Source organism: Bubalus kerabau, chromosome 5 (genome assembly GCF_029407905.1).
Source record: "Bubalus kerabau isolate K-KA32 ecotype Philippines breed swamp buffalo chromosome 5, PCC_UOA_SB_1v2, whole genome shotgun sequence".
NCBI classification, from domain to species: Eukaryota; Metazoa; Chordata; class Mammalia; order Artiodactyla; family Bovidae; genus Bubalus; species Bubalus kerabau.
In genome coordinates, this window is record NC_073628.1 from 55,028,229 (window position 1) to 55,099,674 (window position 71,446).

Genomic DNA, 71,446 nt, shown 5'->3' on the forward strand with positions numbered 1-71,446 from the left:
TATTTCTGTTCTTAGCTTTATGATTTGTTTCCTTCTGCTAATTTTGTTTTTTGTTGTTGTTCTTCTTTTTCCAGTTGTTTTAGGTGTAAAGTTAGGTTGTCTATTTGATGTTTTTCTTGTTTCTTGAGGTAGGATTGTATTGCTATAAACTTCCCTCTTAGAACTGCTTTTGCTGTACCCCACAGGTTTTGAGTTGTATTTTCATTGTCATTTGTTTCTAGGAATTATTTGATTCCCCTTTTGATTTCTTCAGTAAGCTGTTCATTATCTAGAAATGTATTGTTTAATCTCCATGTGTTTGTGTTTTTTACAGTTTTTTTTCTTGTAATTGATATCTAGTCTCATAGTGTTGAAGTTGGAAAAGATGCTTGATATAATTTCAATTATCTTAAATTTACTGATATTTGATTTGTTACCCAAGAGGTGGTCTATCCTGGAGAATGTTCCATGTGCATTTGAGAAGAAGATGGATTCTTCTGCATTTGGATGGAATGTCCTGAAGATATCAATGAGATCCATCTCATCTAATGTATCATTTAAGACTTGTGTTTCCTTACTAATTTTCTGGGTTGATGATCTGTCCACTGGTGTTAGTGTGGTATTAGAGTCTCCTACTATTACTGTGTTACTGTCAATTTCTCCTTTTACGTCTGTTAGTGTTTGTCTTATGTATTGAGGTGCTCCTATGTTGGGTGCATAGTTATTTACAACTGCTATTTCTTCCTTTTGGATTGATCCCTTGGTTGTTATGTAGTGTCCTTCTTTATCTCTTGTAATCTTCTTTATTTTAAGGTCTATTTTGTCTGATATGAGGACTGCTACTCCAGCTTTCTTTTGCTTCCCATTTGCATGGAATATATTTTTCCATCCTCTCACTTTCAGTCTATCTGTGTCTTGAGGTCTGAAGTGGGTTTCTTGTAGACAGCATATATATGGGTCTTGTTTTTGTATCCAGTCAGCCAGTCTGTGTCTTTTGGTTGGAGCATTTAATCCATTTACATTTAAAGTAATTATTGATATATATGTTCCTACTGACATTTTTTAAAAATTGTTTGGGGTTTGATTTTGCAGATCTTTTTCTTCTCTTGTATTTCCTGACTATGTAAGTCCCTTTAACAATTGTTGTAAAGCTGGTTTGGTGGTACTGAATTCTCTTAACTTTTGCTTGGTTTCTCCATCAATTTTGAATGAGATCCTTACCAGTTTCAGTAATCCATGTTGTAGATTTTTCCCCTTTCAGTACTTTCAATACATCCTGCCATTCCCTTCTGGCATGCAGAGTTTCTGCTGAAAGATCATCTGTTAAATATATGCGGTTTTCCTTATATGCTACTTGTTGCTTTTCCCTTGCTGCTTTTAATATTCTTTGTGTTTAATCTTATTAGTTTGATTAGTATGTGTCTTGACGTGTTTCTACTTGGGTTTATCCTGTATGGGACTTTTTGTGCCTCTTGGACTTGATTAACTATTTCTTTTTCCATGTTGGGGAAATTTTCAATTATAATCTCTTCAGAAATTTTCACATACCCTTTCTTTCTCTCTTTTTCTGGGATCCCTATAATTTGAATGTTGGTGTGTTTAATATTGTCCCAGAGGTCTCTGAGGCTATCCTCAGTTCCTTTCATTCTTTTTACTTTATTCTGCTTCTCAGCAGTTATTTCCACCATTTTATCTTTCAGCTCACTGATCCGTTCTTCTTCTTTAGATAATCTGCTATTGATTCCTTTTAAAGTATTTTTAATTTCAGTAATTGCATTGTTTGTCTGTGTATGTTTCTTCTTTAATTCTTCTAGGTCTTTGTTAATTGATACTTGCATTTTCTCCATTCTGTTTTAAAGGTTTTTGATCATCTTTACTATCATTAATCTGAATTCTTTTTCAAGTAGTTTGCACATTTCCTCTTCATTTATTTGGGCTTCTGTGCTTCTAGTTTGTTCCTTCATTTGTGCTGTATTTCTCTGCCTTTTCAGTAAAAAAAAAAAAAAAAAGAAACTTATTGTGTTTGAGGTCTCCTTTTCCCAGGCTTCAAGGTTGAATTCTTTCTTCCTTTTGGTTTCTGCCCTCCTAAAGTTGATCCAGTGGTTTGTGTAAGCTTCGTATAGGGAGAGGTTTGTGCTGAGTTTTGTTTTGTTTTGTTTTCCTCTGATGGGCAGGGCTGAGTGAGGTGATAATCCTGTCTGCTGATGACTGGGTTTGTATTTTTGTTGTGTTTGTTGTTTGGAAGAGGCATCCTGCACACAGTGCTACTTTTGGTTGGGTGATGTCAGGCCTTGTATTCAAGTGGTTTCCTTTGTGGGAGTTCTCACTATTTGATACTCCCTCCAGTTAGTTCTCTGGTAGTCTAGGGTCTTGGAGTCAGTGCTCCCACTCCAAAGGCTCAAGGCTTGGTCTCTGGTCAGGAATGAAGATTCCACAAGTGGTTTGTTATGACATTAAGTGAGATTAAAGCAAATACCCAAAAATGAGAAACCAAAGGTGAACCCCAGACAAATGGCAGTTATAAAATCAGGCAAGTAATACTTAAAATAATGGAATATACACATATACACCCATAAACAAAATCAAAACAGTCCAACAAAAATAAAGTACAACAGATTGACCCAGCAAACAAAGGAAACCAAAAATGATATCTACCAGTTAAGAACAAAACTAACTAAAGCACAAACTGGAAGACAAAACTAAAGCAAGGTGCCAAGTGGGGAATAAAGCAATTAAAAAAAAAACTAACTAACAAATATGTTGAGAGGAAAGGAAAGAAAGTAAAGAAAGAATAGATATGCAAAGTTAAATAGAGGTAGATAAAGAAGATTTATATACATTAAAGATTAACTGCAAGGGGGAAAGAACAGTAGGAAAAGCAAACAAAGGAATAAATGTAGAAAAAATAATAGGTTTAAAATTTTTTTAAATTAAAATGTAGAAAGAGAAAAAAAAAGTAGGACAAAAAATAAATAAAAGCAAAACTCCATAGAACTGCAAAAGGCCAATGTATAGGCAGAAGTTTATAACAACAAGAAAATGTGTAATTGGAAAAAAAAAAACCTCAAAACCTTAATGAGATTCCATAGTGCTAATAAAATCAACAACTACAACACAGGAAAATAAAACAGAAAAAGAAAAAAAATCCTAAAGAAACTGCAGAACAAGTCAAAATATATGAATAGTAAATATCTTTCTTGAGTCACTGCTGTCAGGGTCCTTTCCGTCCCTGGAAGTCACAGTCCACCTCGCTCCCTTAGGGTGCCTTCCAACACTGTCTTGGTCTCTGGACCTGCTGTGGGGACAAGTCAGATTCTAATCTGGTGCTACTCCTGTGTTCTTGCCTCCAATGTCCACAGCTATCAGAGCTAGTGCGTTTTCTTTTGTGAGCACTCTCAATATTCTTTTATATATTCCAGACACAGAGTCTGCCTAGTTGATCTGCTACTTGTACAGCTGGTGGGAAGGTTTTGGGTCTTCTTCCTTAGTCATACCGCCCCTGAGTTTCAATCATGGTTTTATTTCCACCTCTGCATGTGGGTCGTCCACTGGGGTTTAGCACCTGAGGCTGTCCTAGATGGCTTGGGTTTGCCCCTGTGAGGGCCAGGTGTGGACGTGGTACAGCTGCTTGGGTCACAAGGGTTCTGGCATCAGGTACTCAGGGAAGTTGGCAGCTAGGACAGCAGGAAATATAGTGCTCTAGGAGGGTATGGCAACCAGTAGTGGCCAATATGCTCCAGTATTCTTGCCTGGAGAAGCCCACTGACACAGAAGCCTGGCAGGCCACAGTCCAGAGGGTCTAAAGAACTGGACACGACCGCCATGACCCCGTGTGCATAGACAGAAGAATTTTTTTGCTTGTGGCAGCTCTGCCCCTGTAAGCATGTAGATGGTGCAGCTGCTTGGGTCGCGGGGACCCTGGCAGCGCCAAGTATGTAGGGACAAGGACTGCCTCCGCTGCAGGAGTTATGGCCCTATTGGAGTCTTTTTTCGAGCCTTTGGTAGCTGGCAATCAGAAGGCCTCTTTGGCCAGTCTTTCTCCATAGCTCCGCCTATTCAGGCACTTAGAGGGCTCCCTCGCCTGGGGTCCTTCTCTGTTGTTCAGCACATCAGGCACATACAGGGGCCGCCCTGGCTGGGGTCCTACTCTGTAGTTTGGCGCATCAGTCACTTAAAGGAGCACCCTGGGTAGGGTCCTGCTCTGTAGTTCAGTGTGTCAGACGTTTGATGGGCCAGCCTCTCTATTGTTCAGCTGCTGATGCTGGCTGGGGAGAGCGAGGCTATGGTGATGGTTCCACCCCCTACGTGTGACTTAGCAGTATCGCCTTGCTTCCATGGCTTCCCAGCTTTCCTCCACAGGCATTTCCCACCACAGTCTCCTCCCTCACATCCCCTTCATCCATCTCTCCACAACCAACAGCAGCCCTCGCCATGGGACTGCTCAACAATCCCTAAACTCCAGCTCCCAGCTGCTGCACCTTCCAGGGGACCTGCGTCCCTGTCCAGGGTCTCTATGGCTGCGGTAAGGACTGTCTGATTCTCATTCCATTTAGGCTGCCACAGGTCAGCTGTTTCACTCCCAGCCTTAAATGTTTCTACTCTGACTCTGACAATTGCCCCGCTGTGGGGATGGGACTCCTGTTTCAGTTCCCCCACCCTCCAAGGGCAGGTCCAGTCCTACTAACACTCCTGTTTCTCCCCCTGGTTCCTTCATCCTCCTGAGTTTTGCGTGGGTCTATATATTCTTTTCCAGTGGCCATGTTCTCCTGTCTGCTCTCAGCTGTTGTTCTGCAAGAAGAATGTCTGGCTGTTTGTAAGCACACAATAAATGTTATTAAATATTATTGTCATTACCATTACCAGATCAGGAGGCATTCATACAGGCTACACAATGGGAACTGAGTGAAACGGAATTTGATGGTGTTATTTGCCTCTGCCCGTTCTCCCATTTGTAATGAGCTATGGTTGAAGTGTGGTTTTTGCTATTGCTAAAATAGTAGTTTTGTTTGGGTAGCCCCCCTGTCTCACCTGCACCCCCTTCCACCTTCACCAGGACGAGTACACAGCTCCAGGTGTGGGGCTCTGATACCCTCTGGTCCAGACCCTTACTTCGTGGCAGTTTGGGCATTATTGTTAGCAGTAATTTATTGACGGGATGACAAATTCAAATGGCTAGGGGACCTGAGATATAATTCTGCTTCCTGAGGCTCTTCTCACTCTCATTAGCCCCGCCGAGGCCACAAAAGCACGAGGAATGAGGGGGTCCCTTGGTCACCGTGGGGCACAATGTAATGTACCTCAGCCTGTCCTCCCTTCTCGGTGTGGTCAGCCTCAAACGTCGGGGGTGGGCTGCTTTCTGCACCTTCCAGCGACACAGTTTTCCACTCTCAACACGCCGGGGACAACGGTGACGCCTGTCAGCCAGGGACGGCCGCGGACTACCGCGAGGGCTGCGCGGACTCACACATCCCCAGCGAGGGCGAACTGCGACCGGGTACCCGGCGTGAGGGCGCGGGCGTAAGGGCGGGCCGGGCCGGGCGCGGGCGTGAGGGCCGGCAGGTGTCTACCTACCTCCCTCCCGGATGTGGGGCGAGGGAGGAGCCCGCGGCCACTCACCACGTCACTCAGTCCCTACGAGGAGTTGGCTAAGACCTAGACACGCTGCGAAACGCGCTCGCTACTCGGTTTTCCTAGTTTGGCAACAGGACAGGCGCCGCAGCTTCCGCCCACTCTGGGAAGCTCGGCAACAAGCTGCTGATTGGCTGGCCGGGGGTCAGAGCGAACCAATCAAAGCTCTCCCCGACGCTTGCGTTCTGGGAGAGGCGTTAACAGAGCGGGAGAGAGAGGGAAGGGCCGGTGGGGCCGGGGGCTGGCGGGGGCCGGGGGCCGGGCGGGGGCGGGGTGGGGCGGGGCCGGCGAGCGGCCGCTGTGCCCGCCCCCTCCCTTCTACCGCTGCTGCCGGAGCGTCTCGGGTTCTTCAGTCTGAAGGTCTCCCTCATTTCTCAGACGTCCCCCACAGCCTGACGGACGGCAAGGCTGGTGCAGGCTTTTCTGAGTCATTCTGGAGGTTCTGGGTTTATGGAACTTCCTCGGCCGTCTTTCCAAAGCCCCTCTGGATCTGAGCATTTGTTTTCCCACGTTTGTCACTAGGGCCCTTCTGTGTTCTTATCTGTATGTGCGGACGCCTTTCTGTGTCTCACCCACCTTCTAAAACCAAATGACCCATCCGTTTTATTACACAGTACCTTATTGGCAGCAGCCTCCTAGATTTAGTAGAGTATGCATTTCTGAGGCTATACATTGTGAACTCGGTAAGACAGAGCATTTCGAATAACCTTGTTCCCCACCTCAATACACACAAACATACACACAAGTACAGATTCAAAGAATTTAGTACAGTAGCAACAAGATTAAGACTCTAGAGACGGCGACAGCGTGCGATTCCAGATCTGCCTTTTACTGGCTGTGTGACCTTGAGCAGATTCTTAACCTCTCTGAACCTCAGTTTCTACCAATGAAAAATGCTAGTGGTGGTATAGCACCTACTTCCTTGCATTATTATGACAAACGTCTGACATAATGCCTAATAAATTATATTATTTTAGGTATTAATAACGAAGGAAGGAGTGTTCCTTTCCCACGTTTACTGTCAGTCCTCCATTCTTGGTTTAGGTGCTAGAGGTAACACCTAGATTCTAGGAACATGTAAAATTTCTATCATTAAAGCAATTTAAGATTCAGGTTAACACTTAGCACATTCTCATAGCCCCCAGCATTCACATGGATCCTGCTTTTAGCTCATGAATTTTATAAAGGGAGAGACCTATTGGCAAGATAGGATTATTTTTTTCCTCAAGAACTTTATTCAGATTCATCCCTTTCAAAAATTTTAGAACAGCAGCATCTGAAGATTTACAATAATCCCATTTTATAGGATTTAACATTCTCCTTCTTTCATGGACTTCTGAAGTGCCCTTACCTGATCTCTCCATATACTTACATTAACACCAAGATTTGATTGTTTTTCCTAAATCTGTTCTACTGAAGTCCTTTCTTGTCTTCTCAGAAACTCACCTCTTCTGCAGTCTTTGCTTCTCCAAATGCTACACACTGGTCCATAGATTTTCTTCAGTGAACACAAAGGCTGGCAATTCAGTGCTCACGGACCCCTGGTCCTGCCATGGTCATCCTGCCATGTTCCATCACCTGCCGTGCCCTGTTGATGTCAGAAGTGACCTTTGTTGATATGTTGTGTTGTTAAGAACAAAAGCAATCATGTCTGGGACATCTCAGTAATCCCAAATGCTGGCAACAGGGAGGAGGCAAGGTACACAAGGATGCAACACAAAGCATTGGGGTGTAATTCAGTGGGAAGCCGGTAGACCTGGTTTTCGGTGTTGAGTCTGTGCCATTAGGGGCAAGTCAATAAAGTGTTTGGTCTCAACTACCCTATCTGTAAAATGGGTGAGTCAGACCTGTCTCCTTACTTTATAGATATTTTGGGAAAATAGAATATACTGTTGAAGGTACTTGATATTTTTTGGGACAAAAAACGTGTGTGTGTGTGTGTGTAACAGGCTATTAAATCTATTTTATGCCACTATTTCCATTTGGCCCCCCCAAATGTGTTCTAACAGTTGTTATTAAGCCTTATGAACCCTGCTTTGTGCTAACTGTTATGGGCTATATGACACAGTCTCTACCTTTAAAGAATTTTCAATCTAACCAGGTTGCTCAACTAACACATGACATGATGTGGGTACTGACTATGGGATCCCCACCTCTTCTATCTTACAATAAGGGATGATCTGGTGGTGTGACAATGGAGCCGATACGTGGATGTGCCTTGCTCCAACTGGCACATCTGCTGGCCTCTTGCCTCTCCCTTTCCATCCTTGGTGGAGTATGGGGTCTTACAAAGCAGCCTCTCTGCTGCCTTCACCAGTGTTCACCAGCCATGGCCTGAGGCTTTGCGACCTGAGTATGGGGAGATGCCAGTGTACTCACAGGGGCCTCCTCTCCTGCTCACGTTTGATGCTGCCCTTCACTTATGCCTCGTGCTCCTGACCTTTCCCCCCGTACCTGCCGCCGACACTGCTTACACTGTTTACAAAGCTGCCGCGGGGCCGCCACTGCAGCCGCCGCGGCTGCTCTGGAGCGGGCTTTGGGTGGGGCACTGGGGGTGTTCTTCCTCTGTGCCCAGCAAAAGAGGCCATTTCCTCTCCCTTTTTGCAAAAAGAATGGTGCTAGTATACCCCTTCTAATCGCTGTTTGCTCCCCAGGCCAGGTAGACTAGAAAAGATGCAAGTTGCTTACCTTTCCCCACAGCACAGAATCCTCTTTGTGGACTCCCTCAGCCTTCTTGGTGGAGGGACCTACTCTTCGATTGCGTGGAGGACCAGTTCTGTTGCTGCATGCTCAGCAGGCAGACTCCAGCTCCAGATTCTCAGTGCGGGACCAGCAGGGTTAGCACCTGTTCTTTTTGGGGACTGTCAACAAAGCCTCAGCATAGCCTCTAAGAAGGAATAGATCAGTGTAAGGAATAGATCATCTTTGACAATAAAAGACGGGCATGCAAATTAAAATAAATATCAGTACCAAGTCTCATCCATCAGACTGTCCAAATCACTAAAGTCTGAAGCTACTGGCATCATGGGGATGTGGAAAAATGGGGACTCAGGTACAACTGGTATGAGTACACATGGTGGCTCAGATGGTAAAAATCTGCCTGTAATACGAGAGACCCAGGCTCCGTCTCTAGGTGGGTCAGGAAGATTCCTTGGAGAAGGGACTGGCTAACCACTCCAGTATTCCTGCCTGAAGGATTCCATGGATGGCGGAGCCTGATGGGCTACAGTCCTTAGGGTTGTAAAGAGTAGGACAAGACTGAGCAACTAACACTTTGGAGAGCGGTTTGACAGCATCAAGTAGAGGAAAATTTGTTCGTACTTCGCAACTTAGCAGTTCCCCCCTGGGCATATATACCAGTGGTTGTTAACAGGTGGTACTCCTCCCCCCGCCCCCCACCGCCAGCAACATTTGGCAACTCTGGAAATATTTTTGATTTGGACTGGGGAGGAGACAGATGCTACTGGGATCTAGTGGATAGTGGCCAGGGATGCTACTAAACATTCTACAGGCAGTCCACCCTGTCCTCCCACCCCTTCTCAACAAAAAAGTATTCAGACTCAAATGCCAGTAGTGTGCTGTTAAGGAATCCTGATGTCAACTCTAGAGAGACTCTCAAATGCAGTGTCAAAGAGACAGGTAAAAGGAGGTTTACTGCTTTATTTGTTTCTAACATTACAGTATTGAAAATAATCTAAATGTCCCTCAAAAGAAGAATAGAGAAATAAAGTATTTCCATAACATGGTTGGAATGAATGAACTGGAATTTACAAGAATCAGTGTGGATAAATCGTGAACACAATGTTCACTGAAAGAAGCAGAGTAATAAGAAAGTGCTACCGTGTGAAGTTTAAAGACAGACAATTCTCTACTTCGCCTGTGGGCGTACTACAGGTTGGTGATTGTTGTCTCCACCAAATTCCACAGCAAGAACCTGGAGACCTTTACATTCATTCTTTCATGAATGTAAAGGTGCATACTAAATGCACCAGCAATTAATATTATCTGTCTCAGGGTTTTGCATAAAGAAAAAATCTGTTGAATGATTGAGCTGTGCTCGTAGAAAGATAAGACAATGATTTGCCTTCTTTTCTTGCCTTCCCGCTATGATTTGCCTTTCTGCCTGTCTTTCCATGGCTCAATTTGGAGAGGGTCCTGGAACTTGGATGATAAAACACTCAATCTTCATTTAGCATTCCAGTTATGAAGGTACCAAGTTATATCAATATTAGCAACCTGAAGCTTTGTAACCCACTGAAATTGGGTGTATTTTCATATCACGTTCCAGTCACTGAAGATACTTAGAAATGCCACTTGTGCTCGTCTGCACTTTGAGATGACTGTGGTTAGATTTGTTGCTGGATCTCATTATTTATTACATGAATATGCAATTTTGATAACTGTATTTCAGTGTAATTGGTTTTCTTTGGAATCCAATGCATTTTATTTTATACCTGTAAAAACATTTTGAGAAGAGGTCCATAGGCTTTGGCAGACTGCCACAAAGGTCAGGACTCCCTGGTTACACCACACCTTCTGATGTTTTGATTGTTTGTTACGTGTCCAGTGTACTGGTCTGAGCCAGATAGGAGAAAGTGGGAACAGACTGCTGCCTTGAAAGATTCCAGGGAAGGGCCTGATGGTGTGAAGTGAGATGCTGCCTACTAGTTGCTGAAGACAGAAATGTGAATCGAGCTGGGCCTTGGAATGTTAGTCAAGTTTCTTGGTACTTGTGTCTGAAATAGAATAAAGGCAGTAGATGGTTTTAGCCCTGCCTACAGCTCTAGTCTCGCCGTTCCTTGTCATTGTGCCCCCAGCCATGTTTGTCATCTTTCGGTGTCTAGGGGGCTCCCTGCATTAGGAAGTCCATGTATTCTGTTAGCTGTGATGGACTCTCCTCTCATCTCTTCATCTCCCTTCATATCTGCTCCGGTCCTCCAGTCTAGGCCAGGCCTCTAGATACTCCTCATGTAAACCCGTCCTCATCTCCTTTACAGCCCTTTCTCATTTGTAACTATGTGGTCTTCAGGTGATTCTTTAGTTCAGGGCTTGTCACCACACTGGATTATAAATCCCCAATGGCAGGGAAGGCTTGCTTTTGTTGTCTACAGTATCTCCATTGCCTGACCAAGGGCTTATTGTAAGTATTTATTGATGAAGAGTGAATTTTAATTGGAAAATTTATTAAAGGATTGTGAATACTAGCAGAATGAATTTAGGTCCACAAAAAATAAAGTCAGATGGCCTCTGCCAACTTGTGACACCCCATCTACCCCCAAGTCTCCTCCATACTCCAGTAGTTCTGCATATACCAGGAACTGTGAGGTCTTCAGGCTAGCGCGGTAGAGACAGGATAGCAAGACTGGCAGGCTGGGGATGGCCTGGGCACAGATCCTGGCCTTGATGCTTCCTTCCTGGGTGACTTCAGCCTCTATGTGCCTGTCTTTCCACCTATAAAATATTGAAAGTAATAGCTCCTCTGGCATAGAATGTTTAGGAACGCTAACGAGGCAACCTAAGTAAAACACCTAACCCGTAATAAGTGGCAGCTTAAAGGAAGAGAGCTGACTGAGCCTGATGGATAACCCAGTCCTGCTGTCAACTTAAGAAGCCCTGGATTTAGAAATCAGGGAAGCCTTGCATCACGGCTGAGCCTGGCTCTAGATTCTTGCCCTGCAGTCTTGGTTGGGATATTCATGAGAGCTGCTAAAAAGCAAAACTGAGAGCCAAGGGATGCGTCTTTGCAGCGTGGCTGGACCCCTTTCTGTGTGTCCGTGTCTCCACCTCCTTCATGTGGCATCTCCCCGAACTGGAGCACCAAGGCAGATGTACTGACCTTGCTGTGCTTGAAGAGGTGGATGGCTAAAGTTGTGACTGATCTTTTTGCATTCTCAAATCCCTGCTTAACTCTTGCTCCCGAGGATTATAATCAAATTAGCTCACTCTGGCTTCAGATGAAGTTGTATCATTTGTAACACACTTGGCACAGAATTTCACAGAATTCATTAGTAAATGTATTCAGTAAATAATATATTCAGCTCAATAAATATCAGTTGTGGTTATTTCACTATTAGAAAATGATGATTTGTCCTTAAAGCACAAGGCTAGCCCACCCTCCTGACTTACATAACAGTTGCTAAGCATCATGTTCTTAAAGGCTTTCAAGTAATGTGCATTGAGAGGTTGAACAAAAGAGCAGATGGGTTGTGCTGTGCTGTGCCAAGTTCTTTGTGAATCCTGTCCGATTCTTTGTGACCCTTTGGACTGTAGCCCGCCAGGCTCCTCTGTCCATGGGATTCTCTAGGTATGCATACTGGAGGGGGTTGCCATGAGCTTCCTGACTCAGGAATGGAACCACGCTACTGGCTGCTTAGTTTCCTCTTCAGGCGCTTTGCAGTACTTGACTGCCCTCAGTTCTGCATGGTTGCCACTAGAGGGCAGGGGCACTTAAGACAATACCCTAGACCCACCAGTGCCAGAATTACAGGGTAGACAAGGGAGAATGGTTGAAGGAGAAAAATGTTAGAATGACTTGGTGGGTGTGGGGGGGTGGGGGGCGATGGGGGAGGCGGGGGGACTGGAAAGCAAAACAGTTTTTTTCTTTATCTCTTGGGGACCAAACGGAAGGAAATGTGAAGCTAGTGAAATTGAAGTTAGATTTAAAGAACTTCCAGAGCACGAAGTTTTCTGTAGAGACACAGGTGACTTACAAATACAAAAAACCGTTAGCTACATCTGCCCAAGCAGAATAGATGAGAATGTGAGCTCCTCCAGTCTGAGGCCTATGTGATGGCAGGAGGTCCCCTTAAAGTAATCTTTCTCTGTGTTTGCCTTAAATGACTCCATTCTTGCACGTGCAATTGTAAAATAACTTTATTGGTTGGGTTAGCCACCACTCATGCTTTTCCTGTAATAAGGATCCTTTATAGAGGCATGATGGTGTCCACATGCAGATGCTTTCTGAAGAGCCCTGGGGCAAGGGGCAGCCTTGCCCCTCACATCAGAGCTTCTTTGTTGAAATGAGCTGGTTTGGCTTTTGTGGATTTGAGGTTCTGGAGCAAGAACATAGTTCAAGGATCCCCTCTTCTTTCTTCAGGGAACTGCTTCAAAGCATACACGGTATCAGGGAAGCAACGGCATCTGTGCAGGGAGCTCTCCTCAAGCAGTCTCTGCCCATGGCTGCCCAGATGGCCCCATCCCAGTGGTACCCCACAAAGCAGGGGTTAGGTCCCCAGGAAGCACTACTTTCAGAAACGGGAAAGATTAATTGCTCTCCAGCCAAGCTATAAAGCAACAGCCAGCTTCAGTAATGAGGGTGGCAAGTCCAGGGCTGGTTGGAGTCTGTCTCTCCAATCAGGTTATTGACCTTTCTGCTTGCATAAAAGGACAAATTACCTCTCTCATACTTTGAGAGCCACATGGCCTCTGCCTTTGAAGATAAAAACTCAAGTAGGGAGCTGCTGGGAATGCAGAGAGTGCTGGGCAAGAATGGCACTACTCGGGCTGCCTCCTCAGTTCAGCCAATTCAAGGTGTATTTGCCTCCATTATGGATGCTGGTAACAAGCAACATCAGGTCGCTTTCCTTTTCTGAAGTCTGACCCACCTTCAAAGAACTGCCCAGTTGTTAAAATATAGCCCCACGCATTTAGCTAAGTCTGAGGTTGGCTGTCTCCTCCCACATCAAGCCTGGAATATTATCATCACACTGGTGACCCCTGGTGTAAAGGGGACTCTTGGTGTCCTTCCAACCTCAGCCACCACTGTGAGTTCTCTGCGCAGTCACTGGGCAGCTGTGCATACGTCTTGGCTTCTCCTGCCTCTACCTAAGATGTCTGTGGGGCATGGTTGAGTGGATGAGGTGGACTGAGGAGGCAGCAGTTGGGCAAGAGGTATATCTGAGAAGCAGCAAGTGGGAGCCCAGAGTATGGGCACGACCAGCCCAGCACGTCGGGGAGCAGTCAGGTGCTGCCTTCAGAGTCAGATATTACTTCAAAAGCACAGTTGTTCTATTGCTCAGGCAATGGTTCAGGACACTGGATCACTGTGAAGACCTTGAGGGTAATGAGATTTCGGGGACTGGGACTTCAGGGTTTACACCTTCTGCCAACCACTTCTGTCTTGGAAACGGACGTGTCATGTCCCTCAGCAGAAGGCTGCCTGTCCCCTGACTCCACCTAAAACTGCCTACAGGGAAGAAGACTAGAGAGAGAGCCCATGGACCTCTGTCACACGGTCTGTCCCAGACCTTCCATCAAAAGCCAAACCAAACCATCAAGCCGAATGCAAAGAGGCGTGGGGGCACGGCCCTGCGCCCGGTGGCGCTCAGATCTCGATGAGGCTGGCCAGGCGCAGGCAGAGGGGTGCGTCAGCGGGCATGGCGCTGCGCTTGATCTCGTTGCCGTCCAGGCGCAGCACCTGCAGCTTGGAGAAGTTCATGACATCCACCACGGTGCAGAAGCTGCTGATGGAGAACTCTGTGGGGACAAGAGGGGCGGGGATGGGGAGAGCCTAGATCAGGGTCCTGGGACCGCAGGAAAGCCCCACGGTGTCTGTGAAGCTTCTAAGAGGAGGGGAGAGCTTGGCTGGGTGGGGCAGGCGCTTCCCAGGATCGGAGTCAAACTTGCACCCGTTGGGGAGCAGAGCCAGGGATAGAGTGAGGTCCCCGCCTGCCTAGCTCAACCTCCTTACCCATGCCCCCCACGCCCCAAAACCCTGGAAGGTCCCTCCTGGCAGGCCTTGGTCTTTTCCCCTCTGCGGGCAGCAGGTGGCAGCAGAAGGCAGTCAAAGAGGAACCCTAGCAGCTTTGAAGTTCTCCCTTGATTGTGTTTGAAGAGGAGGGCGTTTCCCAATTGCTTTGAGAAGGAAGACTGGGTAGGTGGAAGGACTTAAATCTTGAATATTTCCTAACAGTTTGCAGATAGAGAAAGTGGAAAGAAATTAAAGAGAGAAAACTTGGACTGAGAAACAAGTGCCTCTGAGTGCAGAGCTTTGAGGGGGTTGTCCCATGTACATTCTGAGTACAGACAAAGGAGTGATCTCGGCCCTGAGGTTTAAGGAGATAGATGAACAGAGCTGCCACGGAGCTCAAAAGTCAAATAATTTCCTTGCCTCCTGCATTTAATATGATTAGTTTACTCTCCATTTTTGTAATCTCAAAAGAAGTTTGAAGATTCTCCCCCAACCCTCCAAGTCCTATAATCCTAATAAATACAATCATTCTGTTTGGTTTAAACACAAGTCCTTCAGCTACCACTCACCCGGTTCTCCCTCTGCTTGTTCTCTTGGACAAATCAACTACCTCTGTCTCTATCCTACTGGGTCAGGAACTTGAAGGATTAAAATAAGAACTCAGCTAGAACTCCAGCCTGCGTGCGTGCTAAGTTGCTTCAGTCATGTCTGACTCTTTACAACTCCATGGTCTGTAGCCCACCAGGCTCCTCTGTCTGTGGAATTCTCCAGGCAAGAATATTGGAGTGGGTTGCCATACACTCCTCCAGGGGATCTTCCCACCCCAGGGATTGAACCCACATCTCTTATGTCTCCTGTATTAGCAGGCAGATTCTTTACCACTAGCACCACTAGGGAAGCCCCAAAACTCCAGCAGGGACAGAAAAGTTACCACCAAAAAGCTGCTGGCACCCATAGAGGCTGCCTTCAATATGGTATGTGAGAGCATCAGAAAGATGGCTCGGGTCCAAAGGGACTTTGGGTGAGGTTATTTGTCAGGACTTGGTAGGCTACATCTGGAGGGCTGTAACACTTAGGCAGACTCAGAGCTTGGCTTGCTTTTGCTTCCACCAGAGGCATTCCTCTGCTTGCCACAGTGGTCAGGAGCTGTGTGTCAGCCTGGAGCTGGGCAGGAGGAGTGGGAGGAAGGCTTTCCTGATTCTCTTCCTGGGGTGACTGTCAAAGGCATTGCGGTTATGGGTGTGGAAATAAGTTCTCTATGGAGAGCTTAGATAGATGAAGAAATAGTTTTTGAAATTAGCTCTAGCGATTGTTTTCAGTCTCTGTTAAGAACTGACCAAGAGGAGATGGGGTAAGTCTGCAGCCAATTAACATGTGCTACAAATGTAAGACAGAAAAACCAAAGAATCATGAAAAGAATGGGAAATATCCTTCTTTAGAGAGCACTCAGGGAGGGTCGGGTGGAGATCCGGAATGCTTTTGGACGTCCCCTTTCTGATCCCAGGCAATAGATCAAGTGACGTCCGAGTGGACAGGTTGGGGCAGAGTCGAGGCTGAGTCAAGTCTGGGTCTATGGTGTCTGCGTGGAACGGGCAGAGTGGGTTGGGCTGGAGAGAAAAACGAAGTGGCCTGGCTTGAATATCCCTTCCAGCTGTATTGGGTGACTGCACTTAGAGGTTCCACAATGGATTCTCTACACCAGCCTGGGGCATTCAGACTGTCTGCTGAAGTCCTGGCTCCCAACTGTGCAAATATAAATATGGGGCACATTTAGGAGTTGCTCAACAGTCAGCATATATAGATTCTATCCACACGTTGAGCACTGTGAGCCCCCGTGTTAGTCCTAAGTTCATGAATATGACAGGGGCTTTTGCTTGGAGATGCTGGAGGACACTTTCCATCCCAGATTACATTTTGACATAAGTTTTTCCAAATTCCTCCTGGTGTACTGGCCCTGCTCCACTGGATCCCAGAGCTACTGAATAACATTCTGAGCTGTGTTTCTTGCTGTTGCCAGGCTGGAAAAACTGAGGGAGGCACTAGTGGAAGAAAGAAACAGGGAGGGAGCGAGCCAGGCTTAATTCCCCTGCACTCAGCTCCTGTCTTTTTAGCTCTCTTCTCAAAGGGTTGCTTCAATCCTACCTTCATTACCCACCCCTGCTGTGGGTCCCCTGCAGGGAGACCTCCTTCACATTTGCCCAGATGAGTGGCTGAGCTTGGGGAACTCACTTTCCTGCTGGTGGTCTGAATCAGAGATGTACTCCTTCCTTTCTCAGCCAGAGAAGCCTGGCTCTCAGCCCTCTGATGTTAAAGACAGAGGCTATACTACATGATCTGGGTGACCTGAAGAGATTGCTTTTCCTTCTCTGTGTCTCATTTTCCGCATCTTTGCAATGCAAAAGATAAAATAAAACTGTATCTGGCAACGTCAAAGTGACAATGAGGGGGAAAGTTTATAAATATAGTTACTGTGTGTTGAAAAGCAAGTGCTTTTTCAGTTGTGTGCCAGGTCCCAAACCAAAGCCTTTAATGTACTAATCCACTAATTAAGAAAAATAAGGTGTTGGTGTTATTTACCCCCCAAAAAAGGACTAAGAGGGAGACAACCAGATACAGGAGCTTTGGCTTAAACTGCACAAGAAGGGATTTGGGGTAGACACTGAACATTTTTAGGTTTGACTTAGGAAAAACTTTCTTGCAAGACCTTAGGATGCTTGACTAATGTGATTTTATCTTTGGCAGAGCTTTTGGAAGAAGTGAACCACCTTATATTTAAAGAACATATGTGGTTCTGCAAGAAGGCAGAGTGACAAGATGCTGTGATGGAGTCTTTTCCACCCCAAGTTTCACTGGTTATACAGTTCGGCAGTAACTATTGGCTTCTCTCCCATGACAGCTGTTCTTCTGTCACATTTTCAAGGTCAAACTCTGATAAAGCACAGCATATACTATATGACATTTCTGTTATGACATTCCTCCTGGATTCAGAGTGGGTAGCAGGTAAGTAGTGGTCACTTCTGGGTGGGTTGATAGACAGCTACAAGTAAATGTCAAAGCTTTTACATCATGCAACATATGAGAGATTAGAGAACCCTGCCTTGGGAATAGGAAGACCTTCCCCAAAGAAAGAGAGACTTTAAATACAGAACAGTTTTCGGTGTACATGATGGTGTCTTGCACTTCAAAGTAGAGAACCAGACACCTTTTCAGCTTGCCCACCCATGGTCCACCTCTGGGACCGGTGCCTCTCTCACTCGGGGGGCTGTCTGGCTTGTTAACACCTTGCCAAGTGAGTGATCTGTTCTGTGAGCACAAGGAGAGAGAAGGATCCATGGAGAGGTTGTGGCCTCAGTCCTATCTGTGCTTTGATGCTGCGACGGTGCTGTTTGCTCTCAGCAGGCTCTACTTCAAAGCCCTCTGCCAATGGCCATTAATGAGTCCTTCCTCCCTCAGGGAGAGAGGTACTTTGCTGCAGAGGAAGAGAAGTAAATGCTGGCTCAGCACTTTCCAGCTGGGCTGAGATGTCAGAGGCTCTGGTGCAGTGTAAGCACATTGTGAACACAAGACCCAGAGAGGGACCGAAAGGCACCTGGACAGTCCAGTCGGAAATGGAGACTTTGGTTCTCGCGGACAGACAGGCCATCCGTGGGCCTTGTGGGGAGTGTTGGGGAGGCCTTGTGCTTGCTCGCCACTGCAGGGTTTGGCAGGGGTCAAGCTCGTGTCACCCAGGGAGCCCTCTGCCCTGCCACCAGGGGCTCCTCGTGCTCCCGGAGAGCCAGCCAGAGCAAGTGCCGCACGCAGCTCTGAGAGGCTGCAAATTCCCATCCACCGGCTGCATGTTTAAAACACAAGCACCCAAGCATAAGACTGGGCTGATCGGGGGGAAACAGAGAGCTCGTCCTCTCTGGAGTCAGTGAGAAAGTACAGATACCAAGGTTTCTTAGCAGCCCACTTTCCTCCTCAACTTAAATGCCCCTGTCTATGAACCACCCCCTCCCAAACCTCTCCAAACTCATTTCTCACAGCTTGACACATGACCCCTTCCTGTGAGACATGGGAATCTCCTAGCCGTCCCCTCAAAGTGACTTGGTAAATGACCGGTCCCTTTGTGGCGATGGCGCCTCTAAGGACGGCTCAGTCCTATGTTCCTCCAGCCTATACCCATTTATCTCTCAGGACCTAAATTTAGACTTACCTCTTCTGAGAATTCTTCTTCCATACCAACCCACTGCCCAGTGACTTTTCCTAGCACTGCCATGCAGTCTAAGAGTATGCCACAATGTACCACTTTGTACAGGGATGTGGCAGGGTTCTCAACTTGCTTCATCAATATTCTTTGGTTCTCCTACTTCTAATTCTTCTGTGTTGCCCCCAGCACTCAGGATCAGATCTTTCCAATGCAACAGACAGCACTCCCCACTCCCCTTTGCCAGCGTCTCACCATTGATCCGATTGCCTTGGAGGTAGAGGTTCTCCAGGTTGGTGCTGACTGGGGGGATCTTCTGCAGCTGGTTGTAGGAGAGGTCGAGCTCAAGGAGGCTGCTGGAATTGAAGGTATTTGAGGCCAGGCCATTGTTGGTGAGGCTGTTGTGGGATAGCCGCACATACAGCAGCTTGGGTGACCCCCGGAAATAGCTGTCGGGGACTGAGAAGACGTTGTTGTGCTCCAGGTACAGCTGCTCAAGTGCTGAGGGCAGTCCATCAGGTACCTTCCTAAGGTGGTTGTAGCTCAGGTCCAGCAAGATCAATGATCGGAGGCCTTTCATCGAACTGCCCACTTCCTGGATCTCATTGTGATGAAGGTACAAGGCTGTGAGGTTCTCCAGCCCCTCCAGCGCATTGTTGGGGACCCTTGAGATCTGGTTGTGGTCAAGATGGAGCTCTCTCAGGGACCGAGGCAGTGGGCTGGGTATCCGGGTCAGGTTGTTGTGGTCCAGATACAGCCTCTCCAGGTGCTTCAGCTTGGAGAAAACCTTCTTGCCCACCTTATCACTGGTGATCTGGTTGCCATGGAGAGCAATCCAGAGCAGCCCAGTGGCATTGTCGAAGACACCCTCCTGGATGGAAGAGATCTGGTTGTTCTGGAAGTAGACATACTTCATGCGGGAGGGGACGAAGGGCAGGTACTTGAGATTGCGATTGTCGCAGTACATGGCTGTGGGGAAGTTGGGGGGACAGTCGCACTCCTGGGGGCAGTCTCGGGGCTCTGGTTGGGGTGGAGAGCCATAAGCATAAGCTGGACCTTCTTCTCCCCCGTAGGGGTAAGGCTCATAAGGCTCATAGGGGTAAGGGTCATAGGGATCGTCGTAGGTGGACTGCTGGTTGCGGAGGAATTGAAACCACCAGTGAGAGTCTTCCTCATATTGGGCCCAGGAGAGGGAGCAGAGCCCTGCCAGCAGCAGGATGGATGCCCACTGCATTTTGTGTTTCTGCAAGAAGGGAGAGAAAATAGAGGAATCAGGTGTGAAGGAGACTCCAGGGAGTCAGAGAGGCAGAAGAGGTGAGCCTTGGGCTTTGAGCTCTGCAGACCTGACCTTCAGCAGAAAGCAGCTCCAAGCAGAGTCCTTGCTCCGCCTCCTCTGGGCCCGTCCCAGCACTGCCTCTACGTGCTGGTCCGGATGAGCCTTGGCTCCCTGGGGGAGCTAGGTGCATTTCCGTCTGCTCACAGAGTCACAGAAACAGAGCCTTTGAGATCAGAAGGAGCTTGAATGGAGGTATTGCTTTTCTTTTTTTCTTCAGAGAGCAGGCCCATAGGCGCCTCTAGCAACCTGAAGGTACTGTTAGGGAAGCGAGAAAGCCCACAGCAACTTCCATGGGAGTGGGGGTGGTGATGGGTTCTATTTGGGCCTGAATTTACATTCAGTTTGAACTCCCCAGGGAATAATGTTTGCCAAGAGTCCAAGGGAAAAACCCTCTGGCTCTTTCCATATCTCTGGGAAACACCCAGGAGTGGCTTGAGGTCTCAAAGGGGAAGATCTGAACTACTTGGGAAGTTCTGGTTTTGAGTCTTTGGGGAAGGGTGTGGTCCCCTGCAGCCATCACAAGGCTTGGGCTTGTGATACCAGCATCTGTAACAGTGCCAGAACCTGTAACGGTCTGCTGGTGGGGAAACTCTCTGGTTGGCAGTTTGTGGCTATACTTGCAACTTGGCTGGCAAGGGCCATCATACAGTAGTTACAGATTCTCTTCAGAGGGCCTGTGGCCCCCCAGTGTGGCCCTTGTGTTCTAGAGGGGGTATTGAGAGCATGAAGTCTTAGTGCCCTGGGCTGTCTTCCATGGCATCTAGTAAAGTGTTAGTACTTCTCATGCTCCGCCATGGACATTATGCCAGAGACAGCTGAGGCCAAGAGAGATAACAAGGAACATCAAACAATAGAACAGGAATTGAAGACTCTTGAGTGTTCCCAGGGGAACGTGACTTTAGAATGGGATTCTGTCGTCCTGCTCTCCCATCCGAAGCCCTCGGTGATGACCTCTGGGTTACCAGTCTCTGTTGCTGGGCCCCACATTGCCTGGCAGCTCACTGCTTTTGAGCTTGTGTGCTAGTGAGACGAAAGCAAGTGAGGCTTGGAGAGAAGTGTGAGTCTGATGTCCCCTGAGGGGGAAGCTGAAGGCATGGAAGAGGAGGGCAGCCTGTCCGGCTGGATGTCTTACTCTGGATACTGACAGCCAGAGCACTGCACAGCCCTTACGAGCAATGAGCACCTTCCAGAGGGCTGAGTGTCACCCCTGGGTAGAGAAACTTTAGAACCTTTCTTGGTCTGGGCATAGTCACATACGCTGTTCACGGTGCTGTTTGCCCTTGCTGGGGACAAGAGAAAGAAAGGACTCTAAAAGCCAACGTCGAAGCCCATGAGCTGATGAGAAGGCCCTGGGGGTGACAGTCAGTCTGGTCCCTTTCTGGCCACCGTCTCCCTCAGACCTCTCTGTCCCCTGCGCGTGAGTCCCTCGGGCCTGCTTCATCCCAGTAGCCCACGGGCTCCAGGAATGAGGTGCCTCAGTCATCTTCAGAAGCCTCAGACAAAGAGCCCACAGTGTTCCTGGGGAGCCTCCCCAGCCGCCCGCTGCCTGGGCACGCTGGCTGGGCCCTGGCACTGCCCAGGAGAAAACGGACAGAGTGGCCCACTGCCAGTAGCACATTTTTCCATGCTCTGCTCTGGGCTGCTGCAGGCCCAGGGTGGCTGTCTGGAGGTTGGCACAGTGAGCCTCTGTGTCCATTTCTCCTTCCAAACTAGGCACCTTGGCAGGCAAGAGCAGCCCTCCTCTTCAAGCCTTCCAGGGCTGTGCATCCTGCGCTCTCGACTCTCTTTCAGTGTCATGACTGCTGAAAGGGGTTGTTGGGGACCTTATGCCTCTCTTTACCCCTTCCCTATCTCTTAACAATGTTGCTCCAGGCTTTATACTCTTAAATCCTCTCCACCTCACCCCCAATGCTAGAGACGTTCCTGTGCTCCAAGTTTTGTGAGGTGGAAAGCTTCTAGGACTGGTACTTTCTGAGTTGGGGGGAGCATACTCAGGAGTTACTGCTGTTCTTTCATTTTCCATTCTAGAGAAGCATGTCTCCTTCCTATCAGAGTCCAGGAGGTGAAACCAAAAGCTGCTTTGTAACCTGAATTAGGTCCCCATTTCACAGTTCCTTGGACCTGGTCAACTCTCAACACTTCTGTGTGTTTTTTCCCTTTCACCCCAACAACACACAAGCACATACATACACACACACACACACACACAAACACTACACAAAATTCCCTATCCCCTCATATAAGAGCGTTTAGGTGCCTCAGCCCCTCTGAAGAGACTGCAGGGCACAAATCTAGGATGGTGGACTTTCTGAGTAGTAGTGGGGCAGAGCTGGCTTCCCCAGATACCTGGCACTTCACTTTTTCACACCTGAAAGCTGAAGGTTCCCCAACAGTCAGAAAGGAACCGTCAGACAAAGGTGGCATGTGGGAACTCCCTCCTCCAGCTCCCTTTCCCTGCTCTAGCATCCTGGGACGTGGTCCAGATGGGGAAGAAAGAATTGCTCCTTCTGCCCTGGGCCCTGTCCCCTCTCCCCAGCCTCTTTCCTTTGCTCCTTTAATGGAACTACCAGGGACAAAATCTGAAGGAAAATGACAGACTTACCTTGAAGTTGAATCTTTCAGAGAGTGACCACGTCCCTCTGTCTGGCCTCCTTGGTTGGAGAGCGTGTGAGCAGGAGAGGAGTGAGTGTGTCTACTGAGAGTGTGCGCGCCTGTGCCAGGCCAGGGCCCGCCCCCAAATTCCTAATCAGACGTCATGAAGAGAGAGGTTGAGGAGCCCAGATCCTGGCTTTCTCAGCGCTGCTGCAGAGGTGGAGCTCACACTCAACTGCTCAAAATTGCTATAAAAACCACCTTCTTTCCACTCACTTATCTTCCCTGAAGCATTGGCAGCTTGGGGTCTCTTTCTGCTGAATGAGTTAGTGGTGCTCTGGAGGTTATTTGTACAGTCTCTTACAAAGGCCTGGATTTCTCGTTAAACCCATAGGGCAGATGCAGGGATAGGGAGGGCCAGGATTTGCCAAGAGGCATCTTAACTCTTTCAGCAACCCAGGGTCCCACTGGAGAGCGAGTGCTCACCTTTCTGGGCTCCAGCGCCCTCTGTGGGCAAGTGGTTAGGCTGATGGACAAGGGAGAGGACTCAGGGTAGCTGGCTCTGGCTCCAGTTCCATCCCTGACCAGTGTAGACATGTCTGGGCTGTAGGATTTCTCTCTCCCCACTGGGATAAAAGGGTAGAAAGGGGCTCTCATATTTGTTAGTCACTTACTGTGCTCTAGGGCTTCCTTCATATCTCAGTTGGTAAAGAATCTGCCTGCAATGCAGGAGACCCCAGTTTGATTCCTGGGTTGGGGAGATCCCCTGGAGAAGGGATAGGCTACCCACTCCATTATTCTTGGGCTTCCCTTGTGGCTCAGCTGGTAAAGAATCCACCTGCAATGGGGGAGACCTGGGTTCGATCCTTGGGTCGGGAAGATCCTCTGGAGAAAGGAAAGGCTACCACTCCAGTATTCTGGCCTGGAGAACTCCATGAACTGTATGGTCCATGGGGTCGCAAAGCGTCGGACACGACTGAGTGACTTTCACTTCACTTTACCATGAACTAGCATCATGCACACCCACCTAGTCTCATGACCCTCAGGTTAACACTACCTTGTTGAGTTGCAGTAAGGTCTCTATGAGGTAGTTTGTGTGAGGTCCCTGGCCCAGGACACAGCTGATGCTCACTCAGTCTGTGGTAGAGATAATTGCTGCTATTACCCATTTTACAGATGTCGAGACTCTGAGCAAGGGGAGGATGAGGTCGTAGAAGCAGGCAGGAACTAGACCATGAAAGGACTTTTAGGCCATGGAATGGATTTAACTTTTATTCTGAATGTATTTTAAAAACTTGTTTTAAGGAGAGAAAGTGAAAAGATCTGACCTACATTTTAAAAAGTCCATGGGAGAGACTGCTGTGCAGTGAAAAGGAGGAAAGTGTGGAAGCAGGAGCTCTAGCTCTCCTCTGTTGAGAGATAACAGCAGATTGGGCCAGTGCCGTGAAAGAGGGAACTATGTATGTTTAGACAAGTTGAAAAGTCTTGAAGATGGACCAGAGAAAGAGTTATGGAAAGTGACGGATGGGTCCTTGATTTTGAGTTTGAGCAACTGGGCGGGTGGTAGCACCATTTCCTGACATTAGAAAGATAGGGAGGGACAGAGCCTAAGTTAGAGATGCCTGTTAGGCATTCCAGTGCAGATGCGTGCAGGCAGTTAGATATATCAGGATAAATTGGAAGGTCAGGTACTAGAAGAATCTGGATTTCCTAGAATCTCAGTAGTTTAGATGAACCCATGCATCTGAAATGTTCGTTCTTCAACTAATTGCCTCCTGCTAACATCCAAGGAACACCCCTTAAAATTTTTTTAACTGTGGTAAATTACACATAACATAAAATTTACTATCTTAAAAATGTTCACAGTTCAGAAGTTTTAAGTATCGCTATACAACCAGTCTCCAGAACTTTTTCATCTTTCAAAACTTAAACTTTATATTCACTAAACAAAAATGCCCCATTTCACCCTCCCCCAGCCCCTGGCAACCACCAGAGTAGAAAGAATTACTTTCTCTCCCTATGAATTTGACTGCTCTACATGACTCATACAAATGGAATCATACAATATTTATCTTTCTGAGACTGGCTTATTTCACTTAGCATAATGCCCTCAAAGTTCATCCATGTTGTAGCGGGTGTCAGAATTTCCTTCCTTTTAAAGACTGAATAATACTCTATCATATATATATACTATATTTTGCTTATCCATTTATCTTTCAATGTACATTTGAGTTGCTTACACTTAGCTATGGCAAATAATGCTGTTATGAACATTGGTGTACAAATATCTCTTTGCGATCCTACTTCTAATTACTTTTTTCTTATATGTTCAGAAATGGAGTTGTTGGATCGTATGGTAATCTGTATCTTTTTTAAGGAACTTCCATATTGTTTTCAAAAGTGTAGTCATACCATTTTACATTTCCATCAACAATAAACAAGGTTTGAATTTGAAACACTCACTCCTGTTTTTTTAAAAAATACTAATTGAGAAAGCCTCAGATTTGAATTTGAAGAATTTAGAATTTGAATTTTAAACAATGGAACTTTCGGTTGCTCCAGTAGGTTTTGAACTGTTGACATAATATGAAAAGCCCTTCTTAGGGACCCAATCTCCTCAGAAATTTCTAAGTTTTTAAAAAGATTAAATATAATGAATGGGCCTTTGCTTACTACCTACTATAAACCAGATAGATGGTTTACAGATGTTATCTCATTAGTAATCACAGTAGATACTTTGTGTTGAAAATAGAGGATCGCAGGTATACAGTGATTAGATTGTAAAACAAGGATTTGAACCTTGACCTACATGACTCCAAAGACCGAACACTTTCTCACAACACAAGGCCCGAGGCCCAGTGGAGGGGGTGGTGACCACCTTATTGTCAGGGTTGCACTCAATTCATATGGAGTCCAGCTAATTGCAGTGGCCCAATCTGCTTGAATCTGTGGCAGGGGATTGTAAGGATGAGAGGGGTCTGGGATACCGGGTTTCGTTTCCTGACTCCAGACATATTTCATTTCAATTTAATACATGTAAGCATCTACTCTATGCCTGGCATGCTTTTAAGAGCTGGAAACACAAAGAAGTTTTGATAGACTGCCTGCTCAAAATAAAGCAGGTGTATAAGCAGCAAGGGATTCCCAGGTAGCTCAGTGGTAAAGAATCTGTCTGCCAGCGCAGAAGCTGCAAAAGACTTGAGTTTGATCCCTGGGTTGGGAAGATACCATGGAGAAGGAAATGGCGACCTGCTCCAGTATTCTTGCTGGGAAAATCCCATGGATGGTCTGTGGGGTGGCAAAGAGTTGGACACGACTGAGCTACTGAGCACACATAAGGAGCAAAATCTCGTTTCATGAGTGAAGCAGAGTGGCCTTAATGTGAGGGTGGTTATAAATAATGCACAGATAACTTTCTCATCATTTTTGAATCCAGAAAGCAATCACTTTACAATGGAAAACACTAGTTTTAGCAACTGGACATAAGAGACACTTCATAGCTAGATCAAGATAGCCTGGACAAATCTACCCATTAGGTACAGATGTTAACTTTTTTAAATTCTAGCATACTTAAATGTGGTGGTGTTGCACTGAATTAATTCTCACAACCACACAGGATTATGAGAGACAGCGCAGGGAGAGCTCTCAAAAGAGCAACTCCCCGAGAAAACACTGAGTGCATATTCAATGAGAACTTATCTGGAATTTAGTAACAGAGCTCAGCAAAGCAATAGCAAGGCTTTGAAGATAAGGAAGTTTGTTCTGCATGCAGAGCAACATCTGCTGAGACTGACGCGTCAGCCACAGTATCTGTCTTAATAGCATGAGAAAGAGTACGTAATGAAAGGGTGAGACAGGACAGTCTCCGGAAAACAGGGCCTTGAGAAAGCAACAACTTTTATATTCCCACACTTAATAATACTTGACAATGGAAGTCAGTAGAGTCTAGGGGCCAAACATTGATTGGGATTTTTTCCAACTAAGATCTACCAAAAAACACAGTATCCCCAGGTGGGATTTTCACTAGGTCTTTAGTCATCTGTTCTGTTGCAAGGTAGGCTGGGGAGAAAGGATGGAGGGAGGGGATGAGCAAGATCAGGTCAAGAGGAGAGTTTCAGGGAACCATTCACTGTTCAAAAATTCCTTTGTCAATGACTTCTAGCCTCCATTTTGACTACTGCCTCTCAATCCACCTGGTTCTGCATCTAGGCCCTCAGAACTCGGTTTCAATATGGGACACCAAATAAGGGATCCGGATGCCTGCAGATTGCCAAAGGAATCAGCACCTGAAGGAAGTTCATCTGGGCCACTGGTGCTTTCTGAGAGCTGTCAAGCCAGCAGCACTACCCAGTTACTGGACGACAAACAAGCTAAAGAGACTATTACTCATTTCTGTAAACCCTATCCCCAGCTGGGCATATAGTGCTTGGCACTTAGTAGGTAATCAGTAAAGGGTTATAAACTGAACTGTATTTTTGGCTGTCTACGGAGTTTGCCTATCCTCAGAACCCAGTGTTTGGTGGAATAACCACCAACCAGGCCAGGAAAACCCTTAGGCCTTCAGGTCAGTTATATTTTCCAGGGGCTCATGTCGTTGCTATTTCCTCCCCACCCAGAAAAAGTGCAGGTTAAGCCACAACCACTGGGCGAAACTAATTGCCTTTGATGTTTGGGCCCACTCCGTCTAGAAGGGCTGAAGTGCCTTCTGATTCAAATTCCTCTCAGCAAAGAGAGATACGTGCCTCTGGCTGCCAAACCCTTCCTCTTCAACCTTCACAGGACCCAAAAGTCGTTTTTATAACACCACTTCTGATCCCAAACAACCAAGGAATGAAGGGTAAGACTGGAAATCCACCCAAACAAAATTATTGAGTTGGATATAAAGAGGTCAGTAGAAAGATGATCATGGTCCTGCATTACCAGCCAGGACCTGCTGCTCGCCCATTCTGAAAACTCTTGATGCCAGAGAGGGATTGTTTACTAGTCTGAGGTTTTGATGGAAAGTCCTGGTTATATGGGTACCCAAAAATGGTGTCCCAGAGTTTTTAAGGGAGATGTTTTGCCTTATTCCCTTGGCATTGAGTGCTTGTTCTAAGTTCTCCCCATGGATAGTCTCCTCTTTCCCAAAGAGGAGACAAAGATGTTGGAGTGGGTGGGGAGGCTTGTTTTCTTTCAAATGCAAGAAGGAAAAGATCTCAAGTTCCAAGTTCTGGGAAATGCATTGAGGGCTTTGGAATTTCCTTCTAATAAGTTCTTTAAAAATAAGACAGAGAACAACCTTTATTATTGAATGGATAGCATCTCTTGTTTTTACTATGTATTTATTGCACACTTGTCTTTATTCACATCATGATGACATACATGATGGATTCCAGAAAATCAACTTCTGGAAAGTATAAGTGTATTTAAGTCAGGAAAGGGAGGATGGTTCAGAGAGTGAAACCTAATTGAGGAAGGAGACAATGAAATTTGAAGCCTAGAGGTTTTGGTCTCTCAGTAACTAAGTATGTGACATCCATCTTTGTTATGCAGATGAGCTAATGGTGCCTCTCAGACTGTGCCTGGGGCTGCTGGAGAGAACAGGTGTAGGACAGACAGTTCCCAGGATGCTGGTATCTGCTACGATGTGACCTGGCTGTAGGTGAGACCAGGTCTGGATATTAGCTCTAAAATACCACCTACCATTTCTGAATTCTCATCACAACCTATGAGATAGGAATTTTTATATCTTATTTTTACAGATGAGGAAACCAAAGTTCAGGAAGGCTAATTTTTTCAAGATTATATACCAATTAAAAGTGGCAAAGCTGGGGTTTTAAACTTAAGCCTGTCCACCTCTTGAGTCTGAGTTTCTAACCACTGTGCTATATAGAATCTCCAGAGTAAAGGAAAAAGCATGGGTTGAGAACACGGATATAATTTCACATTCCAGCTCTACCAGTTATTAAAGTGAAGTCTCCGTGACTTTGAGCATTGCTTAAGCATCAGTGAGATTTGGAGCTCTCGTTTGTAAAGTGGGGGCAGTAACCCTAAACTCTTGAGACGTTGGGAGGACTAAATGTACAGGACATAGGCTCCTAGTAGGGAGCCTGCCACATGTGGCCCTTCAGTAAATGGTGGCACCCTTTGCTGTTTTAGTAGATTGCAAGCTCCCTGAGGAAGGAGGCAATGTTATTGTGCCTCCTTTAGCACAATGCTTGGCTAAGTGCTTGGTGTGTCTTAGGCCTTTTCTAAACCTTATGAATAAATGAGTGATGAGGAAGCTGTATTTTACTAAAGAGTAGTAAACATACTTGTACGACTTCCCTGGTGGCTCAGAGGTTAAAGCGTCTGCCTCTAATGCGGGAGACCTGGGTTCGATCCCTGGGTCGGGAAGATCCCCTGGAGAAGGAAATGGCAACCCACTCCAGTATTCTTGTCTGGAGAATCCCATAGACAGAGGAGCCTGGTGGGCTACAGTCCACGGGGTCGACTGAGTGACTTAACTAACTAACTAAGTAAAACATACTTTGGTAACTTAAACTAATCAGAGAGAAGTTAGCCAAGGATAGAGGTAGGAATTTTAGGGCTGGGATTATTGAACTGTCCGAGGAAGGACAAGAGAGGTGACTATAACATCAGTGTAGAAACCTCCACAGACATGTACAAATAGCTTTAGGGGATCGGATCAGATCAGATCAGTCGCTCAGTCGTGTCCGACTCTTTGCGACCCCATGAATCGCAGCACGCCAGGCCTCCCTGTCCATCACCAACTCCCGGAGTTCACTCAGACTCACGTGCATCGAGTCAGCGATGCCATCCAGCCATCTCATCCTCTGTCGTCCCCTTCTCCTCCTGCCCCCAATCCCTCCCAGCATCAGAGTCTTTTCCAATGAGTCAACTCTTCGCATGAGGTGGCCAAAGTACTGGAGTTTCAGCTTTAGCATCATTCCTTCCAAAGAAATCCCAGGGCTGATCTCCTTCAGAATGGACTGGTTGGATCTCCTTGCAGTCCAAGGGATTCTCAAGAGTCTTCCTCCAACACCACAGTTCAAAAGCATCAATTCTTTGGCGCTCAGCCTTCTTCATGGTCCAACTCTCACATCCATACATGACCACAGGAAAAACCATAGCCTTGACTAGACAGACCTTTGTTGGCAAAGTAATGTCTCTGCTTTTGAATATGCTATCTAGGTTGGCCATAACTTTCCTTCCAAGGAGTAAGCGTCTTTTAATTTCATGGCTGCAGTCACCATCTGTAGTGATTTTGGAGCCCAGAAAAATAAAGGGGATAGATAGGGGAAATATCTTATCCAGGGGTTCATGGAAAAGTCAGGATTCAAGAGCCATGTACAGAGCAGTCCAGAAAGGGAGATGCCTCAGCTCCTTCCCAGACAGGAGTGTAAGAGTCAGGTTTGGGTTGGGGAGAGAACACCACTAAACTGGTAGCACCACCCTGAATAGCCTTGGGCTGAGGACAGTGGCTAACTCCTACCTGGAGATGGACAGGGCTGAATTCTCAAAGCAAGAACTAGAAACAGGTCCCGTGAGTCCATCCAAAGGTCTCTGGACTTGGATCTAGTTCTATTAGGTCTGCAAAGACCAGAAATAATGATCCCTAGTACCACGTGAGATATCTAGGACTCTAGTTCACTCTATTCCCTGTAATAAAGCAATAGTTTAACAATTAATTAAAAAATAATTAAGAAAAATCCCTTAAAAACAAAAAGAGGAAGGGCAATATATTGTCATTATCTTGGAAAGGGCAGGTATTTTGAGTCAGACAGAATGTTTTTGAATCCTAGAATCTAGAGCATGCTGCTTAATTTCCTTGGTCTTCAGATTGTTCATCTATAGCATGAAATGTTAACACCTAGCTCTTGGGGTTGGAGAAGGCAATGGCACCCCACTCCGTACTCTTGCCTGGAAAATCCCATGGACCAAGGAGCCTGGTGGGCTGCCGTCCATGGGGTCGCTAAGAGTCGGACACAACTGAGCGACTTCACTTTCACCTTTCACTTTCATGGATTGGAGAAGGAAATGGCAACCCACTCTGGTGTTCTTGCCTGGAGAATCCAGGGACGGGGGAGCCTGGCGGGCTGCTGTCTATGGGGTCGCACAGAGTCGGACACGACTGAAGTGACTTAGCAGCAGCAGCAGCAGCTCTTGGGGTAGTTTTTAAACAATTTTAAGTGTCTAGCACAGCACCTGACACAGAGGAGATACTTAGAAAATGCCATTCCTTCCCTTCCCTTGGGTGTTTGTCCAGGAGCTGGTTAAAAAGGAGGACCTATGTCTTAATCTATGGGAAGAGCAGAGGGAAGATCATTTTAGTAGGATTGCAGTTGATGAGAGCCTGGACAGAAAACAGAGTAAACACTTGACACACAGAAAAAAACAGAACAAAGGCCCAAAGGATCTAGGATTCTGACAATACAGCCCTGAGTTTCAGAGAAGTGGTTCTCAGCCCCTACTGCCCGTGGGAGCCACTGGGCTGGCATTGGAACAAACCCAGCCCCAGGCCCCATTCTAGGCAAATGAGGCAGAATTTCTGCAGATGGGTCTGATGTCTTTTTGTGAATTGACTGATGGTTTTAGTGTGTAACCAGGTTTGAGAGTGCTGTCTAGAGGCAGGCGGATGATCATGATGACTTTTAAGATAGATCATCCTAACATCTAGCTTCAAAAAGAAGGGCTTTTCAAACATTTTTTTTTATTATTATTCCTGTTTATTTTTTTATTTATTTTTTTTAATTTTATTTTTAAACTTTACATAACTGTATTAGTTTTGCCAAATATCAAAATGAATCCCAAACATTTTTTTTTTAATGCAGTACCCAGAAAAGGAGAGAATGAATGTGTACTCTCCAGTGATCAAGGAACATAATCCAAAGCAGCTCATTCAAACTGAAATCTCACATCTGATGTTAAAAAATCACCTGAATTTTGTTCCATAAAACATTCATGTTTATTTCAATAGAAATTACCCCTTAACAACAACAAAAAAACATTGCCTTCCCAGGTGACACAGCGGTAAAGAATCCATCAGCCAATACAGGAGACTCAGTAGATATGGGTATGATCCCTGGGTTGGGAAGATCCCCTGGAGTAGGAAATGGCAATCTGCTCTGGTATTCTTGCCTGGAAAATTTCATGGACAGAGGAGGTTGGTGGGTTACAGTCCATGGAGTCGCAAAGAGTCAGACACAACTGAGCACATCACAGCCCCCAAAAATCTCCTTTAGTAAAAACGATGCTTCAGATACGCCTTGCTTTTCCAGGGCCTTGTGAATCCCAGGAATCCCAAACTGCATAGCACAGTTTTAGGTCATTCACCTCGGCTGGTGAGCGCCTCAGTCACTGGAGGAGCAGCTGGTGATTGTAGGGGTGGGGGTGCAGGGGTGCCCCTGTGCATCTCGGAGGTGTATGCTGGCCGTGGGGTCACCCACAGTGGAACTGACTGGCCCAGCTCCCCGCAGTCTGCTGCTATAGCCTGAGGAGGGATACTGCTGCTTCCTCCACAGCTTTCTTACTGGAGAAACTGCCAAATGGCTCCTGGCCAGGCAGCTCGGTAAAAGTTTGTGAAGAAGTGAATTCCTTTGCCAATCCTCATGAGGCCACATTTATAAAGAAATTTACAAGAATAGAAATCGTTTTCATCAACAATCAAGATGCAGAAAGAACTCACTCTCTTCCCTCTTCTTCCACTTCTTCAGTCTCCAGCCGGTTTAGAAACCACATCCTAGTGAGAGAATTTGCTCTCTCCTTCACCTCCCTGCCAGCAGCCAGCCTCACAAAAAGTTCGTAAACTTCACCCACCTTGAGACATTTCTGTCTGGCCTGCTACATTCCTTTGGACCTGCCCCTCCCCTCCTTCAACATCTCATTTCATAAATATCAATAAAATAACATCTTCCAGGAGCAAACGTGTTCTGGTTTGAGGGTATAACTGGGATGTGTAGGATTAGAAGGATCTGCCTCCTTTCTGGAAACCTAGAAAAAGGAAACAGAGGGAATTAATATTTTTAAGGCTAAGTTCTCACACATAGTTTCATTTAAACTTCATAAAACTCTGGAAAGACAGTGAAAGTGTTACTCACTCAGTCAAGTCTAATTCTGTGACCCCATGGACTGTAGTCCACCAGGCTCCTCTGCCATGGGATTTCCCAGACAAGAACACTGGAGTGGGTAGCCAGCCATTCTCTTCTCCAGGGATTCTTCCCAACCCAGGGGTTGAACCCGGTCTCCTGCATCGTAGCAGATTCTTTACCGTCGGAGTCACCAGGGAAGCCCAGCACTGTGGAACATGGCTGCAATTATCTCAGCCTCAAAGAGGTGAACTGAGATTCAAACACAAGCAAATGGTATATAGGGCTTCTCCTAGAAGAAGGAACTTCTCCTAGAAAGCCCCAACTCCAGAAGATCAGCTCCTAAGGTCTCCACCACAGGGTCCGGAGCTGTGGAAAGCCCCCTGATCTGCTGCAGGACGCCCAGCTTCCGTGTCTCTTTTTCTTCCTTCCCCGTCTCTTTCCTCTTCAGGCTTCCATGAGAACTACGCCTGAAGGGGGCAGAAGTCAAGGTGCTCTTTGACTCTTTTTCTTTCTTTTTCTGTGTTCTGGCCTAGTTTTCTTTGACTCGGGGCCTTGTTTGTACTGACGTTGCTGAAGGAACAGCTCCTCTGACTCTGCATTTGGGCCTAGGGCATCGTGCGTATTCGTTCAGTCAGGGTTTGAGAAAGTGCACTGAGTTGACAGTTGCCAGCCGTACCATCTTGCCTCAGCAGGAGGGAAGAGAGCCCGACAGGACAAGGAAGAGGGGAGAGGAGGGAGAGGCTGGGGAGGGAGCAGGAGGGGACCTGGAGTTAGTCAGGCCTTGGTCTGCAGTTGGCTGCTGTGGGTTCGCTGGAGGAGAAGGGCTAGTGTCAGCAGCTGGTGGGATTTGACATGAACAAGTGCTGCTATCTGAAAGGGAAGGAAGATTTGAAAGGTTAGTAGTTGAGACGTATTCTTACTTAGTCATACTGTTGTTCTTAGAGACCTATGTCTGCAACCCAGGGCTGGGAGGCTCTGAACTGTGTAGGGATATCATCAGGAGGCATTTTAAGTGAGTGGAAAAAGTGACTGGGGTTCAGGCACAAAGTGATACTTTAATTAGAGGCCTATCAGCCCTGGGATCTCTTTGGAAGGAATGATGTTAAAGCTGAAACTCCAGTACTTTGGCCACCTCATGCGAAGAGTTGACTCATTGGAAAAGACTCTGATGCTGGGAGGGATTGGGGGCAGGAGGAGAAGGGGACGACAGAGGATGAGATGACTGGATGGCATCGCTGACTCGATGGACGTGAGTCTCAGTGAACTCCGGGAGTTGGTGATGGACAGGGAGGCCTGGCGTGCTGCTATTCATGGGGTCGCAAAGAGTCGGACATGACTGAGCGACTGATCTGATCTGATCTGATCCTCCTCTGCGTGAGGCCCTCTCCCAATTTAATGTAGTGGGGAGGATGGGAAGAGAGAACCAGCTGGTTGTAGGTAAAGGAAAGTCAGATTTCGCTGTTCTTTCTTTCTTTGTTGGCTAATGCCTCTCCAACTACAGAGGATCAGTTTCTGACAAACCTCCCTTCTGCATTATTCCCTCTCTTGCTTCTTATGCAAATGAATGCCTGTGTATGAGCAGGTCCATACACAGGCCCTGGGAAAGTGATCGCTGCACATGGCTTGCCTGGCTGTCCAGGCTCCCTCTGACTTCCCGCAAAACCTTCTGCAGACAGCTGTCTGTGTCCTGGGCTGCCAGCAGCTTCTCCTAAAGTCCAGTATGTCCCAGGACTGGGGGAATGCAAGGAAACAGCAAGGAGCTGTTACCTAAGACTTCTGGCTTCCGGTGGTTGGGTGAGACATGCCACCAGGCAGAGAGAGCCTTGAGTGCTCCTGGCAGGACCTCTGGCAGCTCATGTAGTAACTGCCCCTCCAACCCACCAACCAATGCAAAGGAGCCCAGAAGCATGAACTCACTTCCACTTTAAGCTCTGGGTTGAGGGGTATGGCCTCAAGGGCAGCCAAGCGGCTCCTCTAAAGTTGGTGATCACGCTCCTGCTAGACCTCTGCATCCCCGGGCATAGATGGATAAGAAGAGCTGGAGGCCCTCCTGTTTGGGAGGCTAAGAAAGCAGCCTTTCTGCTGAGCGCACAGCACCCAAGAGTGTTCTCTCGCCACCTCACACACACGGTCCTACCCACCCAGCCCTCCTGGGATCTTCAGCAAAGTAATAAACCCAAGGCTAATGGCCAGCCCTAACAGCACAAGAGGCTTGGGTACCCACCCAGAGTTCCTGGAGCAGCAATAATCTAGCCATACTCCTTCAACACGGTGCACATCCAACCCTACAGCTCAGGGTCCCTTCTGGCCCCTGCCTCTACAGGGACCCTCCCAAAGGAAAGCAGTGCCCTTTACGTGCTTGGAGATGGCGTCAGCGGAGTGTGGTGTGTTATTTGTCAGCGAAAAGCAAACCCCGCCTGCACATTGCCTTCAGCTGCCCACAGTCTCCCTCTGGCATTGCCTTTGGAGTCTCTCCTGCCTTTATTGGGCACTGCTATGTGTGAAAAGGCTCAATGAAAATAGGAATTCATTGGATTCGCTGACAATTCTCCACTACCTGAGATGGTAAATTAGGACCTATTTGCTTACTGCAGAGGGATGGGTGCTCCACACAGGAACTGTGTTTTCTGCAGAGCCCCACCGCCTGTGGGCACATCGGTGTATGCATGATAACATATGCCCACACAGTCTGGCAGCAACACTGACCCGCGAGGCTGAATTGAACCATATGTAGTGAAGCGTGGTTGCAATATGTTTTAGAGGAGAGTTAAGGCAAGCTGCCCTCATCTCTTCTCATTTTAGAGGAGTAAGCAAGTCAGTGGTCATAAACACCAAAGACTTCACACACTGCCAGACTTCCATAAATATGTACATATTTTATTGAAATAAAAATACAATTAGCCATTTACATGCGCAATGCAGTGTCATCTAGTGCGTTCACAATGTTATAAAGCTAATTTCAAAAGATTTTTCTGATTTCAAAAGATTTTTGTCACCCCTGAAGAATACCCTTCACCCATTAAGCAATCACTCCCCATTCTTCCTTCCCCCTCAGTCCCTGGCAACCAAAAATCTGGTTTCTATCTCTATGGATTTGCCTATTCTGAATTTTTCATATAAAAAAAATCATACAATGTGTGATTCTTTGCCCTCTTTCACATAGTATAATGTCTTCATGTTTCATCCAAAGTTATAGCATCTATCGGGACTCCATTGCTTTTTATGTTTAAATAATAATCCCTTGTATGTATACACTACAATTTGTTTATCCGTTCATCCACTGATAAACATTTGGGTTGTAACCATCTTTTAGCTATTGTGGATAGTGTTGCTATGAATGTTTGTGAACAATTATTTGTTTGAGTACCTGTTTTCAGTTCTTTGGGGAATATACCTAGCAGTGAGTAGCTGGGTCATAGTGTCAGGGGAAGCACATGGACTGAGACCGGCCCCCCCCCCCTCCCCCCCGGCCAGGCACCATAGTGACCATTTGCATGTTGTTTTACAACAGGAGGTCTCTACCAATCAGAAGAGTTCGGGAAAGATCAAAAGGAGACACTACCTGTCCGACCACCTCCCAGAATCCTTCTCTCTGGCATCCATCTTGGCTGAACAAGATGTGCACCACCAGGAAGGACTCTGAGTCAGAATGATTGGCCAAGGGCAACCCGGAAACTAACCCCATCACCATAAAACCCGAGACTGCGAGCCACGTGGCAGAGCAGCTCTCCTGGGTTCCCTTACCCTACTGCTCTCCGCCCGCGTGCCCTTTCCCAATAAAATCTCTTGCTTTGTCAGCACATGTGTCTCCTTGGACAATTCATTTCCGAGTGTTAGACAAGAGCCCAGTTTCGGGCCCTAGAAGGGGTCCCCCTTCCTGCAACAAATGGCGATTCTGGCGGGACTCTTCTTCACTGCGACTGACATCCTGACCACCCGGGGTACTCAGGGGCCAGCTTGCCTGCCAATGGGCCAGACCTAGCAGCTGCAACTGGGACCCTTTTGTCCCTGGTCTCCTCCTGATGAGGACAACTGGCCAGAGTGTCCCGACCGGTAAGGAACAAGAGACTTTATTGACCTCTCTCCCCTTCCCTCTCTCTTTCCTCTCCTTAACCCTTCCTATCCTTCCCCGTTTTTCTAGTCCCCCTGTCCTGGACGCAGGAATCTGGTTGAAGGGCCTCAGCCTGACCTGAGGATTGGAGACTGATCACCTCCTCTTGGCAGAGAACTCAAATTCTGGTTCTGATCTGGTCTGATTTCTGGTAGGGCTGAGTTCCAGTCCTTCCTTCTCTGGAGGCCCAGGGTAAAGTCCCATAATGCCTGCAAGTGACAGGAGATGTCTGTAAGGCCACCCCTTTTGCCCCCCTCTCCCATCTCCTTCCCCTTCTTCTTTCAACCTGGCTTCCTTTCCTCCCTTTGAAATCTTTGAAGATCTGAGATATTTTCCTTTACTCTGTTAGTACTTGGGTCTGAAGTTCTGTGTCTTTATAGGAGGTTTGCTGAGAGAGTGTATTCTTGTATTTAAGGGAGTGTCTGATGAGGACTGCCAGGTTTATATGTATGTGTTTTAACTTTGTGTTCTGTGTTGTGATTTTTGAAGGCCATTTTTCTTTGTCTGGCCACCATTTGGTTTAGACCTGCCACCATTTTGTTAGAACTTGATTTTCTTTCCCTGTGCCTTGAGACCAGGGCTCTTAGGAACACTTATCTAGACCATCTCTAACTCCTGAGACTGAGAAAAAATGGGAAAAAGCTTTTAAAAGTTTTATTTATTCCAACTTTTTTTTTATAAACTAGTAAATTTTATATTGTAATATCTAATTCATGACTAAACTTAGAAAATGAAGCTAGATCTTGCACTGTGTCTGTCTAAATATGTCTTGGTATGTCTTTGTCTCTGGGTAATATTTTTGAGGTTAATTTGTAAATGAGCTCTATTTAATCAGCTTGAATAAAGGTTCAGTTCAGTTCAGTTCAGTTGCTCAGCTGTGTCCGACTCTTTGCGACCCCATGAATCGCAGCATGCCAGGCCTCCCTGTCCATCACTAACTCCCGGAGTTCACTCAGACTCACGTCCATCGAGTCGGTGATGCCATCCAGCCATCTCATCCTCTGTCGTCCCCTTCTCCCCCTGCCCCCAATCCCTCAGTGGTCTATAGAGAAGACAGCTGACCTGACCTCACCTTAAAATGATGCTCAAACAGAGGAGAAACTACACTACACCAGGATGAGAAGACGGCGACATCAGAGGTAGACAGCTTGCCCAAGATGCTGGACCTGATTCGTATGATCATTTATAATGTTTTCTTGAGTTTTTAGACCTTTGCATATAAATCACATGCTTTTCTATCATAGGCCTGATCCTATGCTAGTTTTAGAAATCAATCCAATTGTTGGGTTTGTGGCCAATGACTTGTGTCATGTTCTGGGTTATCTTGGTAAATTTCTCTACTACAAGACTATAACTGGTTGGCCCTGAGAAATTTTACTTGAAAAAAAAAAAGATTATAGTCATATTCAGGTCACTGCGATATTACTAGTTGGGATCCCCTCACCAGGCCAATTAATAATGCCAGCTCTGACTCTGGCCATAAATTTGAGCTTTCTTCTATTACTCAAGCTCAATCAGAGCAACAGGCAGTTTCAGCAAAGGATTAAAAAATCTCCCACAATTATGGGATGGATTTATATAGATAACACCAGGCTATGGTAATTTAGGTTTAAAGTCTCCTCTATGTTGGAAACAATTAAATCATACAAAGTATAATCAGTCTAGTAACACTAGAAAACTGGGCTACATGCCTTATCAGTTCAGTTCAGTCGCTCAGTTGTGTCCGATTCTTTGCAACCCCATGAATTGCAACCCGCCAGGCCTCCCTGTACATCATCAACTCCTGGAGTTCACTCGAACTCATGTCCATCGAGTCGGTGATGCCATCCAGACATCTCATCCTCTGTCGTCTGCTTTTCCTCCTGCCCCCAATCCCTCCCAGCATCAGAGTCTTTTCTAAAGAGTCAACTCTTCGCATGAGGTGGCCAAAGTACTGGAGTTTCAGCTTTAGCATCATTCCTTCCAAAGAAATCCCAGGGCTGATCTCCTTCAGAATGGACTAGTTGGATCTCCTTGCAGTCCAAGGGACTCTCAAGAGTCTTCTCCAACACCACAGTTCAAAAACATCAGTTCTGAGGCACTCAGCTTTCTTCACAGTCCAACTCTCACATCCATCCATGACTACTGGAAAAACCATATCCTTGACTAGACAGACCTTTGTTGGCAAAGTAGTGTCTCTGCTTTTGAATATGCTATCTATGTTGGTCATAACTTTCCTTCCAAGGAGTAAGAGTCTTTTAATTTCATGGCTGCAGTCACCATCTGCAGTGATTTTGGAGCCCCAAAAAATAAAGTCTGACACTGTTTCCACTGTTTTCCCATCCATTTCCCATGAAGTGATGGGACCGGATGCCATGATCTTTGTTTTCTGAATGTTGAGCTTTAAGCCAACTTTTTCACTCTCCTCTTTCACTTTCATCAAGAGGCTTTTTAGTTCCTCTTCACTTTCTGCCATAAGGCTGGTGTCAACTGCATATCTGAGGTTATTTATATTTCTCCTGGCAATCTTGATTCCAGCTTGTGCTTCTTCCAGCTCAGCGTTTCTCACAATGTACTCTGCATATAAGTTAAATAAGCAGGGTGACAATATACAGCCTTGATGTACTCCTTTTCCTATTTGGAACCAGTCTGTTGTTCCATGTCCAGTTCTAACTCTTGCTTCCCGACCTGCATACAGGTTTCTCAAGAGGCAGGTCAGGTGGTCTGGTATTCCCATCTCTTTCAGAATTTTCCACAGTTTATTGTGATCCACACAGTCAAAGGCTTTGGCATAGTCAATAAAGCAGAAATAGATGTTTTTCTGGAACTCTCTTGCCTTTTTGATAGACGGTGCCAATATATAATTTCCCTGGAAGATAAAGATTCATACAAAGTGGACTAGGTCAGATGACCTGAAATATGCTGGGCTACATCTAATGTAAGCTCTTAGCTTAAGTCTTACTTTTGACTTTATTAATACTGCTGGGTATGTTGTTTGTATTTCACCTGTTTTCCAAAATTGCTGTTTCTTACACTGCCAAATGTGTGTCTGAGGCCTCTGCTAGAATAATATATAGTTCCATATGAGATCGATGATGGTAACAGTGTAACTCTAGATATGGGAAGAGGCAACAAGAGGGAATGTTTTCCTGGACCAAGAGGATAGTAAGACAGGTGGTCCAGAGAATTTTGGATACTGTTTTATGGCCTAGTCCAGTAACAGCACATTGAGTGGCCTGTCAACAAAATCCTTGCCAAACCTGAGAATGGACATTCTCAGCACCATGGGATAAAATGGTCATGATATGCCACCCTCAAAATCATGGTCAAGTTTATGAGGAAAAAGGGGCTCTGCCAACTGAAGACTGACACTTGCCATCTACATCTACAAAGATTAAATCACGGCCGCTGCAACTGCTGACCTTCAATTTCCCTGAAAGGAGTTCAGGATGAAAATCAGGAATGAGGCACTCTGTGTTCTGGGAAAAACCGCAGAACTGGCCTTCAGATAGCTAGATCTTTTCAGGAGAAGATTCTATGAGTTCCAATTCTTGCATCTTCTCATACCTAGAGAAACACTGACGCCATTAATGGTGACATCTGCTTTGGCTATTAAGGAAAATTTTACAGTTAAAAGTCAAAATAGAGTAGCTATGGTTCAGACATCCTGGGAAATAACTAGGTGATGCTATGGGTGTACTTTCAGATTAGATCTTGTATTGCTAAACACTTGAGTTTTCTGAGTCGTGTCAGGCTTAGATGCCACCATTCTCAAAACAATGTCTGCTGGAAGTAGTAACTGCGACCTCACTTTTTATAAAATTAGGCAGCTGGCTACCTGGCTACAAGTCTCCCCGAAGTGCCAGGTCCAGACTGGCTTTCAGGCCTATTCTTCTAAAAAGAAATGAGATTTATTTTGTCTACTAAATTCCAGTTATCCCTCCTCCAGCTACTTCTAACTGGGTCTGTTACAACAAAATGGCAGACCAAGGGATTGAGATTTTAATCATACAAGGCTCAGATCTAGGACTTGGAACTCAGGAATACTTCCAAGCCAGTGTCTATTCTCCAAGCTGAGGCAGTCCTATGCTCCATATTGACAGGAAGTTATCACAATCATAGTTGCCTCATTCCCTAAATTAAAACTGAGCAGAACTATGTGGGGCTGTGGAGTAGAGATCTGTTCTGTGTTCTCCATTTCTTGTCTGTAGGATATAGGCTTCATTCAGCCTCCTTGACCTTCCCTGAGCTCCAAAGGGTGGATTCAAACGATTGCTAATCAGGGAAGGGAGGGGATACAGAAACAGAGGAGAAACAATCAAATGGTGGTACAGCCTGAGACAGGGTCCTGGTTCCTACTCAAAGAAATATGTGTAACAAGGTCTTTGAGTTCTTCTACAGAACTGCAACCCATGTGGAGGATGGTAACTTCAGACTAAACACAATATTCATGGAGCACAGCTCTATTGCCTCACTGGCAAACAATCAAAAAAAAGAAAAAAAAGTCACAAATCCTGCAGCCCTCACCCCAAATGTTGCCTCCTGTTTCTGGGGACCAGTGATGACCATCCTGTTAGGTCTCCTGTTTGGCCCTTGTCTATTTCATCTCTGAGATGGGCCAACAGTTTCAAACTAAATTGCTGTTATTACAAGGATGAATGCTGGTTTCATGCAAAAAATACCTTGACTTAGACCAGGTAGAGAGAGACTTCTGTTCTGCTAGGCAGGTCTATGCCCATGCACAGCAGGAAGAAGTTACAGAAGAAAGAGATCTCCACCCCAATTCCCAAGAAGTATCTTGAGTATGCAGTCTCTCAGGGGTGAGTTTTTAGGGGAAGCACACTGATTGAAACCACCCACACTGGCCAGGCACCATAGTGACCATTTGCATGAGTTGTTTTATGACAGGAGGTCCTGGTACGGAACACGGAACTAATAAGCCTCCACCAACTGGCAGAGTTCCAGAAAGGTCAAAAGGAGACACTATCTGTCCGACCACCTCCTAGAATCCCTCTCGCTAGCATCCGTCTTGGCTGAACAAGACGTGCACCACCAGGAAGAACTCTGAGTCAGAATGATTGGCTAAGGACAACCCGGAAACTAACCCCATCACCATAAAACCCGAGACTGAGAGCCACGTGGCAGAGCAGCTCTCCTGGGTTCCCTTACCCTCCTGCTCTCCACCCGGGTGCCCTTTCCCAATAAAATCTCTTGCTTTGTCAGCACATGTGTCTCCTTGGACAATTCATTTCCAAGTGTTAGACAAGAGCCCAGTTTCGGGCCCCGGAAGGGGTCCACCTTCCTGCAACAATATGGTAAACATAATTCTATGTCTAAGTTTTTGAGGAAGTATATTTTTTATTTGATCCTCCCCTGTGAGGTAGACAGAGCAGATATTAGAGAGAATGCATATTAAGCATTTAGGTCATTACCTAGCACATACTAAGTGTTCAATAAATTTAAAATATTATTATCAGGTGCAGAAACTGAAGCTCAGAGAGCTCAATGACTTGCTCAAGCTCTGTATAAATCACAGGATCTTAACTAAACCCAGGGCTTCCAATTTTAGACCACAGAGCCAGTCTTTTTCAAACAGATTTCATGAACGTAGGCCATGGCTTTTCCCTAGAGGAAAAAAAAAATTCTAATAGTGTGAATTTCCGCTTGCGCTCAGGGACCTGTCCTGCCCTGGACCAAGGAAAGAGACAGGAGCCTTGAGCAGAGAGACCGCCCACCCTGCGCTCCCAGCCCTTCATGCTGACCTGCCTTCACCAGTGCCTCAGCTCCGCAGCAGCAGCCTGACAGCAGGGAGCAGGTGGCACCGAGTGTCGCTGACAGCCGGCTGCACTGTTGCTTCCCCTGAGCCCCTGGGTCCCTCCAGAGCCCCTGGTTTTCCTGCCTTCAGTCCCTCTGCAGAAATAGTTACAATGAACCTCCACAGCTCAGGGGGTGGGGGTGGGGTGGGGAGGGGGTGACCCAGAGGCTCACCCCACGCAGAGAATCCCTCTGCTTGTCCCTTCTCATTTGGGAAACTGCTTGAGCATTTCATGTCTGCATTAGCGTTAACTTCCCAGAGGGACTTGACCAGTCTCTCACTTCAGAAGACTGGATCTGCAGCCCAGAAACGTTAAGTGAATTTCCAGAAGTCAGGCAAGGGAAGGATAGCACAAATTCTTGGCTGGGGCTTTCTGATCAGCCCCCATTCTCTTACTCTCCCCATATCCTGCCCTGCTCAATGATACCAAGAACCAGAGCACAGACTTCTGGGGAGGTGTCATGAACTCAGGGAAGATTCAAGAATCCATGTGGTTCACCCCTGACTCTGAGTAAGATTAGGTTGAAATCCAGTGGATATAGCTAACCTCTGCAAGTATAGCAGAGGCAACTCTGATGGGATGGGGAGAGAGCAGTGCCAGCCAGAGGGTTCGGGGGGACTTTGTAATTTTTGTTTTGTTTCTTTTTTAAAAAATTGATTTATTGTAATTGGAGGCTAATTATGTTTTGTTTCTTTAACTTGTCTATGATCACAGCTCTTAAGCCTGTCCTCTGCCTTCCCCCTTCCTCTCTCTGTTAAGTCTGCGGTTTGACTGCTTCAAAAAAGTGGCAACCACTCCCAGATTTTGTGGTTCTGAAATGTCAAGGCCAGTTGGGAGTTTTGTTTTTGCTCTTCTCCTAAAGACTAGGATGGGGAGGAGCCTTAGAGTGTCCTAGTGCCAAGGAACTCCTGGGCCTTGGGGGAGAAGTTGAGAGGGCTTACAAAGGCTTCTGTCTTTTCCTGTGCTTTCTGTTGATTGTTAATGATGCAAAAGTCAGAACGGAACAGAGAGCACTGGCCTGGAGAGGCGCAGTGACTACCTTGGGTGGAAGGAAGGAGGAGTGATTGGCAGAGGATGTCTGGGACCTGGCAATTCCTTGACTACTTAGTGGTTATGTGGATATTGTTGACCTTGAGCTATACGTTTCTGTTTTGTGCATCTTTATGTGTGTAGTTAAATTTCACAACAAATAAAGACTCCTGGCTTAAGGATGAGAATATAGAGGTTCATGCTTGGCTTTTCCACTTATTTGTCATGAAGTCATAATATCATCATTTTAATCTCTCTAGTCTTCAGTTTCCACATCTATAAAATGGATTCACCAAACCTTGAGAAATGTATTTCCTCCCATAAACAAGGATATCATAGTCATCAGCAATTCTAGCCATACAAATGTGAATTTCTGAGCCCCAAGGGCACCCAGGAAGATCAATGCCTGTTATCCGGCAGCCACAAGGCTACCACCACTCCCTACAGTGAGTAAGGAACTAAGGATGTGAAAAATAATGGCAGGATGCTGGCCCCAGACAGCTGAGATGTATATGAAAGGAATGATTTCAGTGAGCTAGACTCTTGCATCATCCCAGGATAGAAAAGAGCTAAATTCCTTAACTTGAGCTATCTGGTTTTCCATAGCTAACAATAATCTTCTGACGTTCAGACTACCTGGGCTGTGTTGCAAACTTCTAGATAACCCTGACTCCTCCCCCACCCCCACTGCCTCAAAGCGGGTCTCTCGGGGTTACTTGAAAGGCTGTCTCCTGGACTTGAGGTTCTAAAATTTCCCACTGAATAAAATATAACTCTCAACTGTTAGGTTCGACTGTATCTGAAGTCAACAACCTTAAATCTCTCAGGGTGACTGTGAGAGTTGAGTGAAAAGTTGTATATTGTTGATGCCCTGTAAACTATAAATCAAGATTCCCATGTAAAATATTATTTTGTTTTATGGAAAATCAGATAAGGGTGGAGATCAGCAGGAGAGCAGAGACTGCTGACGGGAACTGGGCCAGCCAAGGGAAGCTCAGCAGCCATGCTTCGAGTTTGAGGGAAGGATACAGGTATTAGTTTCCTAAAGTTGCCAGAACAAATTGCCACAATCTAGGTGGCTTAAAACAGTAGAAAATTATTCTTCCACAGTTTTCTGGTCTAGAAGTCTGAGACCAAGGTACTGGCAGGGCCGCAGTCCCTGTGAAGGCCCCAGGGAAGAGTCTCCTTGCCTCATCCTACCTTCCCGTGTCTCCCAGTCGTTCTTGGCATTTCTTAGCTCACAGCTACATCATTCCCATCTCTGCCTTCATTTCTACACTATCTTTTTCTTCATGTGTCTCTGAATCCAAGTTTCAGTCTCCTTTCTCTTATAAAGATATAAATCATTGGACTTAGGGCCAACTCTAGTCCAATATAACTTCATCTTAACTTGATTACATCTGCAAAGACCCTATTTCCAAATAAGGTCGTATTCTCAGCTTCCTTGAGGCTCAGTGGTAAAGAACGCACCTGCCAAAGCAGGAGCTGCAGGAGACGTGGTTTCCATCCCTTGGTGGGGAAGATCCCTGGAGGAGGAAATGGCAACCCACTCCAGGATTCTTGTCCAGTATTCCTTGGACAGAGGAGCCTGGCGGGCTACAGTTCATGGGATCGTGAAGAGTCAGCCACAACTGAGTGACTGAGCATGCACGCACTCACGTACCAGGGATTAGGACTACAACATGTCCTTTTGAGGGTATGTTCAACTCATTGCAGTGGGATTCTGGATGGAGAGATGGAGAAACCGGACTCAGGCCCCACTTCTACCACTTTGTGGCTTGGGTATTGGCTTCTTCAGCCCAAAGAAGAAAGTGAGTAGGAAATTAGAATTTGTTAATTGCCTGTAACATAAGGGCACTGTGAGATTGACAATGTCGTCCCTATTTTGCTGATAAAAAGATTGAGGCTGGGAAAGGGCATGGAAGTTACCTGATGCCACTGCTAGTAAGAAGAGATTTCTGGAGTGGAGAGGAAGGGCATTTGACCCCTTCTGGGGCTCAGATTCAACAAGTCAAAGCTGTATGATTTTACAGAATACCAGAGGATTTGTTCCTGGTCCCTGAGTGAATCAATGGATGGGAAGTTAAAAAATAAACTGTAGTTGACCTCGAAACCAAGGGCTTACACTGCACTGTGGAAATGATTATGAGTGTGGACCTGAGAGAGGATGCATGGCTGTGTAATTCCCTCCACTCAGCGGCCAGCTCCTCGCAGACCGTGTCAGTCCTGTGATGCAGGCCGTGGAGGACAAGACGGATTTAAACCTCTACTCCGTCTGCAGTCTGAAGGGTCCACAGCTTCTACCCCAGTGCCCTGACCCCTGACTGCACTACAGCCCAGGTTCCAACCTTGGTTTTAATGCTGCTGTTGGATTGTCTGTGGGGGGTGGCCTGTCCATGTGTACCCCTCAGGTTGAGAGACCCCCAGAGACCATCGGTTAAGCATGTAGCACAGCAGCCCAGAATTCAGGCACCTTTCAAATGTAAGCACTGTGCTGGGAATATTCCTGTAAATTCTATATAGTTAAGGGTTGGTTTTCCCGCTCCAAGGAATTGCCCCAATTTTCCAGTAGACACGCTCTCTTCCTAACCCACTGGCTGGCTCCTTCGCAGGGACCAGCTCCGCCACAGGAAAGGGTTCATCTTCTTTGGCTCTGACCCTTTTCTGGGGCCACAAGCGCAGTTGCCAACACTTCTGGTCACAGCTCCAGGTGCAGGGAAAAGGAAAAAAGTGATGGTGTTTGCTCATTTAACAACTCTGAATAGAACCTTTCAGAAGGGCCTTTGGCTGGCTAGTGGTCTAACAGCCCGTAGAAACTAACGCCAGGTACAGCAATAGCCTGGAGAAGTTGTCTCCTCCAGCCTCTCCCTTGCAACATGCCGGTGCCCTAGAAAAGACAAAAGATGCTCCAGGTTTTTTCTCCCTATCTACTGGGCTGCACTGGATGTGCCCAAAGGAATAGCAGCTAGAATCAGAATTCTGGACGTCCCCTTGGATCAATGGTGCTCAAACTTGAATCTATATCAGAACCACTTAATGCAGTGGTTCTTAGACTTTTGTATTCACCAGAATCACCTGAAGCGCTGTTAAACACAGATTGCTGGGCCCCATCTCCAGCGTCTGTGGTAGAGAGGGAGAATTTGTAGTTATCAGAAGTTCTCATGTATTCAAAATGCCAGTGGTCTGTGGGCTACCCTTTAAAATACTGGTATAGGACCAGAATCTCAGGCCCTAATCCAGGAGATTCTTAGTGTGAATAAGGTAGAGCTCAGGCATCTGTATTTTTAACAAACTTGCAAGTGATTCTGAAACACAAGGTTTAGGAAACCAATGCCTTACATCTACATTGTAAGTCAGAGCTTAAGATTCCCAAAGACACACTCAAGGAATACTGAGGAAGTGGACTTTGAATCCAGTTGGGCAAGGACAGTGTCATATACATAGACATCTCGGTATGTGCTTGACAGCAAACAGCATAAAAGAGGTGTGAGATGAGAGTTTATTGCTGAATGAAAGGTAGGACTTCCCCCGAGGTAAGTGGAGATCATGCACTTTGCTTTTTTAATGAGGAAATGGGAAAACATTCCTGTGACATTCTGGAACTTCGCTCAGTCTCATTAGAGCATATTTCCCACTTTGGATTAAGAGCCAGAGAAGATTCTTGTATCTTCTTTCTTTCCCAAATTCTCCTCTTCCTAGACTAGGTAGAATAATGTCAGTATCTCTCTGAGATTAGGAGGGAATGGGAATTCCCATGCCATATCTGATGAATTGGTAGTGCCCATCTTGCGTTCTGAGTCAAGGGGGGATTTAAGTCTGACCTCAGCAGAAAAAGTAGGAAAGAGTGATGTGATTGATTAACAGTGGCTACCACGGGTGCCTAGAGAAGATTTGCTGTGCCTGGACAAGAACAAGAGGATTGGGTAGCTGGCAGCCCCCAGAGGCAGAGGTTTACCCGACTGAGTTTTTACTAAAAGACTGGCGGAGAGGCCAACGTCTTCAGGGTGTGAGGAAATGGGCCTCAAAAATGAGGGAGAAAGCTTGTTGTCAGAACTAAGGTCTGAAGTTAGGGGTGGATGAACCAGCAGGGGCTTGATGTGGAAATCCCAGGGCTTTGACACCTTTAGGCCTTCTTGCCCAGGTCCAGGCCTGGAACCCCAGACGGTGCTGGGCCCCTGCAGTGGGGACCAGGTGAGGCTGTCTGCTAGGGCAGCCTGGACTGACTCACTCTGGAAAGAAGACAGATTTGGGGCTCCTGAAGACTGTTGGCAGTGCTGACCTCTCTGCCCTGACTTCATCCACCCAGGTTCTGCTGAGGCCAGGCTTTGCTGGCCAGGCCTGGACAAGCCATCTGGGAAACGTCTATGATCAGAAGAAAGAGAAAGTAGTCCATATCTGGGAGATGCATTAACTCTCCACCCTGGGTTCTGACCCTGGGTTTTCCACTAGCGAAATTCACAGGAGGCCACTGCCTCCTTTCTGACCTCTGTGGCGCTGGCTGGGCCTCCTGGTCTTGTTTCCTCTCACCCTTTAGAGGATGGCCACGCATCCATTAGAGCAAAGCTTAACACTCAAGATCCCCCCCGGCCCCTGCTCCAGCCTCCCGTACTTGTGCAGCCCCAGTTTCTGCTGAGAGTCTGTGCACATTCCTATCTGAGGACAGAAGGGGTCGTGATGGGCTCACAATTAAGTCCTGGAACCCAGCATGGAGTCAGTTAGTACGCAAGGCCCAAACTAATGTTGTGTGGGGCCTGCAGGAGCCAGTGTGGCCTGAGGGTTCCCGGACTCTGAGTCCAGGCTGGCAAAGGAGAGGGGGCAGTAGGAAGTTAGCTCCTTCCACCCCGCTGCATGAGCCAGAATGTGCAGAGCCGCCTCTGAAACTGGCACCCAGACCGGCCGTACCAGGGGCATGGCCTCTGCCCAGGCTGCCCCTGAGGCACCCCCTTCTCTTCCTGGGGCGTCAGCTCCCCTCTCCTCCACATGGGGCCACCTGCTGCCTTCCCAGCACCTCCGGGAGGGGGCTGTCCCCGCTCCCCTTCTTGGGCTCCTGCAAATCACAAGCACACAGGTATTTCTATTTGAGATGTCTCTTCTTCGTGGAAACAAGAGGTAACAGAACCGCAGAAAACACCTCCAGAGGTTTTATAAATCTTTTCTCTACCAGGAAAGAATTTCTCGCGGGCAGTGGCTGACTCCCAGTGACGCAGCCGGCCAGCGGCGTTTAGGAGCCCAGCTGCTCCTCTTACCGGGGTCACACGTTCCCTGCAACCAGGGATGATGCAAAGTCCTCCTAGATACATGGGATTTAGTGGTGTCTGCACATCATAGGTCCCTCATTCATTTCTGCTTAACATTATTGTGTCCGTAAGTGCCAAGGATGGGGACTACAGTGATAAAGAGGACTGTGGAGTCCCTGCTTTTAAGGAATACATAGCCAGAGAAAGAGGTAAACGTTTATCATCGCAAAAATGGCTGTCATCATAGCCTGGTCAGGGTGGAGGGCTCCTGAAGGCTTTTCCAGAGAGCCTTGAAGGATTGGGAGGATCTTGTCAAATGCTGATACAGAGAAAGACACGCAGAAAAAGACTTGGCCCCTCCTCAGACACACGGACGGCAGCAGGAAGCCACTAGCTCAGGCTGGATGGGGAGGCCTTTCTTTCTCCTCACCCTGCTTGAACCCCTCATTGTCCTCCTCTTGTTAACGTAGCGGGGTTGCTGACAGGTGGGGAGGGGGCCCGGTGAGCTCTCCACTTTCCTCTCAGTTAGTCTCTAGACTCCTTCTCCCCTTTCAACCCCACACCTACTAAAAAAAGGAGAGAGGGCCAGTTAGGATGGGGCGACTGTATGGCATAAATGCTCAGAGGAGAATTTTGGAGTGAGGCTTCCTGAGATCAAATTTAGGCTTTGCTACTTACTGGCTATGTAACCTTAGGAAAACCCTCTCTACACATCAGTTTCCTAATCTATAAAATGGAGATAATAGCAGTGCTAACTTTCAGAGGGTTTCTGTGGGAAGGAAATAACATATAAAGCACTTAGAAATAGCAGCTGGCATGTGAAGAGCAGTTGTAAATGCTAGCAATCACTACTACTCCCACCTCTAATACTATTACTACGGGATTCTAAGTTACGTATCTCAGAGGCTCTTTGGAGTATCTCCCATTCCATATTCCATAGAACTAATACTCCTAAACAGTAACCCCCAAACTTTTGTGTGTATCTGGGTTACCCAAAGAGCTATTGGTGCCACCACAGAGACTCTGTTTCAGGATATTCTAATTGGCCCAGGAATTGTAATTTTATCAGTCCCTCTGTGTGCTTCCGATAAATAGCAAGGACTCTGAACTTTGGGAGGCTGATTGTTTCCTCTTTCAGGTGTAGGCACTGGGCATTCCTGTCCTATTGCTCCTGCCCCTCAAGCCTGGATTAACTGGATACTTTGTTATCTTAGTCTTCCCTGGTGTCTCAGAGGGTAAAGCGTCTGCCTGGAATGCGGGAGACCCAGGTTTGATCCCTGGGTCGGGAAGATCCCCTGGAGAAGGAAATGGCACCCCACTCCAGTACTCTTGCCTGGAGAATCCCATGGATGGAGGAGCCTGGTAGGTTACAGTCCATGGTGTCTCAAAGAGTTGGACATGACTGAGCGACTTCACTACTACTTGTTATCTTAGAGCAACATACCTGGGGAGGGGATTTGAATGTATTTGCATCTTGTTAGCAATCAGGAAGGGATGTGGACCATCTGAACAAAAGATTTATTTGTTACAGCACTTAGGAATCAATCAGAGTAGGACTTCAGGGACCCAAGCCTGAGAGACTCTGATTAAACGTGGAGGAGGGACAGTGGGCAGGTCTAGGTTACAGAAGGATAGCCTTCTTGTCCAGGGGTCCAGGAGAAAAGGAAGAAGAGGATCAGGAATGTGAGGGTGGAGCAGAGCGACAGCTGCTAAGTCACTTCAGTCGTGTCCGACTCTGTGCGACCCCATAGACGGCAGACCACAAGGCTCCCCCTGCCCTAAGCCAGGGAGGCTGGGATGCAGATCCTGGGAGGAATGAGCTGTCCTCCCACTGACTTCTTGGGTGTCCTGGCGAGGTACCTGCATTTTCCTCTTTGCCACTTCAATATTTTGACCCATTTTTGCTCCTGTGATTCCTTCCATTGTTCTGTTGAGAGGAAGATCTTGCCTCTTAGAGGAGGAGGGCCAGAGAAGGCCTTCAAGAATTGCCAACCCCTGGAAAATCCCATAGATGGAGGAGCCTTGTAGGCTGCAGTCCATGGGGTCGCAAAGAGTCGGACACGACTGAGTGACTTCACTTTCACTTTTTACTTTCATGCATTGGAGAAGGAAATGGCAACCCACTCCAGTGTTCTTGCCTGGAGAATCCCAGGGACGGGGGAGCCTGGTGGGCTGCCATCCACCGGGTCACACGGAGTCGGACACGACTGAAGCGACTTAGCAGCAACAGAAAAAAACAGCATACATTGATGCAAATGTTAGCTAAGGAGACGCAGCTGCCTTTCACATTTGCACCAACAAAAGTTAAGCAAATAAATCACCCTTCAAAGCTGGTTCTCAGGGAAGGAATAGGAAGGGATTTGGGATCTAAGGCCAAGAGTCTTAGCTGAGTTTGGTACATTTCAGTGGAGAGAAAGCTTTTAGTTAAAAACTGTCTTAGTGCTGATCCAAAGGGAAATTGAGCCAAGTGAACTACAAAGTAATTTCTGACCTTAGGAAAGGAAGGCAAAATATGGCTCCCCTCTGCCCCCAAGCCTAGCGGGAACACTGAGTTGATTGTTGCTGTGCCTGCAGGTTCTGTTCACTCCAATATTTTAAGGGTATAGTCTTTACCAAGCTGTAGCTTCAGAGGGAGCATGAAAGGTCTAGAAGGGATCGGAGGCCCTTCACCGTGAGTTCCGTGACTGCTTCCCTTCTGCTTAGTTTCAGCTCCCAGCCTATGCCTGAATAGGCTGTCTCTAGGAGATAGGTACACTTACTTCTTTATTTCCATGAAGGACAGCTGCTAAGGGTTTAGGCCCTGGAACGCCCTCAAATATGTATGCCTGTCATTTCTGGTAATGTCTAGTTCATATTTTTCATTCTATTTCAAAAACTTTTAATCATTTCATATATCATGACTTCATATTCCGTATCTGATCATTTCAATACCTGAAGCCTTGGTTGGGAAGCAGAGGACTACATATGTTGTAGTTGTTTATTTCTTGTGTGTTTGCTGATCTTTGATTTGTTGTTGTTCATTGTTGTTCAGTCACTAAGTTGTGTCTCACTCTTTGCAACCCCATGGACTGCAGCACACCAGGCTCCCTTGCCCTCCACTATCCCCTGGATTTTGCTTAAATTCATGTCCATCGAGTCAGTGATACTATCCAACATCTTATCCTCTGCCTCCCTCTTCTCCTTTTGCCTTCAATCTTCCCCAGCATCAGGCTCTTTTCCAGTGAGTTGTCTCTTCACATAGGTGCCCAAAATTTTGGAGCTTCAGTTTCAGTGTCAGTCCTTCTAATGAATATTTAGGATCAAGTTCCTTTAGGGTTGACTGGTTTGATATCCTTGCAGTCCGAGGAACTCTCAAGAGTCTTCTCCAGCACCACGTTTGAAAACATCAAATCTTCAGTGCTCAGCATTCTTTCCGTCCAACTGTCACACCCGTACATGATTACTGGAAAAAACAGATTTGACTATGTAGACCCTTTTTGACAAAATGATGTCTTGGCCTTTAAATATGGTGTCTAGGTTGGTCAGCTTTCCTTCCAAGGAACAAGCGTCTTTTAATTTCATGGCTGCAGTCAGTGTATGCAGTGATTTTGGAGCCCAAGAAAAAAAAATCTGTCACTGTTTCCAATTTTTCCCTTCTATTTGCCATCAAGTGATGGGTCCAGATGCCATAATCTTAGTTTTTTGCATGTTGAGTTTCAAGCCAGCTTTTTCACTCTCCTCTTTCACCCTCATCAAGAGGCTCTTCTGTTCCTCTTTGCTTTCTGCCATTAGAGTGGTATCATCTGCATATCTGAGTTTGTTGATATTTCTCCCAGCAATCTTGATTCCAGCCTGTGGTTTATCTATCCTGGCATTTCTCATGATGTACTCTGCATATATGTTAAATAAGTAGGGTGACAATATATAGCCTTGATGAACTACTTTCCCAATTTGGAACCAGTCCATTGTTCTATGTCTGGTTTTGTTAATTCTTGACCCACATACAGGTTTCTTAGGGGATGGGTAGGATGGTCTGATACTCCCATCTCTTTAAGAATTTTCCACAGTTTGGTGTGATCCACACAGTTGAAGTCTGTGTGAAGCATCAGCAGTGAAGCAGATGTTTTTCTGAAATTTCCTTGCTTTCTCCATGATCCAATGAATGTTGGCAGTTTGATCTCTGGTTCCTCAGCCTCTTCAAAACCCAGTTTGTACATCTGGAAGTTCTCAGTTCTTGTACAGCTGAAGCCTAGCTTGAAAGATTTTGAGTATTACCTTGCTAGCATGTAAAATGAGCACAATTGTATGATAGTTTGAACATGCTTTGACATTGCCCTTCTTTGGGATTGGAATGAAAACTGACTTTTTTCCAGTCTTGTGGCCACTGCTGAGTTTTCCAAATTTGCTGACATATTGAGTGCAGCACTTTAACAGCATCATCTTTAGGATTTTCAATAGCTTGGGTGGAATTCCATCACCTCCACTAGCTTTCTTCATAAGTAGTGCTTCCTAAGACCCACTTAACTTCACACTCCAGGATGTTTAGGTGAGTGACCACACCATTGTGGTTATCTGGGTCATTAAGACCTTTTTTGTATAGTTCTTTTGTGTTCTTGCCACCTCTTCTTAATCTCTTCTGCTTCTGTTATGTCCTTGTCTTCCTTCTGTCCTTTATCGTGTCCATCCTTGCATGAAATGTTCCCTTGATATCTCCAATATTCTTGAAGAGATCTCTAGATCTTTGGTAGTGAGGTCATATTTGATTTTTATTTCTGAAAAACATGGAGAACTAAAATGATTCTTTCCTCAATTAGAATTTGCATTTGGGCTTTTACTAGAAGCTCTCCTGACCATGGAAAGCTTTATACCCTAGTGGATCTTTGGCTTAACCGCAGAGCCTTGGATTCAGTCCTGTACTCTGCTGAAGGCTAAAGACTTAGTCTCCTAAAGGCAGCCATCATACCAGCATTTGTCCTCTGGACAATCTTTTACTTGTGCTTACCATTCACAGTATTGGATTTAGTTCATGACTTTTAAGGCCTGCTTTGCTCCTTGTAGAGTTATTCATCATGAATCTGCAATAAAATAACAACTGTGTTTTGTATAGGATCTAGTTGTTTTGTAGCAGAAACCTTCAGAATTTTTAGTCCATCAAACTGCTGCTTTATGAAGTCAAGATTTAAATTTGTGTCCTGCCTCTGACATGTTCTAGCTGCATGATCTTGGGTAGGAAACTTAACCTTTTGAGTCCCAATTTGACTCTCTGTGAAAAGGCCTGTAAGAATACCCCTCAGTGATTCCCATCCATTTCCCACTGCTGCACTCTACAAATTGTAATGGATGACATTCTCATGAATGACAAACCAAATTCTTATAATACCTAAAACATTTTTCAGAGAAGTAAAGCCTTACAAAAACTGTATTTGTCATAACTATTAATGTGTATGAGATATAGTTACTATAAGCACAGATAAGATAAAACTCATGTTACATGAAATTTGCCTACTTTTACTAAAGTTTCCCCCACCCAAAATGGCATTTTGGAATAGAAATCAATAAAAGACTTATTATAGGAAATTTTTGATTCTGTGTTTTAATTCTATCATAATATTAAAAATGTAAATAATTTGAAAACTTTGGTATTCTAAGAGGTCTTTCAATAGCAAAGAGTTCACTCAAGTCGCTTTAGGGCAAAGACAAGCTGGTGGTTATTCTGAAACCAGAAGGCTATTGGGATTCAGTCACTTCTCTCTGTCTCCCTGTACATGTCTTTTTTCCTTATGACTCCATTCACTCCAAGTTTTTCCCTCCTTACAACCTCATCTTGCACACAGTCTTCATGGCCTGTCCCTTCTCTCCCTCCTTCCACCTCAACTACCACTGCTACCTACCTTCTCCTTCCAAGAGTTTCAACCTTGGTTTCTGAAAGCAACCATCTGAGTGTCCTGGTTAATCTAGCCAGGGCTGGTCAGTCTACAAATCGCTGCCATTGGGTCACCTTTGCCCAGCCAGCTGTATCTAAGACGGAATCACAAAGTTACAGGGGCTGTGGGCAGGCAATTTTCCTTAGAAGTCTGTGAGCATGATAAGTGGATTGCTCTTCCTCCTGTTCATGACGTCAATTGTCTTGCTTTTCCTGTCTGTGATGCCAATTATCTTGATGTTTACACTGTTCACACGGGTCGCTGAACCAGGGTAGGCAAGACCCGAGCTAAGAGGCTGGATGGAGACCCCAGGAGCCGCGGGAACTGCAGATATATTTATTCTGTCCTGGCTGTCACGGCGGCCATAACACAGCCTCTCTCGTGGCTGACGCAGCAGCCGTGGCAGCAGATACGCTATATTCGCTCCTCTCATGGCTGACCCAGTGGACACAGCCATGAAGCAGCAGTAATCAGGGCTTTCACGGTGAAGCTCAGACACACGCACCTCACAAAGCAGCCCGCAACCAAGCAAGTATCTCGTGGTGCGCATACACAGTGCGACAAATGATCTCAGCTGTTACAGAGTCATTATTTACAAATCTGGGGCGAAAGAGCCTGAACATGCCATCTTGCCTATGTGCTCCTTCCCTACAGTAAGCTTTCACTGAAGAAACACTTTGCAACTCTAGGGACACCAACAAGGCAAAGGGTCTGTTACAGCAGTGTGTCAGGACAAGGTGATTGTAACATGCAAGGAGCCCAGCAGCTATTACACCCCCAGGCTCAATATGTGAGTTTCCTTCCTGCCAGAAACTTGCAATCCCCAAACATGGAGGGCAGGTGCTCTTCCAGTTTTGGATTTTCATGGAATGAGTGCATGCATATGAAAGTATTCCTGGTAGTTGGGCCTTTGATGTCCACCCCTTTTCGTCCCAGTCCTCTATGTGTCAGCAATGGGCAGAGGCATCAGCTCCTCTGAAGTGACACAGAGGCCTAGGACAGAGTTGGCAGGACTAAGACAGTCTAAGGGCTAACAGTGTGGGCTCTGGATCCAGACCTGGTGTGAATCCTGAATCCATCGTTTACCATGTGACCTTGGCCAAGTGTCTACTTCTTTGTGTTTCATTTTCCTCCTGTGTTGAGTAAAGGTAATAAGTATCTTTAAACAGTTGTGGCAGGGATTAAATGAGTTGACCCACACAAAGTCTTCATGGCACCATAACAAATGCTCAATAAACGTAAATTATTACACTCTTAAAACTTCCAGAGATTATCCTGCTGTTCATATGACCCTATTAATTCACTTCAGAGAGCTATGGGTTGCCTCCTCTTAGAATCATCTGGAAGAGAATTTACAAACACTTCAGAAAGTTCTTATTACATCCCATGGTCCATTGAGAAGTAGAGACATTTTCCCCTGGTTTTGACCTCATTCTGCTACAACACAACCTCATGTCTTCTTTGTGTCTCCTTGTCCTCAAACTGAGACACAAAGAAGTAAATAAGAAGAGGAGAAGGGCATGGCCCCTGGCCCCGGCCCATGTGTTCAAGGGATCCACAGCTAGAGACCAGCTCTTTCCCTTCCAAAAGCGGGAAGAGGGTCATGATGTTTTAGAAGCAGATGGTAGTAGTTGGAGAGAAGGGAAGGGAAACGTGCTATGTCCAAACTTGCCCCCTCAGGGGCCGTGGCATCTCATCTTTCCTCTTACAAAGTTCCTTCTAAAGAACTTTTAGCTTAAACTGAATATTGAAGTCCTGTCCCTGGATGAAATTGACAACCCTTATAATGACAGAAAAATGTAAATATCTGGTATTTTTTCCATTGCACATAGAGAGAACTTAGGGAGTCTTGAAATATATTTGGGTGTTTTTTTTAAATCCTTTCTTCAAAATGTTTCATTCCTCTGTTTTTAGAAGATAATGACATTCTCCAAGCATTTCAACCAGGTTTGAGAAAGTCTCACTCCTGCTCACACAAATCACATCTGCATCTGCAAAAACACAGAGAAACACACACACACATGTGATTCTGTACATGTTCAAATACACAGGCATCTACAAAATGGCACTCATGTATGCCTGTCTACACACACACATATATCAGTTCAGTTCAGTTCAGTCGCTCAGTCGTGTCCAACTCTTTGTGACTCCATGGACTGCAGCTCACCAGGCTTTCCTGTCCATCACCAACTCCCAGAGCTTGCTCAAACTCATGCCCATCGAGTCGGTGATGCCATCCAACCAACTCATCCTCTGTCATTCCCTTCTCCTCCTGCCTTCAGTCTTTCTCAGCATCAGGATCTTTTCCAATAAGTCAACTCTTCGCATCAGGTGCCCAAAGTTTAGAATTTCAGCATAAGTCCTTCCAATGAATATTCGGAGCTAATTTCCTTTCGGATTGACTGGTTTGATTTCCTTGCAGTCCCAGGAACTCTCCAACACAACAGTTCAGAAGCATCGATTGTTCAGTGCTCAGCTTTCTTTATAGTCCAACTCTCACATCCATACGTGACTACTGGAAAAACTGTAGCTTTGATTAGACCAACCTTTGTGGCAAAGGAATGTCTCTGCTTTTTAATATGCTGTCTAGTTTGGTCATAGCTTTTCTTCCAAGGAGCAAGCATCTTTTAATTTCATGGCTTCAGTCACCATCTGCAGGGATTTTGGAGCCCAAGAAAATAAAAGTCTGTCACTGTTTCCTTTCTTTCCTCGTCTATTTGCCATAGATGTGATGGGACTGCATCCATAATGGGACTGGATGCCATAATTTTAGTTTTTTGGATGCTGAGTTTTAAACCAGCTTTTTCACTCTCCTCTCACTTTCCTTAAGAGGCTCTTTAGTACTTCTTCACTTTCTGCCATAAGGGTGGTGTCATCTGCATTATCTGAGGTTATTGATATTTCTCCCAGCAATCTTGATTCCAGCTGTGCTTCCTCTAGCCTGGCATTTCTCATGATGTACTCTGCATATGAGTTAAATAAGCAGGGTGACAATATACAGCCTTGATGTACTCCTTTCCCAAGTTGGAACCAGTCCGTTGTTCCATGTCCGGTTCTAATTGTTGCTTCCTGACCTGCATATAGGTTTCTCAAGAGACAGGTCAGGTGGTCTGGCATTCACATCTCTTTAAGAATTTTCCACAGTTTGTTGTGATCCACCCAGTCAAAAGCTTTGGTGTAGTCAATGATGCAGAAGTAGATGTTTTTCTGGAACTCTCTTGCTTTTTCAATGATCTAACAGATGTTGGCAATTTGATCTCTGATTCCTTTGCCTTTTTTAATCCAGCTTGAACATCTGGAAGTTTTCAGTTCATGTCCTGTTGAAGCCTCATTTGGAGAATTATGATCATTACTTTGCTAGTGTGTGAGATGAGTACAATTGTATGGTAGTTTGAACATTACTTGGCATTGCCTTTCTTTGGGATTGGAATAAAAACTAATCTTTTCCAGTCCTGTGGCCACTGCCGAGAATTCCAAATTTGCTGGCATATTGAGTGTAGCGCTTGAACAGCATCATCTTTCAGGATTTGAAATAACTCAACTGGACCTCAATCACCTCCACTAGCTTTGTTCGTAGTGATGCTTCCTAAAGCCCACTTGACTTCTCATTCCAGAATGTGTGGCTCTAGGTGAGTGATCACGCCATCACAGTTATCTGGGTCATGAAGAACTTTTTCGTATAATTCTTCTGTGTATTCTTGCCACCTATTCTTAATATCTTCTGCTTCTGTTAGGTCCATACCATTTCTGTCCTTTATTGTGCCCATCTTTGCATGAAATGTTCCCTTGGTATCTCTAATTTTATTGAAGAGGTCTCTAGTCTTTCCCGTTCTATTGTTTTCCTCTATTTCTTTACATTGATCACTGAGGAGGGCTTTCTTATCTCTCCTTGCTATTCTTTGGAACTCTGCATTCAGATGGGTATATCTTTCCTTTTCTCCTTTGCCTTTAGCTTCTCGTCTTCTCTTTGCTATTTGTAAGGCCTCCTCAGACAACCATTTTGCCTTTTTGCATTTCCTTTTCTTGGGGATCGTCTTGATCACTGCCTCCTGTACAATGTCATGAACCTCTGTCCATAGTTCTTTGGTACTCTATCAGATCTAATCCCTTGAATCTATTTGTCACTTCCACTATATAATTGTAAGGGATTTAATTTAGGTCATACCTGAGTGGTCTAGCTGTTTTTCCCTACTTTCTTCAATTTAAGTCTGAATTTTCTAATAAGGAGTCCATGGTCTGAGCCACAGTAGCTCCTGGTCTTGTTTTTGCTGACTGTATAGAGCTTCTCCATCTTCGGCTGCAAAGAATATAATCAATCTGATTTTGGTATTGACCACGTGATGATGTCCATGTGTAGACTCATCCGTTGTGTTGTTGGAAGAGGGTCTTTGCTATGACCAGTGCGTTCTCTTAGCAAAACTCTGTTAGCCTTTGCTCTGCTTCATTTTGTACTCCAAGACCAAACTTGCCTTTTACTCCAGGTGTCTCTTGAATTCCTACACACATATACCTGCAAGCATTCTGGTTCACAATAGATGGCTATACTCCAACCTAAGACACACACATGAGCAAATAGCAATAGTAAATAGAGCCATTTCAGCAGTGTTATTGGCATATAAGCACACTTCATTTTACTGTGCTTAACTTTACTGCACTTTGTTGGAGCCATTTTTCCAACAGCATTTTCTCACTTCATGTCTCTCTGTCAGATTCTGATAATTCAGTATTTCAAACTTTTTCATTGTTGTGGTGATCTCTGATGAGTGATCTTTGATGTGACTACTAAGACTCACTAAAAGCTCCAATATACTTAGCATTTTTTTAGTAACAAAATATTTTAAAATTGAGCTTCCCTTGTAGCTCAGTTGGTTAAGAATCTGCCTGCAGTGCAGGAGACCTGGACTCGATCCCTGGGTCGGGGAAGATCCCCTGGAGAAAGAAATGGCAACCCACTCCAGTATTCTTGCTTGGAAAATCTCATGGACACAGGAGCCTGATGGGCGGCAGTCCATGGGGTCACAAAGAGTTGGGCATGACTGAATGACTAACACTTATTAACACTTACTTATGTACTTTTTTTTAGACCTAATGCTATTGCACACTTAATAGCCTGTAGTATAGTGTAAGCATAACTTTTATATGTACTGGAAAACCAAAAACCTGTGACTCACTTTATTGTAATAGTCATTTTATTGTAGTGGTCTAGAACCCAGCCCACAATATCTCCAAGATCTGCTTGTACTGACATGGAGCGCATATACTAATGCATGTGTGGTGTGACTAATTCACCATCAGGTGTGGGGATAGGAAAGAAAATTGCATCTTTTTAAGGAGGATCAGAAATCTGGTTGAATTTCTAAATGTGCTGGATTCCCCCATCTCCTCCTTTTGTTCCTGGCTTTCAAGGGAAATGACTGAACTTTGAACACAATTGGGACTGGAGGATTATTCCAACTCAGAATAGCAGATCCTTGAACATGGGCCCTTGAGAGAGTCCTATGAAGTCTAAGCAACGTCCACTATGAAAAGAATAATAAATAATTCCTCCACTGGAAACAAGTGTCCAGAAAACAGCAAGTTTGTCCTGAACCAGAGCCAAGGAAAGCCGGTGCCGAGTGCAGCCCAGAGGTAAGGGGTGGGTGATGCAAACACAGACTGTCCTGCTGTAAGAGAGACCGGAGGCAGGAAGGGAGGAAAATCTGAATCCATAACCTTTCTTTTTATATAAACCAGACTCATAAGTTTTCTTTATTTCAGCTAGAATTCACATCACAGCTGCTCTATTTACTTTCCTACCGGCCGCATACCTTAGAACAACTTTTGTTCAAAAGGAAACCAGGCAGAGCTGGGAAAATATTTCCTCAGCTAGCTCCTCAGCGCTGTTGTCTGAGGAGAACATCTGACCCAGATGCCCTCCAAGTAAGTAAATACCGAACCCCTGCTCCCTGAGCAGAGGAGGGTGCATGGAAAAGGCGGAGAAAATGGCAGGCTGCCGAGGCCAGCTCATGCTGGGCCTGTTCTGACTCCCTCAGGTCCGTGGAGTCCAGTGGTAAGCTGGTGAATGCTCACCAGCTACTTCTTGGGCTGGGGTTGGGGCTGATTCGTAGTGTCTGTTGATTCCCATGGCTCATTTGGAACTACCAGAATGAAGGCCCTGAACATGGAGTTGGGAAGGGATTTACTGACACTCCATTTCATAGTATTTCTACCATCAGATACGATAGATGTACGCAACCTCCAGAATGTAAGTAATCATAAAATGCGATAAGATAATTAGTAAGTGATGAGTCTTCAGTTTTTATTGCCTTTGTTTCTGTCTTTTTTTTTTTTTTTTGGCTGTGCTGCCTGGCTCATGGGATCCAAGTTCCCCAACCATGGATTAAACCTGGGGCCCGGCAGTAAAAGAGCCAAGTCCTAACCACTGGACTGCCAGGAAATCCCCACCTTTGCTTTTTAATGTGACGTAATTGTCAGTTTTTATAATTTAACTTTAAATGATGTAGCATGCCTTTAAAAACCTGCTCACAAAGTTCTGGAAAATTGGTCAGTCCTCGCAGGCCAGTGCGGGCTGCGTGTAAGGCACCACTGATGGGATCCCTCTGTAACTTAGAGGCAGGGAATAAATGCACTGGTGTTAAAAGCCACTCCCACTGGAAGCAAAGGCCACATCACCAGGGGAAAGGTTTAGAATGGCTTCTGTTTCCTTAAGGAGACTCAGTCTTCAGAAGACAGAACAGATGACTGCTTGCGGGAGAACAGAGGTTGAAAAACACCATGTGGGTTTTTTTCTTGTTGTTCTACCCACTGTGAGTGCTTGGCGCATGAGTCAGGGGGTTCCACCTTACCCAGGCAGCACCTAATTGTATGTGCTTCAGTTTGCATAGTTGAGATTGACAACTTCTAGTTTTGTTCCCTTCAGATCCATGTGCTGTAAGTTTTGTTCTCTGGCTGGGGTTCCCCAGTACTATTTAGGTCTCAGACCTTTGCTGTTTTAGCTGAAGGATCCTGGAGTTTCTGCAGCTATGTGCTTTTCCTGGTAACTCCCTGGACCCTGCCTACAGGAGCTGGGATATAACTTTTCTCCCAGAGCTCTCCTGTGGGAACTCTTCATGCATAAGAGAGACTGCATTTTACTTGGCAGCTGGGGTCAAGGGAAGCTACACACCCATCCCAGCCTCTGTCCTGCCGTTATCCCCTCTCTCTCCTGCAGCATCAATTATTTCCTCTCCACTCGATCAAAACTAAATTCCTTATAAGACTTCTCTCCCTTCCTCTCTCTGTCCCTCTCTGCCCTTCTTCTCTCTGCTTCAGGCCAGAAGCTCCCAGGGGGCAAAGGCCTGGTGATCAGCTTATCCTCCGTGCTCGCACCTTCTGCATCTCATCTCCCCCTCTCTTACTAGGTTGCCTCGATCTCCAAGGCTGTTGCTCAAGGAGAAGGAGGAGACGAAAGAAGCAAGAAAATTCTCACTTTAGTCGCTCAGTCATGTCCAGGCTTCTCCATCCATGGGATTTTCCAAGCAAGAATACAGGAATGGGTTGCTATTTCCTTCTCCAGGGGGTCTTCCCCACCCAGCAATCGAACCTGGGTCACCCACATTGCAAGCAGACTCTACCATCTGAGCCACCAGGGGTAGGCCCAGTTCTTTAATATAGTATAGTGCTGATATTTGCTGTCTTTAGCTGGCTTTCTTCTCTTGGGTCTAACTTACATTTTTTGGTGGTGCTCTGTTGGGACCCTGTGACGGCAGCTTCCTTATACAGATGGTGCCTTTCCTCCAGCTGCCCATTTACCACGCCTCCCTTAGCTCATGACTATCCTTGGGTCCACATCACACATACTCTCGTTGGGGTTTCAAGGTTCCCTCAGACAGTCATCCCAGGCAGGCTCTCTATATAAAGTTACAGGCCACCTTCCCTGCCCCTGTTCCACTGTTTTGGTCCTACCAGTGAACCATCAGTAAGGGGCATGCTCTTGTAGTTCAGTCACAAAGCCGTGTCCAATTCTTTGCAACCCCATGGACTGCAGCACACCAAGTTCCCCTGTCCTTCACTATCTCCTAGAGTTTGCTCAAACTCATGTCCATTGGGTCAGTGGTGCTATCTAACCATCTCATCCTCTGCCACCAAAGGGTCATGGACACCCTCCAATGTCTGTTTCTCCTAAGATCTGGCCAATCTTCCTGGGTTCCTGTGCATGTTTCTTGAGGCAACTTGAATAAGCCTCTTTTCCTTGTCTTCAAAAGTTCACCTAGGGAACTTTCCAAAACTAGATTTTCCTCTCATCGAATACTTCTCTGTAGCACTGCTCCCTCCAGCAACACCTGATTTCATCTCATTCAGTCCTGCCCTGCAAAGCTGGGCCAGAGAACAACCAAGGGAGGCATCAAACACAGGAACTAAAATCTGAAACCAGCAACAACACAGGAAACCTCAGGACTCCAACAGACTAGCTGGAACCTCTTTGCCTAGTGTCTCCTGATCATGCATGCTCAGGCACTAAGTCATGTCCAACTCTTTGTGACCCCATGGACTGTAGCCTGCCAGGTTCCTCTGTCCATGGGATTTTCCAGGCAAGAATACTGGAGTGGGTTGCCATTTCCTCCTCCAGGGGATCTTCCCCAGCCAGGGATTGAACAGGCATCTCCTGTTTCTCCTGCATTGGCAGGCGGGATCTTGACCACTGAGCCACCATTACTTGATAGGAAGTCATTATGTCTAAATGACCCTGAAGGGCAGGGGTTGGAACCTTCTGGAGGCTGGTGAAACGAGAGGAGCATGGCTTCCCCAGACCATCTTCCCAGAGGCATTCCTAAAAGGGACTTCATTTCCTGGGTTAGAGCAGATACTAAGCTCTTTCTTGGGACAAGTGTTAGTTTCTCCTTTCAGGCCAGGAGGATGCTGCTTGTTCCTCAGACCCCTTTCTACTGTTTTATTTCCTTCTTTTTCCTCCTCTTTTTGGTTGCATTAACCTCTAACTCTACTCCATGATCTTAAGCAGTTTTTGTCTTTTCTGGTCTCTTTCTTGATGGGAAGGTACTTTCTCTGCCTGTCTATATCTAACTTTTTTGTTCTTGTTTGTTTACTATGGACATTTATCCTTTTATTATCTTCTTGCTACTGTGTTTTTGTTCGTTTGATGGTCTTAGCTTCTATTTGCCTTTATTTTTCATGTCGTTTACTTTTTGTACATAATAGTACTTTGTTTCATTGTAAAATATTTAAGGTTTTAAAGGTTTTATTCTTAAGGATCTTTTTTTTTCTGTTTTATATTTTTCCAACTTCTGTTCCTAGCTTTAAATTTTATTTTAATTTTCTTCTCTTCCTGTTTTTAAAATTTATATTTGGTTTGATGATTTGTTTCTGTCATAGCCAGCAAGAGGCGGGGGGGCGGGGTTGCTGGAATGGTAGCAGTAGCAAGAGGCTGTACATGCGAGGGGATGATAGGCAACCATTCTCCAGTCCTTCTGGGCTACTCTGCAGTCGTCCTCAGGACTTGCTGAAATCACTCCCCATTGTTCTGTAACTGACGTTTGTCTTGCTTTGGGGCATCCCCGCATCTTTTGAGCCTCTTCCTGGCATCGTTAGGGTATCAGCTTTCTGCTTCACACTTGTCACCACAGTGCCGTAAAACCCAGGATGCTCTGCGCTGGGGCACCACATCCGTGTTCCAAGCAGGAGGAAGGGAGGAGGGCTCGAGTCTGCGAAAGAAGCACAGGCTTCCCCAAGAATCCCCCACACTCTTCTGCTTGTGTCTCACTGGCTAGAACTTGCATCCCTAGCTCTAAGGGAGTCTTGGGTAGTGAGAATAATATAGAAGCCTCTAACTCTGTAAAAGTGTTTCCTTTTTTTTTTTTTTTTTTTTTGTCTTGAAATAATGTCAAACTTAGGGAAAAGTTGCAAGCATGGTACAAAAACCTCTTTTCCCTGAACTGCTGAGAGTAAGTTGCTGACTAATGCCCCAGAACCCCTGAAAATTTTAATGTGTGTTTCCTACAAAAAAGCGAGTGTGTGTGCGGATATTCTCCTCCATATTGTGTAACTACAATACAATCATAGAAATCAGAAAATTAACATTGGTATAGTACCATCTTTTAATCCCTAGGTACCGTTAATGTTTTGCTATTTGTCCCCAAAAGCTTTATAGCAAAATTGTCCAGTTTGGCATCACATGCTGCATTTAGTTGCTGCTTCTCTTTAGTCTCTTCCTTCTGGACCAATTCCTTGGTTTTTCTTTGACTTTCATAGCTTGGTCTCCTTTGAAGATTATAGGTTAGTTATCTTGTTTCCTCCTGATTATTTTCAAGTTGTGCGTCTTCAGCAGGAATGTCACAGGAATGATCTGTGTTTCTTTCTTTGCACCCTTACAGGTGAGGCTTGATTTTAGTTTGTCCCATTACTGAAGGGGCTTTCATTACTTATACTGCTGTCCGCTGGGCTTCTCCAACTATTGCATTTTTGTTTTTTCCTTTGTAACTAAAAGATTATTTTACGATTGATATTTTATGCGCAGTGCTTTGAAACACTCAGATATCCCATTGTTCCTCAGACATTTAATTAATTTAGACCAGAAGTTAACAAACCCTTTGTGTAAAGGGCTAGAGATATTACTATCTAGTAAATATTTTTAGTGGGCCAGGAAGCCAAGTTGAGGATATTATGTAGGTACTTTCATAATGAGAGGAAAAAAATTTCAACAGCATTTTCACTGATGAAATTAAAAATAAAATTATTGAATACAATTTTTTTGTAGTGCAGATCTCCTAATGAAAATAGAATTCTTTGGAGGGTGGGGGAAGTTAGACTTACTTGGGGTTCAAGGTCAGTGTTCCCAATTATCAAACTGATTGCAAATGTTCCTCTGAAAAATCATTCTGAGCCTGGGGGCTGTACAAAATCAGTCAGTGGGCTGGATTTTGTCCGCAGACCATAGTCTTCGGATTCATGGATCTGTCTTTTACTCAATGGGTTATAATCTGTTACTAACATGTATTTTGAAGTTGAAATTTTCTCTTAGTTGACTGGTACAAGCCCCTTTGAGCTGGCCTCTGTGTTCTTTTGCCATATCCTTATCATTCTTTGAGCACTTCCTTGCCTTTGGCACAAGATCCCCTTTTGCACCAGCCTTGAAAGTAGCCATAGATTCACAGAGCCCTAGTGTCTTTCAGCTGAGAATGAAACTCAGAAGCTGAGCTCTGGGTGCCAGATGTGCTCATTGCTCCTGGGATGTCACTCTTCCCAGGCCCAGAGCTAGGATAGACAAGTGTGTTTACCAATGCTTCATATTCCAATATATCACCACAGGGGCAGACCCTGATGCTGGGAAAGATTGAAGGCGGGAGGAGAAGGGGACGACAGAGGATAAGATGGCTGGATGGCATCACTGACTCCGGGAGTTGGTGATGGGCAGGGAGGCCTGGCGTGCTGCAGTTCATGGGGTTGCAAAGAGTCAGACACAATGGAGCAACTGAACTGAACTGAACTGAAGCCATACCAGTCTGAGGACTCAACTCTGTGTCCCATGAGTTAGGAAATCCTTCCCTTCTGGCAAATGGGAGCAAGAACCTACTTTTCTGAGTTGTGTTAACAAAGGGGATTGTTCTCCTTCAAGTAGTTATTTCCCTAGCCTTGGGCAGTTTCCTCATATGCGTGTACTGGTCAGTACTCAGGTTAAAACTTAAGCGAATCCTCTGCAGATCTCTGAAACTCTCCATGTGTAGCTCTTTCCTCTCCAGCTCTGCTTTGCAAAGTCTGGCCAACCTCAGATTCCAAAACTGAACACTAATCCTTAATTCAGTGACCACGTCATTTGTTTCTCTTCTCTCAGAAGTCATTATCCTATGCTGTCTGTTGTCCAAACTCTGAAAACCATTATTTGACACATTTGTCGATTTTTAAAAAGTTGTATAAGATGTGGAGGGGGGCACCAAGTCCAGTCCTTGTTACTCCATGACAGACAGAAATGGAAGCCTTCATGATCTTTACTTGCCTGGTTGTCCACAGCACCAAGTACTTAGAAAAAAAATTTAAGGTAACAATACATATTTGCAGAAGTAGACTGACAAAATTCTAATACATTAGTACAGAGATCCAACTTTACCACCACGGTGACCCCCTCAATAGATGACATTCCTGGGGATGACTCCTCCTATGGGGAGAATCAAGTAAAGTATGCAGCACAGGAGATGGCCTATAGTTAGTGAGAAACTTCTGCCCATTTTCCCATTCAGATCCTAACAGACTATAGTAATAATAGTCTGCTTACATTTACTATTACCATTACATTTACAATATATAGTAAATGAGTGTAATGTTATCACTGAGGAAATCCTAAAATTGCTTAGAATGCAATATCTCCCATTTGAAAAACAAAACAAAAACCTCTCCCTCCATTCCAACTCCAGCTATTGTCCAACTTCTCTGTTCTTTACAAATAAATTTTTGAAAGAGCTTGCTACACTTGCTCTGCCATCTTCTCTCTCTTACATTCTGTCTGTCAGACTCTGGCTTCACCATTTCACTGAAACAGTTCTTGTCAGGGTTCTTGTCCTCCACGCTGCAGACCCAGTAATTGTTCCACATTTCTTATCTCTGTAGCTTCTCATTTGGGCATAATTTATCGTGCCCTTTTTCTTGAAACCTTCCTTTCCTTTGACCTTTGGGAAATCACTCTCATCACTCTTTTCCTCGGTTCAGTTCAGTCGTTCAGTCGTGTCTGACTCTTTGCGACCCCACGGACTGCCGCACACCAGGCTTCCTATCTCAGCGGCAACTCGTTCTCTTTTGCTTGTTCCTCCTCATCTTCTGACTTTTTAAAAAACCCATACTTGCTACCTAAATAATCCATCAAGTCCATTCATATATTGATGATTTCCAACTTTACACCCCTATTTCTACCCCAATCCTTCATTTAACTATTCTCTTCAACTGTCCCCGTGTTATACATCTCTAAGAAAGCTGAGCACCAAAGAATTGATGCTTTTGAACTGTGGTGTTGGAGAAGACTCTTGAGAACCCCTTGGACTGCAAGGAGATCCAACCAGTCCATCCTAAAGGAGATCAGTCCTTGGTGATCATTGGAAGGACTGATGTTGAAGCTGAAACTCCAATACTTTGGCCACCTCACTCGAAGAGCTGACTCCTTTGAAAAGACCCTGATGCTGGGAAAGATTGAAGGTGAGAGGAGAAGGGGATGACAGAGGATAAAATGGTTGGATGGCATCACCAACTCAATGGGCATGAGTTTGAGTGAACTCCAGAAGTTGGTGATGGACAGGGAGGCCTGGCGTGCTGCAGTCCATGGGTTCGCAAAGAGTCGGACACGACTGCTGAGCGACTAAACTGACTGACTGACTGGATATTTAACAGGTATCATTAGACAACTCTCAAACTAAACTTGATCTTTCCCCAAAAATCTAGGTATCTTGTTAGTCCTCAATAAATGGCATCACCATGCTACCATTCAGGGAGAAAAAACTGGGGGATAGTCTTTGTTTCTGTCATATTCATATGTAATCCATCAGCAACTTGTGTCAGCTCTACCTTCAAGTCCAATAATTTATTACCACCTCCACCAGTAGGCTGTAGTCGAAACTGCCACCAAATTCTCCAACAGCTTCTTATTTCACATTGAGTAGACGCAAAGTGTCTGCCATGGCTCACAAGGCCATTCATGATTAATCACAGCTGCTAGTTCTCTGCCTTTGTCTCCTGCTCTCTGCCTCTCACTCTGATTCTGCTACTCTGACCTTCCTCACACTCTCCTCTTGCTCACCTGAACCTCCTATTTCCTCTTTGCAGAACGCTTTTCCCTCAGCCATCCCCATGGCTTGCGCCATCACTGCATTCAAATATGACCTTTTCAAAGAGACTGAATTATCCCATTTGCCTTACTCATCTTTAAACATTTATGACCATTTGCCAAATTGTTGATTAAGTGGTTGTGCATTTCCCCCCATCTCCACTAGAATGGACCGTGAAAGCATGACTGAGAATCACTATCATTGGCTGTATAATAAATTATGTTAAAAACAAAAGAGTAGCTGAGGAGAGTGATTAACTTTCCAATGCATTAGAGAAGTCCAAACTGGTACGGACTGGAAAGTAACTATTGGATTGGGCAGCTGGAAGGACTCGCAACATTGAGAACAGTTTGTGCAGGTTGTTGTTGGCTGGAGCCACCAGACTGCAGTGTATTGGTGACATCCTTTCCTTCACAGTCTCCTAGTTCTGTCCTCAAAAAACTCTACCTCAGCCTTCACTGCTCTCAGTCCTAAGAGTCACACGGCCATAGGCGTGTATGGAGCATCCCCATGGGGCATCGTCAGTCTCTGCTCTCCAGCAGGGCACCATCTGGTGGAGGAGGGTCCAAGGAGCTCCCAATAAGATGGTGTGTGTGTAGAAATAATAATCATTAAAAAACAACAAATGTGAAAAAGAAAATCAGGACTGCACCTAAAGTCAATGAACACGTGCTGAAGGGACGCCTGGGAAAAGAGGCTGACTCTGGAAGGCAGGCAGGGACACCCTACGGGCTCTGCCGCCCCGGGACCGACTGCGGCAGGACGTCCGGAATTCATAGCCCATTAGCCTTGCAGGGCCCAGGGCTCTGACCCCTTTGGAAACCGCTCTCTTCTCTGACAGCGGAGGCTCTCTCCTTGGAGGCCTAGGGCAGGCAGGTTCCCCTGGGAGATGTACTCTGGTGCCCTGCAGTCAGGACGATGGATGAGAAGGTAAGAGATGCTCGGGCCGCTGAGACCAGTGGGGCAGGGAGAGAAATATGGCTGTGACACAGGTTTGTGTGCAGAAAATGAGGAAGCCCAAAGGCAGAGCCCTAGGGGGCACCAGGGTCAACAAGGGGAGTGCAAGAAGGCGGAGAAGGGCTGTCAGAAAAAGATGGAGAAAACAAGAAATGTGAGGACAGTTTCACCCTGAGAGAGCGGACACCAACAGGGACTGCTGAAAGCTCTAGAGAGGTGCTCCCTGTAAGATCTAGAAACACCTCCTCTGGATTTGATCATTAGGAGATCCCTGAGGAAGTTAGGGAGAGCAGGATCCATAGATAGGAAGAGGCAGAAAGCAGATTTCAATGGGCTGAGCAGCAGATGAAAAGTGAGGTAGGGGATACAAAGTCAGTGGGGTGTCTGGTTTAGTGAATAAAAATATAAAATGCCCAGTTGAATCTAATTCATCTGAAATTTGAATTTCAGATGAACAATAAATAGTATTTTTAGTGTTACTATAGTAAACCAAGGAGAAGGCAATGGCACCCCACTCCAGTACTCTTGCCTGGAAAATCCCATGGACAGAGGAGCCTGGTAGGCTGCAGTCCATGGGGTCAGGAAGAGTCTGACACGACTGAGCAACTTCACTTTCACTTTTCACTTTCATGCATTGGAGAAGGAAATGGCAACCCACTCCAGTGTTCTTGCCTGGAGAATCCCAGGGACGGGGGAGCCTGGTGGGCTGCCGTCTGTGGGGTCGCACAGAGACTTAGTAGTAGTATAAACCAATTATTTGCAGTTTATCTGAAATTCAAATTTAACTGGATGTCTTGTATTCTGTGAGGCAATCCTAACAGAATGGCATATGGGCTTCTCACTCAAGCAGTGTGGCCGGGAAAAAAGAAGAGTGCCAGGGCCGTAGCTGGAGGGGACCCAGGTCAGCGGAAAGTCGCGTCTAGGTGGGACTGTCTGACACGCAGAGCAGCACTGCCTGCGGTCTGTCGTAGACTGAAGGGGAAAAGCTCGTGGTGGGAGAGGCTGAAAGACACAGTCGGCGGGGCAGAGGGAATAACTGATGATGTGAAGCACAGGCCTCTGGAACAAGACATCACTTCTCACCGTAAGAAGCAGACAGTCCCTCCCCAGCCCCCCAACCCACAAAACAATTTTCCAACTTTAATTTGTAAGTGGCTTCCTGCTATTTTGAAACTGTAGGACTGTGAGCCTCATATGGGATCTTGCTAGTAATTTTTTTTCTTTTATTCTCTGTTTTTCTTGGTGTTTTAATGGACCACCTACAGTAGCAAACATTTTTCTAAACAGATGAATCCACTTTGTCAACTTCATTTCTCAAAATCCCATCACCAGAGCAAATCATTTTTAATGACTAGCTTCAGTTGCCATTTCAGGGCACAAGCCTGGGTTTTTGAGCAAATGGATCAGATCAGTACTGTAACCCAGCTCCTCATTCCTCTTTCTCTATGTTTAATCCAACTGAGATGGTGACTTTGTCCAAGTCTTGATGATGAAATAATGATACCATTGGAGTCGTCACATGATACACTCAACAGCTGGTTTTCTTCTTTATACCTAATTCCAGGGTCACATCTGGTTTCGAAAACTGATGTCTTTTTGTTTATTTTTATTCGTCTTCCTCTAAATCCTGAGATTTCTTCCAGATTGGAAGCCTTCATGACTCTTGCTTCTGTGCTTATGTGACAGAGAAAAACCATCCCCCGTCCTCCAATCCGAACCCTAAGTCTATCTGGTCTTAGCCGAGCCCACCAAGGCTAATTCTTCATGGGTTTTAGGCATGAGGGCCCCACAGCAGAAGCAGCACTGTGGTTTCCACTGCTTTTCCTAAGAATGTCCCTGGCTGCTGTTGAGATGTTAGCAATGCCCCTTCTTCACAAGGGTCTCTGAGACTTTTAATAAGAAAAAAAATTATAACATAGGGATATACAAGTTCCTTTTTTCCCCAAATTCCTTGTTCTATATTACCTTCAAAACAAGAGCCTACCAGCTTTGTGTTGAAGAAGGCATCAGTGGAGTGTCCACAACACTGCTTGTTTTGTTTCTGATCAGCTCCAGGTGTCAGCAGAATCCATGATAAGAGGAGAGCAATTGCTTTGAACAGATATCGTCAAGATAACCCATAATTCTGTCTCTTG

At 45.8% G+C, this 71,446-nt stretch overlaps 1 protein-coding gene and 1 long non-coding RNA gene across 2 annotated transcripts; one reads left to right on the forward strand and one right to left on the reverse strand.

The window, feature by feature from the left end:
- Nucleotides 1-4,293: 4,293 nt before the first annotated feature.
- On the forward strand, nt 4,294-36,280 carry LOC129652749 (uncharacterized). The gene is made up of 3 exons (XR_008714722.1): nt 4,294-4,501; nt 17,039-17,296; nt 35,992-36,280. It is a non-coding gene; the product is annotated as an uncharacterized LOC129652749 (long non-coding RNA).
- Nucleotides 12,469-22,590, reverse strand: FMOD (fibromodulin). Its single transcript, XM_055581681.1, has 3 exons — nt 22,421-22,590; nt 18,738-19,725; nt 12,469-14,082 (listed from the first exon to the last, which is right to left on the reverse strand). The coding sequence occupies exons 2-3, from the start codon at nt 19,714-19,716 to the stop codon at nt 13,931-13,933; spliced, it is 1,131 nt and encodes a 376-aa protein (XP_055437656.1). The 5' UTR covers nt 19,717-19,725; nt 22,421-22,590; the 3' UTR covers nt 12,469-13,930.
- Nucleotides 36,281-71,446: the final 35,166 nt, after the last annotated feature.

What these genes read in the sequence shown, in the direction of transcription:
- FMOD (XM_055581681.1), bottom strand. Translation starts at nt 19,716, where the DNA reads ATGCAGTGGGCATCCATCCTGCTGCTGGCAGGGCTCTGCTCCCTCTCC. An exon ending in CCAAGGCAATCGGATCAATG is followed by an intron (nt 14,083 to 18,737) that starts GTGAGACGCTGG and finishes TTGTCCCCACAG; the next exon opens with AGTTCTCCATCAGCAGCTTC.